This window comes from Amborella trichopoda, chromosome 13 (assembly GCF_054954075.1).
Source record: "Amborella trichopoda isolate Santa Cruz 75 chromosome 13, AtrichopodaSantaCruz75HAP2 v2.0, whole genome shotgun sequence".
In the NCBI taxonomy this organism is placed as follows: Eukaryota; Viridiplantae; Streptophyta; class Magnoliopsida; order Amborellales; family Amborellaceae; genus Amborella; species Amborella trichopoda.
In genome coordinates this window covers 42650921-42713288 of record NC_142348.1, presented here as the reverse complement: position 1 = coordinate 42713288, position 62368 = coordinate 42650921, and the positions used below count along the sequence as shown (strand labels likewise).

Here is a 62368-nt window from a genome sequence, read left to right as displayed (position 1 = left end):
ATTTTAGTGGCATATAGAAAACTTTCCCTTTACTCAAACCTGGTCCTTTAACTATAGAAATCGGCTGGAATCACTTAACCAATAAAAATTGAAGAGAAAACAGATTTTTCCAAATCAATTAATTTATATTCAGTGATGCACTTTAACAAAAAATGTAAAAGTTGACAAAATAACGTCTCATGCAACAATATATTTATTATTACTTTCTAATTGAATAAATTTATCTCTATATTTAAGAAACGTATGACTCAAATTGCAACCACATTTCAATAAAAACATAAAGGAAAAATGTCTTCTTATATTTTTGAATATATATGGATTATGTCAGCCCACAGGTTAGCAGCTACAGTGTCAGCCAACAACCTAGATTGAATATGAGCTGATCAGACGGTGATTACCTTATTTTGTATTTAAATTTTTATTTTTTTATTCTACAAATTTAAATTATTTGAAGTTTTAGACGTTCATTATTCTCTTCAAAACGCACCTAATAAAAATATAAAAAAATAATTCGTAAAATATAAATCGATAAAAATACCTCCAAAACTTTTCGATGGTATTTTGATCACTTTATATTAAATATTTTTTTATATTTTTATTAGATTCTTTTACTTTTGAAGTTTAGACTCTCAAATTTTTAAGTGATTTTGATTTGTATAAAAAAAAATGAAAATTGAAATACAAAATGAGGTCGTGTCTATTAGATTGGACCCATATTAATCTGGGTCGTTGGCTGACAGGATCTTTACCCCATATATATATATATATATATATATATATATATATATATAGGATAATCTAAACTTCACAACCCTTCAATTTACAAATGTTTAAAATAGAGAGAGTTGTGAAGAGTGGATTTATTAATTTTATAGTCTATTTTTTTTTAAAAAAGTTACTTTTATGGGGCAATTTTGTAAATATTACTACAAAACAAAAGTTATTTTTGTCATCTCCATAAGGAGTAAAGTTGAAATTTTAACTAAAAGACAAAGGCACTATACAAATAAAATTCCAGGAAAATAACTTCTAAATTACGATTGTACTTTTGTGAAAATTTCAAATTTGATGATAACTTCTAAAATGCCATTGTACTTTTGTAAAAATTTCAAATTTATCCTTTTGATAGTAAAGTTATCTATTTAAATAATTTTTTAATAATGATTGTTTTGATAAATACACTCATTACAACCCCATCTAACTTGAACCTTTGTATTTTGAGGGGTTGTTAACTCTAGATAAACTCATATATATATATATATATATATATATATATATATATATATATATAATCATGATATTATGAGACCCTCCCACACCCATGTGAGTAGGACCCCAAATGATCATTCTTAAATTTTAACACAGATGTCTATAAAAGTTATCAATAAACCCATTCACCCAAGTCCCACACCCATGTGATAACGTTTTTAGATGTCTATAAAAGTTATCAATAAACCCATTCACCCAAGTCCCACACCCATGTGATAACATTTTTAGAGATCTGTGTTAAAATTTAATGGTGATCCTTTGGGGTTCTACTCAAATGGATGTGGGAGGGTCTCATAGTATCATTACTTATATATATATATATATATATATATATATATAGGAAAAATCTTCTCAATGCCTATTAGTGAAATGAATAGTGATTTAGCCTACCCTAATCACCGTCCAAAGTTTATCGTTTGGAATGATCAGAAATTTAGAGCGTGTGTACATATTAATGAGGTGCACCTAATAAAAATATAAAAAAATTACTTCACCAAATCAAATGACCAAAATACCCCTAAAACTTATCGGGGGTATTTTGATCAATTATTTTCATGTAAAATATTTTTTTGATATTTTTTAGTAGATTTTCCTATTTTTGATGAACACACGTTTTAAATTTCAGATCATTCCGATTTGTAGAAAAAAAATGAAAAATAAAATACTACCAAACAATTGTGATCATATGATGAACTTTGGACGATGATGATGGTAGATTAAATCACTGTTCATTTTCGCCTATAGGCGTTTTGTAGCATATATATATATATATATATATATATATATATATATATATATATATATATATATATATATATATATATATATATATAGTAATGATCTTATAGGACCCTCTCCTACCCATATGTATGGAACCCCAAAGGATCACCATTAAATTTGGCATGTATCTCTCAAAAAGTCCAGTCCCACACTCATGTGATAACTTTTCTAGGGATCTGTGCCAAATTTAATGGTGATCCTTTGGGTTCCTGTGGGGGAGGATCCTATATGATTACTACTCATATATATATATATATATATATATATATATATATATATATATATATATATATATATATATCATTTGATTATATTCTCATGATCATAAATTTTTTGCATGTTTGTGGCAATCTTACTAATAGAAGTAAGCTTTAGGAATTCTACATTTGCTATTTTAGTTGGACAGTGTGGATTTGACATCTCTCTGAAAAATTTAACGAATATGTTAAAACAACACTATCAAATCTACATCTTGCCACAACCTTAGATAGATTTAGAAGTAAGATTGAAGCTTTATAAAAACTTTTCCTAAAATAAAATACCCTTTAATTCAAGTTAGGTATCCAAACATCATTGTCCATACTTCTCGATAGACAACAGATGACTAAACGAGTTGTTTTTTTTTTTTGCTTTTAAGCCTCGACAACCCCTATTTTAAGGATAGCAATTTTATTTTTCAATATTCAAGAATAGGACGATCGATATTTTTTTTTAGGTAGTTCAGTGGTAAGAATCGAGCTTGTCATGTAGTGTTGCTAACCATCCGTTAGCCGCTAACACTCAAGCCCAAGCCCGATTCTTTTTGTTTTTTTTTTTAAGGGTGGGGAGGTAGCTCAACGGGTAGAATCAAACTTAAGATTTAGTGTCGGTTATCACTGAAATTCAAGCAAATTCATTTTTGTCTTTTTTTTTGGGTAGTTTAGTGATAAGAATCAAGCTTGAGATATAACATTTTTAATCAGAGTTTGAGATATAGCATTGTTAATCTCAACTTAGACCCAATCCCAATTCCATTGTAGATGTTTATTGTATAGATATACTCTATAGGGTGTGCGCTGCTCTATGTCCGTCTTTCTATTTCGTGGCACTATTAAAAGAAGTGATTTACATTCCTTAGCATTTAGAAATACAAATAGACTAATTAATTTTAGTATAAAGAGGTCATAAAAACTCTTGCCTGTTATATTTTAAATTAAGAGATTGTATATAATGAGACTATTTACCTTGGAAGACACAATTATTTATAATCATATGATGTAAAATCTGATAGCTTGGATGTATCATAAAATTCGAAAAAATTAATTTTGTATTTTGAATTTGATCAATGACATAATGTAGCCACCCAATTTCACATTCAATGGTCAAGATTAATTGTGACCACCTTATACCAAAAATAAATGATTCCATTATATACTTTTCAAAATTAAGTGGTTGCAAAATTGTCATTGACCATACAAAGTATTTTATTTTATTCTCAACCTTCATGTCTCACCCCACACTATTTAATTCTACGCCCAAGGCATGAGTAATTGTGACTTCTTGTAACTATTCAGGTAGGATGAGGTTTGTATAAGGTGCCAACCTCATACTATAAAAGTAAGGTGCACCTCAAAACTATATTGGAAATGCAGTTTCAGTACCGCAAAGTCCTGTAATGATATGAAAATCTATATTGCTCTCAATTATGGAATTTAAAGTTATAAAAATAGTAACAATCAAGTAAATCTATAAATACTTGAAAATTTTAAAAATGAACTGTCAAAATAATATGTTAAAAGATGAATTATTTTAGGACCAAAAATCACCTTTCTTTATGCCTATAAATCTAGTGGTCGAGATGATTGATTAAAAGGTTTTCCGAAGTAAGAACAACTTTTTTTTCTATTGGGTTTTTAGGTGCACCTTACCGGTACAAAATAAGGCTGACACCTTATATAAAATTTTCCTTTGGTACACAATCCCTTAAAATACTTCAAGTCAACCCTATCTTACTTCTTTGAAATTTGAAAAATTGAACGAGGCAATTACTTATCCGTAACAATAGCAAAAAAATAACTGAAGCTCGCGAAATCAAGGAATGAAGCTAACCGAAGTAGAGATTCATGAACTGCTAAATTCAAGATTTAACAATTTAATGAGATTCATGAACTGATAAATTCAAGGTTTAACAATTTAAGGAGATTCATGAACTGATAAATTCAAGATTTCACAATTTAAGCTAAATTTTCCAATCCTTTGAGGATATGGTTAATCGAAAGTCTGAGTCAGAGATCTCAATAATCTCTCTGCTGTTTTTTTGGAGTAGATCTCCCTGTTTTTCTCAGTAATCATCGGATTCCATCTCTCTGTACCTCTGCTATTGCAGACAAACCTTCATTATCTGACTTCTCTCTCTTCTGAAGAAATCCAGTAAAAAATAGCAAAAACCACGATCTCCTTCTCAAGCCATGGCACCTCAGGTCCATCACATCGATGATCTCCAAACACCAACAAACCCCATTAAACCCCAAAACCCTAAACTGTTGGAACTAGACCCCCCCAACCCTAACCCTAGTCCCCCGCAACTACACCTCCAAAACCCTAATTCCCCTCAACTAAATTCCCGAAACCCTAAACCCCTGCAACGAAATGATGCCAATAGAGCTTGCTTCTCCTATGCTGCCTACGCCAAAACCGTAATCAACCATCTGAGCTCCTGCTCAATCCCCATAGCCCCAGGCCTCACAAACCAAGAATTCAAAACCCTAGAAACCTCCCTCTCCATCTCCTTCCCACCAGACCTTCGAATCATCCTCGAGGCGGGCGTGCCAGTCGGCCATGGCTTCCCAAACTGGCGCCAATTGGGGACCCAAGGGCTCGTCTCAGCTCGAGCCCACCTGAGCACGGGGCTAGCCCACTGGCTCACAAATCACTGGCCTTCAAGCTTTGGGTCCAAGCCTAGCGAACCCAGTTTGGTTAAAACCAAGGCCGATGCCTTGATCAGAGAGTCGGTTCCCATCTATGGAGATTTTTATATACCATCGAGCCCAGACGTGGGCTCGAACCCGGTGCTGTGGGTTCGAGCCAATGGGGTGAAGTGGGCTGGGTTCGACTTGGTTGATTTTTTTGAGAGGATTTGGGGGGTGGCGGCCCCGGCTTGGAGGGCCAAGAGAGCGAGAGAGATCGAATTCTGGAAGGAGATTGTGGAGATGGACGGTGGAGATGCGGAGGGAGTGGACGGTGTGGATTGCGGCGAGGGGATGGCGGAGATTGGGAACGGGATGGACGGCGGAGATTGGGGAGAAGGAGTGGGTGGAGAAGGTGTTGGGGGGAAGGAGTGGGTGGAGAAGGTGTTGGGGGAAGCGGGGTGGAGGCTGAGGGAGGGAGGGTGGAAGGAGGAGGAGGTCAGAGAGATGGTGTGGGGGAATGAGAGATAGTTGCAGAGGAAGAGAGAGAAAGCCATTTCTGGTTAGAGAGAGAAAGCCTGTGGGAGACAAGGAATTTAAAAGGAAAAAGAAGTGGGAGTGAATGCAATTGGTGGTTAGAGAGAGAGAGAGAAGGAGATGTGAAGGAAATTAGGTTGGAGGTGTAAGTAGAGAAAAGAGGTGGTGTAGATATTTCTTCTTTGATTTTTTTGTTTTTTGTTTTTTTTTTCTTTTGGGTAATAAGTGGTAAAGGCTCATACCTATTTTTTTCAAGTAATTTTTTTTTAAAGTATCAGTATGTTGGCATTAGTGGTGGGAATAGAAATCATGGTGACAAAGGGGGGCGCTACCACCAGCCCCTACCTGTTTTTATTGTTATTATTTTTTAATTTTCATTCTTTATTTGATTATGCCTTTATGTTCTTTTCTGACTAATTTTATTTTATTTCATCTCAAGAATAAAGCAATTCAATCATTTATCCATTTCTTCGTTTTTTAATTGGTGAGGCACCCCTCCTCATTTGGTAAGTGAAGAAATCAATGCACCACTCTAGTCACATAGGCTATTTCCTAAGTAACTGAAGAATTTAAAGTGTTTTATTTCTTGTCCTTGAAAGATAATAGGTGGTCACCGTGTTTTGATTATTCAATTGCATATTTGTGTTGTGTTGGATCGTTGAATCCGAAATTTTGATTGGGTTTGATTCAGTCTGAATTGGTGATCAAAAAAATATTAAGAAATAATTAGAACTTTATATAATGTATACTAAAATACGGGTTTATAGAGTGTGGATTTAGAAGAGACCCACGAAAATATTAGATAGACTTAAAAAGAAAAAATATATATATATATATATATATATATATATTTCAAAGGGGGAACTGGGTTATGATCCATACTGGTTTTGATTGATTCCCTCCCAATTGGAGATAGTCCGGTTTTAAAACACTGGGGCTTAGTTTTGGGATGAACCTACGATGCAAATCATCTCTTTTTTCCCAAGTATTTAAGTAATTTATTTCATTATTATGGTTGATATTGTAAAGAGAATTGTACTGTAGACACTTTGGTTTTTCATTGTTATTATTATTATTATTATTATTTAGATGATTAAAAATACACGTTACTATTTAAATTTTAATTTTTTTCTAAAAATTAGTTTGAGTTGAAATTTTAGACGCATATACTTAATATCGTCATATAACAATATTAAAAAAATATTTTCAAAATTATAAAATTATAAAATTACCCCATCATTTAAATGGTTCAATCCCAAGGAAATAAACAAATCAACGGTGATTTTGAGCTTAGAAATTGTAAACGATCTACACGACTACAACCAACGGTCATAAAAAGTCCAAGGCAACATTAAAACCTAAAATATTAAAATAGATGCATGCAACAAAATAAAATTTATAAACTATTCCATTCTTCAAAAACAGAAGTTTAAAAAATGCACATAACCCTTACAAATATGTGACTAAAGGTGAGTGAAATTGTGAAGTGGGTCTCAACCATAGTTACCAAATAGCCGCCCTTACATATGACAAAAATGTGACTAAAGGTAACTGAAATTGTGAAGTGGGTCTCAACCATGGTTACCAAATAGCCGTTTAATCGGCGATTTTTTTTAAAATTCGGCTTCTTTATAGAAACAGTTTTAAATGGCAGCTTTTTGAAAAGGTCAGCAAAAAATCGCATAATTTTCATAAGCCTGTTTAAAACCAGTTTTTTTCATAATACGATTTAAATCAGGGAAAACAATCGTATCTTTTTTTACCTATATTTTTTTTTTGAAAAATATTTTTTTTTTTCTTGTTTTGTTTATCGCAGCCATTGCTACTTTTATGCTTTAAAAAAGAAAAAAAATTACTTCAAATTTTTTTAAAAAAAATTACTTCAAAAACAAACTAAAATAGAAACTTTTATCCCCATTGTGTTATTCAAAGGCAGGTTGATGGTATGAATTTTTTTTTAAAACTTACTCAAATAGATGTAAATTTCAGTTGTCCTTTTGGAAAATCATTGCGTAAATGAAATACTATTTATAGCAAATCATTTTGTAAAGTAAATTATTGTGTAAAGAAATCATAGACATGCAGATTGTTGTGAGTATTTGTGATAATTGTTATTTGCGATGATTGTTTTTATGAAAATACTGTCAATGGCACAAATTAAAACTCAAAGCATAATTCTTTTACTGATGAATGAGAAGCATAGAGTGTGACTATAGGACCAAGTAATCAATATTTTGTTTTTGATTGTGTAAACTGTAAACTTACAGAAGCAAGCAATTGTACATATAGGATTAGTTCCCCAAACTTAACCATTCAGCTCTGTTTTCTCAAGAAAGTGAAAAGCCCTCTCCAAACTATTTCAAATCAGAGAGAAAAGCCCTCTTCAAACTATCCCAAATCAGCATCCCATCTACTTAATTAGTATCTCATATTTTTTTTCTCTCTCTAAAAATCAGTTAGGTCTCTTCCATTAGGGTTTTTCCTTCTCTCTCTAAAAATCAGTTAGGGCCCCTTACATTAGGGTTTGTGAAAACTAAAATCAGTTAGGGCCCCTTCCATTAGGGTTTGTGAAAACTTAAAATCAATTAGGGCCCCTTCCATTTGGGTTTGTGAAAATCATTTTCTTCTTCTTTCCTCTCTCTATGAACCCTAATATGGCTATGAGCCGAGCCCTATTTTCGTCTCTTCCTTCTTTCTTTTTCTCTCTTCTCTCTTCTTCTTTCGCAATTCTTCCTTATCTCTCTGCACAATAAACATAGATGTAAAACCCAAATTTCTACGAACATTATTTTCAACTAAAGAAATTTATAAAACTTTAACCACAGTTATGAAATGACCATCGTCACCATATCATAGTTAAATAATTGTAATGAGAAAATAAAAATCGTGTATTTATTTTTTGGCACCTGCTAAGTAGGAGTTATGTTTAAGTATTTAATGAATAAATTTATAGTATATTGTCACCATACCATATTTAAAGTATTTTAATGAATAAATTTATATAGTATATTTGTTTTTGTATGTAATAAGTAGGTGTGATGTTTCTTAAAGTATTTAATGGGTAGATTTATATGGTACTTTTTTTGGTATATACTAATTATTTATATATTTAATAGTAGATGATTGGATGAGAGTCACGAGACATCTAAATTAATTGACTTAATTATATTAGTCTAGTAAAGTTTTTATTGATGAATTAGTAATTGATGGCTTTGACATAATTTTTATTTTTTAGAATTCAAAAATTATAATATTATAAATTCATCTGATTTTTTTAGCCTAATCCGATATATTCGGGATATCTTTATATGAAGTATTTTTGCCGATTGGTATTTTTTATCCAATTTTTCCATCTGATTTTTTAAAATAAAAATGATTTGTTTCCGATTTTATGGTGAGCCGATTTATTGATAGTCCCTGACTTGCTAACTATTGTCTCAACTATTGTTGAAAATGCAAAATATTATCACCTCGAAGATTTATATTTGTCAGCATTACAATATGAAGAAATTAGAACTAAAAAATAGCACATCGTAATTTTCAAAGATAAAAAATAGAAATATAATCCAAATAATTAACATACCACAAAGGTGATAATCAACTAAATGGGATAAAATTTGATATTTGAAAACAATAAAGCCAATGCAAATTAGACATTTTATCAAAGTAAGATGAAGGCAATACATACCCAGTGTGCTAAAATGGACTGAATGATGGGCCTTTGTAAGTAATTATTTATTTTATTTTATTTTATTTTTTTGTGATTCAATGGGGAAGGCAAATTCTTATCTGTTTTTTGAAATAGATTAAGAGTTATCTTGTTGAAAATATCTGTGGGATTGAAAACCATGAAATGGTAACTAGATATGAGGTTAGTTTAATATGAAGATATATTGATAAAAGATTGCATCTCTCTTTGCTCCACTATCCAATCTAAGTTAAATGAATCAGAAATCACATCCCAAATCTCGCATGGTGCATTGATATATGCTTCTTTCTTTCGAGAAATAAGCCTTAAATCGCTACTCACACGAACTAAAGATCATTTTGTCATTTTGGTGTCGATTTATTTTATTTGAGTTGTATCATCATGCCTTACTAGCCCCTAATTGTGTTGAAAAAAAAAAAAAAAAAAAAGCTGAAATCCATTTCTATCCCTTTCTTCAACACCCTCAATCTTGGTCCCATTGACGCTATTTGCTATTTTTTGCGAATTTGCAACTGAACATTCCGAAAAGTCCAAGCCCGATGAAAGCTCCTTGATAGAGCTCCACCAAGTGGCCCGAAAACTCTACTCCTAAAATTCTAAGCCCAACAAAGCTCCATCACCCAATTGCTATCAAGAATTGGAGGACCTAGAGGGCATATTAGTCATGCCAAATTTTGTAAAGGATATAATGGCATTAAATATTGCATATGCTTTTAAATAAAGCTTTGACCAAAAGAAAAAGTTTGTATAAGTTTGCAGCCTTATACTAGAAGTAAGGTGCATCTAAAAAATCTAGTAAAAAAGTGTGTTTTTAAGTTGGAAAACTTTCCAATTGGTCATCTTGACCTCGAATGTATGGATATAAAAAAAGAAAAAAAAAATTCTAAGTATTAAAAATAGTGCATCTTATAACAAGTTATCTAGACCATATCTATTTTCAAGATTTTCAAATGTTGATAGATATTCTTGATCTGTACTATATTTAAAATTTCGAATTTCATTATTGGGTTAAAATGGCTTTTCAAGCTATTATAAGATTTCCAACACTAAAAGTCAAATAAAAAGGGAACTCTTTCGGCAAAATTTAGAGGTGCAACATACTTGTATAATATAAAATGAGCTCCTTATATATAGACCTCACCCTTTTTAAAATGGAAAAAGCTTTAAGCTAAAACCCTACTTCAATAATGGAAAAGTGCCAAGTGCATCTAAGGCTTGAACAAAAGTGTTTTGCATGTCAAGGCTTCCATGTGATGCTATGAAGGCCTTGACGTCTACACTATATGTTCAAGACATATTTGCACCATCTAAAGTGAATGGACACACACCATATTTGGTGGCTAGAACCAGCATAAAAACCAGGTGTACTGTAACTGGGGGCGACCTTTCTTTCTTATTTTCACTGGTTTCTCCCTTTTCATTTTTTTTAGGGTTTATTTTTGCCAGTGTTGCTTTCATGGCGTCCTTAGAGGCCGTGCTTGGACGTGGAAAGATCTCTATCATGGTTCAAGTATGAAGATCTCTATCATCGTTTCTTGTTTTTTTTTTTTTTTAATTCCAGATCAATGGCGTGGATCATTCATCGACAAACTTGTGTCGGATTGCTAGATTGGCAATCCAGACCGGGTTTGGACTATAGTTAGCAAGTCGGGGACTTTCAATAAATCGGCTTAACTTAAAATCGAGAATAAATCGTTTTTATTTTAAAAAGTCGGATGAAAAATTCGATTATAAAATATGGATTGGCAAAAATACTTCATGTATGGGTATCACCAATATATCGGACTAGGCTCTAAAAATCGGAGTAAAAAAATCGGATAAATTAAAATGTTAAAAATTGTGAAATTCTGAAAATAAAAATTACAATACAATTTATGCTCTCTTTTTTTAACAATATTCCCAAAATGAATCTTTTGACCTAACATGGTATCTTCTTTCCTGTATTTTAATAAAATAAAAAATATAGAATATATAAGTCTACACATATTAGGTAAAACCGTAAAAGGGAAGGCAAAGTGTAAATCGAGAGAACAGACGGTAGAACAGCGAACTCATCTCCCCTGTTTTTCGAAGGAAATCACAGTTTTTCAAAGAAGGTAAACAATATATGGTTGCATATCTCTCTCTCTATCTCCCCTGTTTTCAAATAAGGTAAACCCTAAATCGAATGACGAACTCTACGAAGTGGAAGAAGAAACCCAGAAGGTCAACCCTAAATCGAAAGGGCAAATGAAGCGTTTCAGCAGCTAAATCGAAAGGGCAAATGAAGCGTTTCAGCAGCTAAATCGAAAGGGCAAATGAAGCATTTAGTCTGATAAGGTATTTGTAAGACAAATGACTTTCTTTACTCATTATTTTCTTTGCAAAATCATACTGCACACTGTATTTTCTTGATGCACATAGTATTTTCTTGCTGCACACAATTTTTGTAGGGCATTGAAATCATGCTGCACACAGTATTTTTTTTGCAAAATAACCACCGAAATATGCATCATGTTGAAGTTAAAAAGAAAAATAAAATAAAATCGTACCTTTCATTTTCGGATTTGTTTTTGTGGAAATAATTTGTTCTTTTATAAATTATTAGATTAGGAAAATAGTTGTTTTTCTTTCTAAAAAATGGCAAGTGAAAAAAAAACCCCCCCTTTTTTTAGTTCCTCCTAAAAAACGCGTTTTTAACGGTTTTAAGAAAAACCGCTTTTTTGGCCAACTTTTAAAAAAGTCGGTGTTTAAAACGTTTTTTAAAAAATCTCCGATTTTTTTTAAAAATTTGGCGATTAATAGCCGAGTTGCTAACTATGTTTTGGACCAATCCAAATTGGTGATAAAAAAAATTAAATATAGAAATAAGAGTTTATGGGGAGGGGACTATGGGACTTAAAAAAACACTAGATTGAATCTGGACTGACCTTACATACACGATATCATTTCGTATTTAAATTTTAATTATTTTTCTATAAATCCATATTATATTTTAAACGTGCATTCTTTCCATCAACATGCTCTTCATAAAAATATCAAAAAAATATTTGTAAAAATATAAATTAACCAAAATGCCTTAAAAAAAGATATGCTAAAAATTTCAAAATGATTTAGATTTATATAAAAAACTTAAAATTAAAATAAGAAATACAATCGTGATTATTGGATCAGCCCAGATTGAATATAAACCGTTGGGTTTATATATAGCTGTAAGCTAGTGAACTTACATTTTCCATATATATATATATATATATATATATATATATATATCAATTATCCCTATTTTGCATTTGTTTGATGATTTTAATCATTCAATAACCATTTATAAAAAGAGAATAATGGACATTAAAGAAGATAATCTAATCCAAATTAACGATTTCTAAAACCATACTTTCAGGTTATATATCATCATATTTCATGTGATCACCGCATACTAATGATGTTGAAAGGGAAGTTATATAAGACAACTGTGAGACTAACTTTATTTTATAAATGTTGAGTGATTAAAAAACAACAAACCCATAAAATAAATATAGTCGAGATGAAAATGTTGAGATGGATGAATGACAAAACAAGAATAAATAGAATTCGAAATGAATACATGACTCTAATAGGTGATTAGATAAAAATAAATAAATTTTAAAAGATTGGCCACATTGTTGCATGAACCCAATACTACTCATGTTAAGTGGTACAAGTAACTTCAAATAGAAGACCAAAAAAAACAAAAATCAAATCCCAAATACTTGAAAAAAAGCTTTGATGATATGATATCATTCCCCATTTGATAACAGTTTTTTTTAGAAAAAATATACAAAAAACTAATTATTTTTAATACAAAGCAGACACAATCTCTCTTGAGCATCAGATTTCAAGTAGGTAGTTGCAAAAGTGTCATTTACAAAACCAAAAGTTAAAAAAAATAAAAATAAAATCTCAAACTTTGTATTATGCTCCCATTATCCTAAGCCATCTAATTTTACATCTAATGGCCAAAAATAATTATGAATTCCTTGTAAATAAATAGTCTCAAAGTAAAAATCCTGATTTTTTAAACTAACTTGAAAACTAGGAAACTAAATCTCTCTTTTAATAGAAGGAAACGGAGTGATCCTCCAACAAAGATGGGTCGTGAAGCCCAGCAAATATGCATTCATGGCAAATTCAGAATATGCGGTTCCTAGTCCAATGTAAAAACACAAATTCAGAATATGTATATATTAGTTGCGGTTCCTACTCCAATGTAAAAACACAAATTCAGAATATGCATTCATAGCAAATATGAGAAGCGCATACGAGAGAGAGAGAATGGTAATCAGTAAGGATCAAAGAAGTCTGGCCTTCCAAACTGGTCTCAAGCCATTCAACCTAACAATTCTTAGGTAAACATCCCATCAAAATTACTGTATTGTTATTAATATTAATATATACATAATGTTCTTATGAAAATAGTGTATTCAAATCCAAAGGGTCATGCTTTCATCTTCTTCAGCCACGCAATGGTGTACACCAAGCCTTATTTTCTCAGCGACACTGCCAAAAAAAAAAAAAGGAAAAAAAACACAAAAAAAACAGAAGCTTCATATCAGATGTTTAAACCTCCATGAGCCAGTTTAAACAATAAAAAAAGGGAAGATGAATTGCATGCACACACACCGCTGAAATAAAACACACAGATGCGTACAAGAACAAAACGATGCGTAAGCTAGAATAAATACATTAAGTAATATACCTTGACGAAGCCAATTTCCTTAGCATTGCTACGAAAGCATTGTCTGCAACACATAAGCCCGTACTTGCGGATCAACCCATGTGGGTTTCCGCATACTCGGCTGAAACAAACAGAAAGAGAGAAAAATCTCAAGAATCACATGCTTTTAGATTAAATACTGGCTGCAGACGACCCAAAAACTGTATATATTTATCCTAAGAGGAACAATAGGATTTGAAAGCTAACAAACCCGTTGTGATGGCACGAATGCGAACCAAAGGAATCAATAACTCAACCATCCTGATAGCGCACAAATTAAGAAGAAATGCTACACAATGAATGCATTGCATTTTGCGAAGGGAAAAAGCATTTGAAATATTAGGGGAGAGATGCATGGTCAAAGAACAAGAAAGATTTTGTTAAAAAACATCAGCAGCATGGTTGTCTCAAGAATAGAAATTGCAAATGGTTGTTATTCAGTTTTGAGATCATTGTGAGGCAGGAGAAGATGCAGGTAGGAAACATTACACTCTCAGATGGCATCATTTGGGACGGAAAATCATTTGCTAGACGAGGGGATTTGATGGAGCCTGAATATTAGGCTTCTTCAATAGCTAAGAGCTTTAGCGGTAAAAAAGTATACTTACAATCTAGTAACAGACAACCATAGTCCACTGGTCGTCATCATCCAATGACACAATGGATGTGGATGGAGGAGTAGGACCCACAGTTGGGGCCATATTCTAATCTCGTGAGTGGTCACAGTCTCCATGACCATTCACCATTTCATTAGATCGTGATGACCACAATGGCGCATACCTTTTTTCTTTTTTTTTTGACACATTTTGATCTTTATTATCACAAAATGGAACAAATGTTACCCCGATGGACCATACCTTTCAATTTCAAGAATCATCACACAGAGATTTAAAAAATCCAGTAAAGTTTATCAAGGGAAAATGGCAGTTTTAATTGGGACAACAATCATCAATTGAAGAAAAATAAGAAAATCTTTGAGGCCATTGTTTCCTTCATGGTTAACTGGGAAGAGAGTGTTACTTTTAACGGCTAGAGAAAGGAAAGACTTCAACGTTGACAATGGATAACTATGACATCGCAAGACAATAAGCAATAGTGTATTCGCCCGGGATCAAACTGTACATTTACCCCATTAGGCAAAAGCTCTTAGGAGGATTTAACACCCCGCCCCATCTCCTATCCTCTGTACGATCACCAAATGAGCATTTCAAAGAGAACAATTTGGATTTTTGAGTTTTCAGACACTTACATTTGACCATCCAAAATAATTGGTCACTAGGTTGAGGAGGTCAGATCCCAAAATCTGGGGTGCTAAAATACTCTTAAGAGAGGGTATTACCCAAGGGAGTGAATGCACAACTTGCTCCCAAAGGAGCATATAATATTTTGGCTTAAGTTTACTAACCCTAGAATCCAATAGCTCAAGGAAGGAACAAGAATAATGGCCTTTTTTTCTAACAAGGAATTCAAACCTTGTATGTAGACAAGAATACTAGCTTCTTCCACAAAATAAAACATTCAGCGAGCAGCAATACTATTTGCATCATCCATGTCCAAAACATGTGATTCGAGGATTAAGTGGAAGTCCTTGAGGCCACAGTTTTTCAAGGAGCTTTCTCTACAAGGCAGCAGCAGGTCTTGAGAGGACTTCAGAGAAGAGGTTGCAAACTAGTTTTTGCACTTCAAGAGACGGGAACTTCATGGTTTCTCCATTATTACTATGTTCTTTTTTCAGGACTACTGGGAATTTGTACAGGGAAATTTATATAGACATGCCTCGCTAGTTTTACCAAGATCTAATTGGATGGATATTACCTTCATTACTCTGATCCCCAAGGTTTGTGGGCGCTGTGGAAATTAAAGACATCAGGCCAGACAAACTAGTGTCCAATGCCTAAAATTTTTTTGACCAAAATCCTTGCAAGTTGCAATCAAATGTTTGAGGCAAGATATGGGTTGATCTTCCAAGGTGCCCATGTAAGAGGCAAGCAGATCCTTAACCGGGATTGGCGCCTCATTAATGCAATGGTTCAGGTCACAAGGACGCGAAACCAGGGCACATGGAGAAGGCTTACAACGGGGTCAACTGTGGATTTCTTGGTCACCTACCTGGCTAAAGTGGATCCAAGGTTCAATATAGAAGTTAAAATACGAGGGAAGGTCCCAGTCCAGAAAGTCATGGTATATAGACTTGAAACCATGAAGAGAAAGGATGCTAAGCGAAAGTGCTGCTATGCCATAGCGAATCAAGGGTACGGAGATCAATTATTATTGAACACAGATACTGAATTACTTGCTAGTTAGTCAGAAAGTGCATAGCTTCCTTAATGGGCAAAGCAAACCTTTCACCTATTTGGCTAACACAAAAACAGGCACCGATCGAGAGAACATGGATCACGCAACTCCAAGTAAGTCTATTCAAGAATGTAAGACAGTTGAGGCTAGAAGGAGAGCACATAAAAGAAAGAGGACCCAGGACACTCACTCCTTTCTAAGTGAGAAAGGAAAAAATGTTCTAAGAAATAAGGTTGGAACTAAAGGTAGGTGGCTAATGTAAGCTGCTTGACTCAACTAGATAGTTAATAATAATATGACCATAAATAGGCTCCTTTATTTGTACAGGTTAGTATAGTCTACAAATACAAGGTCATTTCTAAGAAAATATACGCTCTTTTGAGAAGTATAGTTTAGGCTGGCAAAGTGGATGACATTTTAATGAATTGACGAAATATAGGCCAGGTTAGATGAGATGGCTAATAGGTTAGTAGTAAAAGTTGGGAGCATTTGGTAACAGGTGGTGGGACTTCACTCCTTAATTATTGAAACATTTGTTATTGGGCCTCATTCATTCAACAAAGAGGATGACAAAGGGGAGCAAAATGTCCACTGACTGATTGATTAACAGGTCACCCAGGGATTTCTCCAATACTTCGAGGAGCACTAAGGAGAGAAACCTTCTCTGCCCTTTATTGTTCTCTATCAAGGAATATTAAGCATAGAGCAAAAGGCAAAGGAACAACCAATCAGGGACGTATTGGAAACTTATCTCCCCTTCAATATACAGAGAACATTTGTGTTTCTCTTTGGTGCCTAAATAGAGCAAGCAAAGAAGCCTAGAACCAGATTCTTCAAGATAGTCTCGACTATCAAACTTGAGACTCAATATCAATTATCAAATAATGCTTGAATGGGCATCAGTTGATGCGACATGCTTTGTGATATGAGGAAGTTAGTAGCAAATCTACTTATCATCGACACCGCTAACTCCCTCCCATTTGTACACTTCCTCATAAGATTGAGGACAAAGAAGTGCTTATGGATAAATTTTCAAAGAAGTGCCTATGGATAAATTTTGTAAATACTGTTTGCACTCTCTACAACATTAAAAACATAGTCCATCTTTCCTATATCCTCTAGCATCAAGTCTATACAATGGGCATAAGCCTAAAAGAAGTGGAATAATGAGCTTGCAACAACTGCTGTCCAAGGGAGTAATTAGCTGCATTGTTAGTAATAAAATGAACCACATTTTTTTCCCCCACTTCCTCAAAAACATCCCTACATAACTCAAATAATGCATAGTCTTGATTATGTTAGAGAGGCATCCACAGACCTCGAGAGAATTGTTCCTTGTGGCAGTACCCAAAAAAAAAAAAAAAATCAATCATTTGCCTGTCTCTTTATCTTTCTCCCGATTAGCCATGATGGGACTTCCATATGTCTCCCATATCGCATTGTACTTGCCTATGTACCATTTAACATCATCCACAACCTTATTTAGTAACATGGTCCTAGAGTCAGATGGGAAGGATTTTTGTATTCCAAGCCTATGGATGCTACTGCATTCAAAATATGTTGGAACTGAATGGAATTGAGGGCATTGAAAGGGACAGCACAATGATACATCCAAAGGGCTACAGACAAATGTTCTCAACATATTGCTTGCTCTCCAAGCCAATGCACTTTTGATGGTTGGCTGGGAGCCTAGTGTTGTCCTAGGTGGGAAATAGGCCACAATCCCACCTTGAACTTGCCTCCTTGGCTTTCTAATCACAGTGACACTAGAAACTGTGATGCTAGGTTCTTCCCCAAGCCTCCTCCTAGTTCGAAGGGCTCCTCAGCCTCCTCTTCTCCCTCCCCAAGTATCAAACAGCTCCTCCATGGACCCGGATGACGGTTTCTAATCTCATATTCAATTGTTAGCCTCTTTTGCTTCTAAATAATGTTATATTCAATACTTTTTTGTATCTCATACATCACATGAGAGGCAGTTGGCCACATTTCCAGCTTTGTGGGCCAAATGCTCCTCAATGCGATGTATTTCCCCTCCTTTTCTTGATTTTAAACAATAAATGCAAATATTTTCCCACTTGTTTCCTTTGTATTCTCTTCTTACATTCCCTATGCCAGGTCTGTTTTTCCTTTATCAGACCACTCAAGGACATTTTTTCCCAAATAAAACACCAAAATTCCAATTTGGCGTCCATGGAGGGTGTTTTGCTATTGAAGAGGGAAAAGAGACCCCTTACCCATTGAGCATGTCATTGTGCTACCCCTTTCAATCAGTGTTTTAAATGCAGGTGCATCACCCCGATGCAGTCAATAAATATAAAAAAATTTCAAAAAGTAGGTTAATCCATGAAAAAAACAAAAATGTAAGTGATAATATATAATTTATTCATTAACTCCAATATTATCAATTGTCAGACTCTGAATCTCCGGATAAAAGACATTAGCAATTTTCGAAAATCCGGCCGCCGAGGTGGCCAACTTGCTAAAATACCTAGGCAGCCGCATGGATGCAGGTTGCCAAGGGTGGGTCTCCCCCCAAAAAAGGGGGTAAAAGGGTTTTTTAAACCCCTCAACCTAATACGTGGCTCTTTCGAAAGATTAAAACTCCCCAAAAACCTTGAATCTGTGATTTATTGAAAGATCGATGAATTTTCGAGTTCTTCTCAAAAACAAAAGGCAATAGTTTGTGGTTGTTTTTGGAGCTTCTAATAGTTGAAGGCTTTTAACGACCCACTAGACGAGGTTTGCACCGACATTGATTTGCTTTTTATATTTTTAAAGCATTATCATATTTGAATAAGGGTTTTGATTTGTCTTTGCTTATGTTGTGATTTGTTCTATGAAAGAATTACATGTTCGTAGTTGAAATATTAAATTTCTTTTTGTGATTAATTGAAATTTTCTTCATTTGGACAATGAAATTGGGCCTATATCGAATTCTTTTATGAATAGTAAAACTAACAACTTATATCTTCATTTAAAATTTATATCGAGTTTCTTATATCTTCATTTAAAACTTAAATCGAGTTTCTTAATAGTTAATTCTTTATACTTGTGTATTTTATAGGTTTATTGATCAAGTGATTCTTATTCACATTGATAATCAATTATTAGTCATTGAAGATAATGACTTCTAGGAAATCAAGTAGGCCAAATGATCAAGGTTGGAAGTATGAATCTTGTCCAATTCCCCTTGACAAGAATAGAGTAGAGTGCAAGTTTTGTAAAAAATCATATAATGCCAGCATCAATAGATTGAATAAGCATTTAGCCGGCATTAGAGGGAATGTAGCCGCATGAACTCTAACGCCTGCCAATTCATGAGAGAGATGATAACGTACTTGGAGGGTGTGAAAAATAAGAAATAGGATGTGAGAAAAAAACATGATGAACTTCTAAGGAGTGTAGACAATTTTGGAGTTCGAGGAGAGGAAGAAGACATTTATAATGAGGTTGGTTCTTCTTGTGGGCCAAAAACAAGAGGGCCTATGGGTGCTTTCTTCCTCTGCCGTGATCCTGAAGTACTACCACGAGAAAAATGTCAAACAAGTTTAGAGACCCCATCTTAAGAAAGGAGACAGAAATAAGGTGGTCTAATATGTGGGGACGTAGTTGTTACAAGCAAGCATAGAAATTTCTTTTAATGCAGTAAACTTGAGTAGCTTCTAGATTATGTTGGAAGCAGTGGGCTAGGGTTGAAGGCTCCATCTGCTTAGGTTTAAAATGCCAAAATTTAAGAAAGAATTAGAGCTAACCAATAACTATATGAAAACCCGCAAGGATATGTGGGGTGTATATGGTTGCACAATCATGACAAATGGATTGAGTGATACGAAGAACAAAAGCATCATGAATTTGATGGTGAATTGTCCATTCAGGATAATGTTCTTGAGGTCTATTGATGCTTTTGACAAGTCTCATAATGCAAAATTCATTTTTAATTTGGTTGACTAGTGCATAAAGAAGATAGGGGAGGACAATGTGGTCCAAGTTGTGACTAATATGTATTCAGCTAAATACAACGACGGCTAGGTTATTAATAGATAAAAGGCAACGTATTTTCTGGTCCCCTTGTGCAGCACACTGCATAGACCTCATGCTTGAGGCCATTGGCAAGAAGAAGGCATTTGATAATTTCTCGCTTTTGGATGGTTGCCTCGAATGTATTTTTTTTTTACCAAGGCCTCAAATATGATGTCTATATAGTGTGCTGCACAAAGCAACCAGAAAATACGCAGCCTCTTATCCATCAATAACCTCGCAGCCGCTGTATTAACTTAATACATATAGATCACAACTTAAACCACATTATCCTCTCTTATCTCTTCTATGCATTGGTCAACCAAATTAAAAAAGAATTTTGATTCATGGGGCTTGTCAGAAGCATCAATAAACCTCAAGACATTGTCCTTAATGGACAATTCACCATCAAATTCTTGATGCTTTTGTTCCTCTTATCTCTCCAACCATCCGTCATAACTGCACAATAATATACACCCCACGTAACCATGTGAGTCTTCAAAGAGTTATTCGTTAGCTCCACTTCTTTCCTAAGTATTGGCCCTTTAAGCTCATAAGCAAATGGAGCCTTTAACCCTATCTCATTGCTTCCAACAGAGTTTGGAAGCTATTTAAGTTTGCGGCATTAAAAGAAATACATATGGCTGGTTGAAACAACCACCTCCCCACGTATTAGACCATCCTATCTCTATCTTCTTTCTTAAAATGGGTATCTAAACTTGTTTGATCCCTTTCTCGCATTAGTAGCTCAAGATCAGGGCAAGGAAAGAAAGCATCCATAGGCCCTCTTGTTTTTAGCCTATTAGAAGAAGCAACCTTAATATAAATGTCTTTTTCCTCTCCTCCAACTCCAAAAATGTCTACACTCACCTCCAGTTTCTTGTTTTTCCCACCCTCCAAGTGCTCTATCATCCCTCTTGAGATCAGCATGCACTAGAGTTTATGTGGCCACATCCTCTCTACCGCCGGCTATATGCTTCTTCAATCTATTGATGCAGGCATTATATGATTTTTTTACAAAACTTGCACTCACTCTATTCCTATAAAGGGGACTTGGACAAGATCCAGACTTCCAACATGTATCACTTGGCCTACTTGATCCACTAGAAGTCATTAACCTCAATAAATAATAATTGATTATCAATGTGAATCAAAATCACCTAATCAACAAACCTATAAAATACACAAGATTAAAGAATTAACTATTAAGAAAAACATAATAAATTCGATTTAAGTTTTAAATGAAGGTATAAAGAACATAAGAAACTCAATATAAGTTTTAACTGAAGATATAACATGTCAGTTTTATTAACACCCTAGTCCTGAGAAACAATGAGTATATGATGTCAATCTGAAAAAATAATCACATATAACTTCACATAAGAATTAAGATATAACATAATTATTAATTTATCAAATAAAGTAAAACAAAAATAATAGAATATTAAAACATGACACATTGTACAAAAAAGGAATCAACTATTTATAAAAGAGTTTGATATTAGGCCCAATTTCATCGTCCAAATGAAGAAAAATTAAATTGATCACAAAAAAACTTCAATCTTTCACCTACAAACATATCAATATATCATAAAAGAAAAAAAAATGATTCACAACATAATACGTTATCGCAAAAACAAATCAAAACCCTTATTCAAATACGATAACACTTTAAAAATATAAAAAACAAATTGGTGTCCATGCAAACCTCATCTATTGAGTTGCTAAAAGTCCTCAAAATCGACTACTAGAAGCTCCAAAAACACCCGCGAACTATTACTTTTATTTTGGGAGGAAATCGAAAAAACAAAAAATTTATCAATCTTTCAATAAATCACAAATTCAAGGTTTTTAGGGAGAGTTTCAATCTCTCTAAGAGCTACATATTAGGTTGTGAGAATAGCCCCTAAAACCCTTTTCCTCCCTTTTTAGGGGGGAAATTACTAATTTTGACCCTAGCCAAGGGCATTTTTTTTGGCCTCGCAACCTGCATCGAGACAATGCCGAGGCGGCCACCTTGACTGTAGCGCCTAGGCAGGCGCCTAAACGAAAACCACCTAGGCGCCCCGCCCAAGTTCCGCCTAGGCATTTTAGCAATTTGAGGAGGTTGGGGGCGATTGCATTTTCAAACATTGATTACATATATATCCATAGACAGTGTTAACCGTGTGTATGGACTGTTGCCAATCCATAAACTATTCAACAATTCATATGTACTGATAACAATGTGTATACATTATTGACATGCCATATGCACAAAGTCGTACACATTGACCATCGTAGCCAATACACGCATTGTTCTTCATTATATGGACTGTTAACAACATGTGCCAATTATTAACAGCCGATACACTGGTTAGGAACTGTTAACTCTTCATATATACATTGTTTACTGTATATATATATATATATATATATATATATATATATATATATATATATATATACACATATATATAAGGAAAAGATGGGATTAGCACACTAGCTAATATGAACATATGAGCCCAATAGCCCAAATTGAATCTGGGTCGATCTGACGATCACGGATGTCTGATAGTGTTTGAATTTTAGTTTTTTTTTCTACAAATCCAAATCACTTGAAATTTTAGGCGTGTGTTCATAAAAAACAAATAAATCTTTGAAAAATATCAAAAATATTTTACATAAAATAAATTGATCAAGATACCCCCGAAACGTTTTGGAGGGTATTTTGGTCATTTTGTTTTTCACGAATAGTTTTTTTTATATTTTTATTAGGTGCGCCTTAATGAGAAGAACACAAACGTAAAATTTCAAGTGGTTTGGATTTGTAGAAAAAATAATAAAATTCAAGCACTACCGGTTGTGATTGTCAGATCGGTCCAGATTCAATCCGGGCCATTGAGCTCATATGTTCAAATGAGCTAGTGGGCTAGTCCTATCTTTTCCCATATATATATATATATATATATATATATATATATATATATATATATATATATATATATATATATATATGTATAATGATATTATCAGATGTTCGCAGAAGTCCATCAATCTGTGGTTTTGGTGTTGATGGAATACTTATGATTGGAGGATTTCTAGTATAAGTAGTAATGGATTTTCTTGGGGGTTCTGGATCTCGAAAAGAATGATTACTCGAGGTATCTGAGATGGATGCATCTGAGATGGATGCATTATTCAGAATTCTATTATTTGTAGTAAACTGTATTTCAATATTTCCATCTGTGTATTCAATAATCTTATCTGGAATATTTTGAATAGGGTTTTGTGATGGTTGGTTTTCATTATGGATAGCCCATGTTTGAGGTAGAGCAATATCTGACCATGATATTGTTTTTGGTATAATTGTATTTGATTTTTCCATATTAGTTTGGAAAAATATTGTTTATCCTCTAGTATCTATTTGAAGTACATTTGGACATAATGTAGTCATTACTTTATAATATATTCTATAAACAATAGCTATATTTTGAGAACCTGTCATCATATCAAATCCTTGTGTTTTCAAATTTAGAGATAAAACATTTAAAATATTTGGGTCTGTTAGTGATACAGAATAATTTGGAAAACAATTGAAATATATTGGTCCACTACATAAACTAGATTCGACCATTCCTAATAACGAATCTGAAAATCTATTATGCCTAGTATCTCGTAGACAAACTAAGATAGAATTATTTAATCCTAATCGAGTCAAGGGTTTGACTGCTATTTGTATTAATCCTATATGTAAATATTTATAATTTCTATTTTTATGAACTTGTAATATTTTTTGAGATAATAACTGGAAATCTTCTTGGTTACTAGTGACAGAGAGAGTCTCTTCTACTGTTTTTATGGCATATCCGATTTTGAGGTCGAATGTACCTTTTTTGTAAATATCTGATATAGGAACCTTTGGTATGTTCCAATTTTGTATTTGGTTTTCAATATCATTAATAATGATTTCTTCTTTGTTTTTAATTCTTAGAGTTCTATTAGTTTTACTGGTTGTGGTATCTGTTAGATTCTTAATAAATTTCTCCATTATTAGGTTGCGGATAATGACAACTCAGGACGACCAAAAGTCCAGCGTTTTCCCTAAGCGGCTCTTCCTCGGCCTTGGCGGTACTTTGCATAAGACTTTTTCGTCTCGTGTCTTAACTCTCGGACCAACTTTCTCTAATGGATTAATTTATTAAGTTTCTTAAGATAGCAGAACTTGTAACACTATGAGATCTCTAAAACAGGGTTGGCTCTGATACCAATTTTGCCCAAAATCTACCCTAAGTAACAATCGTGCCAGTATTACAGTTTGTACATCATCAAAGTCGGTAACTTCTATGACTTCTTTTAGATAAAAATATAATATGTGTGATTGTAATCTATCTTCTTTACCCTCTTATTATCCTCCTGAGTGGAAGAAATTTGCAAGTCTCTGTATATGTAACCAGTAAGTTATGCAATTCAAATTTGTCTTTACATTTAAAATTTGCGATATTACTCATACGTCGTGGATCATATTTGATATTTCTGTACTTCCGATCTTAATCATTTTATTTATGTTTTTATATTACATCACTATTCTTCAACAGTTAGTAGCCTATAATTCAGCAATCTTTTCATATTTACTGTAATACTGGCATATTAATCAGGGAACAATCATTCCAATTGATCGATCAATACTTTTTGCTGATAAATTTCCTGATAAAATCTTAGATAAAACTGAATTACAACGATTTTTAGGATGTCTTAATTACATAAGTGATTTTTATCAAAATCTGGCTTTAGATGCTAAACCTTTATATGATCGGTTAAAAAAGAATCCTCCACCATGGACTAATATTCATACTTTAGCTGTACAGAAACTTAAGCTCAAAGCTAAAGAACTTCCATGTTTAAATTTATCTGATCCAACAGCGTTTAAAATTATTGAATGCGATGCTTCTGAAATAGGGTTAGGAGGAATATTAAAACAATCAATTGCTTCTAAAGAACAATTAATACGTTTTACCTCTAAAGCATGGAATCCTACCCAAAAGAATTATTCTACTGTCAAAAAAGAATTACTTGCTATTATTCATTGCGTATGTAAATTTCAAACTGATATTCTTAATCAACACTTTTTAATTCGCACTGACTGCAAGGCTGCCAAAGACATTCTGCAAAAGGATGTCCAAAACCTTGTATCAAAACAAATATTTGCCCGATGGCAAGCTATCTTATCTGCTTTTGACTTTTCTATTGAACATCTTCACGGTTCTTCTAATTCTCTGCCTGACTTCTTAACCCATGAATTTTTGTAGGGGGGACCATATACTCCAACCTAAGGACAATACCATCTCATCTTACGGTTTTTTCCTCCTACGGTTTGCCACTATTTTTCTCAAATAAGAATAGCAATACAAATATGAATCCTCATTCTTCAGATCTCAAAGGAAAACATCCAATGGAGTTAGTCCTAAGCAATAGGTATGGGCCTCTTATGCCCATCCATTCCTCTCTCAACCTAACACCTATGTCACCCCTTCGATCCACTAATGTACCAGAATATCTTATACAGACTCCTCCACAAAGTCCATTATCCACTCCAAGTCCGGCATTTTCCCCGGCATCATACCCACAAAAACAAACCTCAACCTCTGCCAAATCCATTTATATAGATACTGCTTTTTTACCAGAGGTAATCATTTCTGATGATCATGCTCAACTCGACCCATATAAAATAGCTCCCCTCTACCTTTCAAATCACATGAATTCATCTTATGGCATTAAAACCCGTGAATGGTATGAAGCCATTCTCATGGAAACTGGTTCCGTATCCATTGTTCACTTCTACCAAGGCACTACCAAATTATATGCATATTCGAAATTCCAAATCAAAAAATTGCTTTCTTACGAGGATTGGGGCTGTAATCCCCTCCAAGGAAAAAGGTTATTAAATCCAGAATTTCCATATAAAATCTTATAAATATTCTGAATATATTGAGGCATGGCATAAAGTATTTGCCTACCAAAATCCAAATAATACTCATTCTTGGTATATCCAATTCAAACTTCTTGTCTTAGAAAGATTCCCCAGTTGGTTTCGCCACTGGTTTCTGATATGGGGATCTCAAACCCAAATATTGCTTGATGCTTTCCAGAATCTACAAACAAAATTTGCTCAACATAATACTTGCACCAACCTAGATGATTACCATCTCTACTTTATGGCAATCTATCAAATCCCTTGGATTCTTAAATAGGAATACTCCATTTTTGAAAATAATACCAACAACTATGAATATATTCCCCAATTAGGCAAAACTGTGAAAGTCAAATGGTGGGACATTTTTAGTACTAATCCTACCACACTTCCTTTGAAAAGGATGCCTCCACAACCTGAAACCCTAAAACTAGTTTCAAATAATACAGTCAGTCTTCCTACCTTTTCAGCTTACCTCAAAAAACTGAAGCAACACATCCTAATGCTACATTTGAAGAAATAGAGCAAACACTACTCCATGTCTTTGCTCCTGATACAACCAGGCCAGCAACTTCAGAAGAAACAGTCCAATCCGGGAATCCCCTATTGGAAGATTTTCGCCAGAGGCCCACAGACTGAATAGCCCGACCCGATGGTTCGATTCCCTCCTTCAGCATTGATATAACTGCTACAGTATAAAGATTCCATTTTATCCTTCTGCATAAAACGACAACAGAAGGTGCCTTTCGTCCGACCACGACAAGACAGTAAATAGTGCACGATTCCCTCCCAATAGTAAAAGAGTGAAGCAACTCGTTTAATGTCACATCCAGAAGCATAGTAAAGATTCCCCTTCCACGAATATGACAAAATACAAGGCCACTGACTTGTCTCCTTCTCTCTCAAGATGACTCACAAGCACCACTCGCACAGTACTAAAGATTCGCCGGTCGCCATCACCGACGCCCAGAGCCTTCCTGCTTCCGCCACGTATCCACCTTCGCCATCAGCAACCTTATCTTCAGATTCCTTCCTCCTCAAGGAACTCATAAGAGCCACATGAATTTCCTTCACCCCGAAGCAATTGCTGCCAACCACATACTCCCCATCAGAAGTCTCCTATAAATAACCACTTCGGCCAGAAGACGAGCACGACATTCAAGGAAAGACCAAGCCTCTTCAAGCAAGAAGAAAAACAAGCATAGCTTCTCATACTATCTCTTCTCATACTATCTCTTCTCTTCCTCCTTCTTACCTTCTTCTCCATTCTGTAGACAGTAGGTTAGATTTTATTCAAGTCATCGACATTTGTACATCATCAAAGTCGGTAACTTCTATGACTTCTTTTAGATAAAAATATAATATGTGTGATTGTAATCTATCTTCTTTACCCTCTTATTATCCTCCTGAGTGGAAGAAATTTGCAAGTCTCTGTATATGTAACCAGTAAGTTATGCAATTCAAATTTGTCTTTACATTTAAAATTTGCGATTATACTCATACGTCGTGGATCATATTTGATATTTCTGTACTTCCGATCTTAATCATTTTATTTATGTTTTTATATTACATCACTATTCTTCAACAGTTAGTAGCCTATAATTCAGCAATCTTTTCATATTTACTGTAATACTGGCACGATTGTTACTTAGGGTAGATTTTGGGCAAAATTGGTCAGATATTTTTTCTATTAAATCTAAAATAAGATTATCTTCTTTTGTTAATGTATGAATATCAGAGGATGTAATAGGGCATCTACATATTTCATTTTCTGTATCTGAACTATTATCTGACCAGTAAAAATCATCATTATGTATTGTGCCTATAAAAGAAGTATCACTACTGGAAGAAATAGTATCTGAGTCTGAACTATCTGACGAATCATATAATTGAATAATATCATAGATTTTGTTTCTGATGGATTCATCCAAAGTAATAGTCTAATTTTTGTTTAACTTTGCATTGGCTTTTATAATGGCCTACTTTGCCACATTTATAACAAACGGGTAATTTTTTCTTATTTTGAGATGATTTAAAAGCAAAACGTTTTGTAAATTTCTTATATTTTTTCTGCTTGGTTGGAAAAGACTTATAGGTTTTATCTGGTTTATTTCGATGTTTTTTCTTTTTATATACTTTATGGATTTTATGCGGTTTGGTTTTATCTATATGACCTTGGTCCATATGATAGCCAAATTGTTGGCAAAAATCTCCTAATTCCTTTTTGCCACTTAGATTCTGTTTATCAAGTTGCTTCTTGAGTTTCAGATCTGTGCATAGGGCTAGGCCTTCAGCACAAATTTCTGAAGATAATTCTCCTAATGTATATTGGGAATAGTTTATGACTCCACTGTTTTTATTTTTGAGACGTTCTTTAACTTTTTCAGCAAATAGATAAGGTAGTCCTGCTACAAATTTTTCTTTCCAATGATCAAGATGACTATCTTCTCGTATAAGTAATCGGGAGAAAAAGACATCTTTATACCATTTATAGTGTGATAATGTAGGACATTGTAAATTAGATAAAATATCAGCAGTTCTTGCTGCAAGTATTGAAGTATTTCCTATAAAATGAAGAGCAATTGTATATATTAAAGAGTTGACGGCATCACTTTCAGAATATACCATATCCTGGTTATGTTCATTCTTTGCTGTCCATTGCCGAGTATTAGTTAATATTTGTTGTTTTGTTTGCTCATTAAGGTATGAATCCCACCATCCTCTAAGCCATCGGGTGAATCCTGAAACTATGGCTTTAGCTATTTCTTGGTCATGACTATCAGCCATTTTACATGCCGATGCATACATAGTTATGCGTTTCATTGTATCTAATATTCTGTGATCAGAAGTTCCATCTATATTCCAATCTATAATTGTTCGACCTGTGTATGTAGAAGTATGACTTGTCAGGTCTTCTTCTAATTGGATATCAACTGGGGTTGGTCTTTTATAATATGGTCGAGCATTTATGGGTTGCCAGTGTTTACTATAATTGATACGATTTATACTATCAGGAGTAAGTTGTATTTCAGAAAATGCTTCCTGCATATTTTGTATTGTATTGGCAATGGGTGGTTCTACGATTTCATTGGTTTGAAGGAGTATCTCTTCTTGTAGAGTCATGTTATCGTGTTCAGGGATTTTTGCTTTTCCTTTTTCATTATCAGGGAGAACTGGGAGAACTATTGTAGGTTTGGGATCTTTTATTTCCAATTTAGATAATTTAGAAATTAGTTGCCCCATAAGTGTTGTATTATCATCTCCAATATGAAACTTATCTTTATTTAAGTCCGGAGATGGTTTAAAGAATAATTGGTTTTTCTCTTTGTGAGTGGGAATGGCAGGTTGTAATAGATTTTCTAATCTATTTGTTTGTTGTCCTAACGTATGAAGACAAAGGTTTGTATAATTATTCTGTTCGATTATGTGTGGAAGTAATTCTATTCGAGCTATATTTGCATTATTGAGCGTATAAGGTGTGGCTACTGTTTCGTAAACAACTATTTGGGTTGATGAAGATTCTACAGTTTGTTCTGGAGTTTTTGTAGTTGGTATTGTAGTAGCAACTCCTTGGATTTTCAGGCTTTGTTCAGGAGGATGTATAGATTTGATAGTAGTCCCTTCTGTGGTATTAAATACTGTATATTGAGTTTCTAACGTATTTATTTCAAAGTCAGGAATAGGAATATTGTGCTGGCTTAAGGTGTCCCTTAACCAGTCAAAAAAGCATTTTCCTTTATTTCCCTTTTGTCTCCATTTGTTAAATTGAGAATGAAATAATTCGACTAGCCTGGGTTTAAATTCTTTCACATACCATTCTCTAATATTTTTATTTTCCGGAGATAAAAAATCTTTGATAATATCATCTCGGGTGAATGTTTCTTCAAGCTGTAATACTTGAATAAATTCTGCCTCAGCAGGTTCTTTTTCAGCTTGTCTATATTGGGGTATAATGATATTATCAGATGTTCGCAGAAGTCCATCAATCTGTGGTTTTGGTGTTGATGGAATACTTATGATTAGAGGATTTCTAGTATAAGTAGTAATGGATTTTCTTGGGGGTTCTGGATCTCGAAAAGAATGATTACTCGAGGTATCTGAGATGGATGCATCTGAGATGGATGCATTATTCAGAATTCTATTATTTGTAGTAAACTGTATTTCAATATTTCCATCGGTGTATTCAATAATCTTATCTGGAATATTTTGAATAGGGTTTTGTGATGGTTGGTTTTCATTATGGATAGCCCATGTTTGAGGTAGAGCAATATCTGACCATGATATTGTTTTTGGTATAATTGTATTTGATTTTTCCATATTAGTTTGGAAAAATATTGTTTGTCCTTTAGTATCTATTTGAAGTACATTTGGACATAATGTAGTCATTACTTTATAATATATTCTATAAACAATAGCTATATTTTGAGAACCTGTCATCATATCAAATCCTTGTGTTTTCAAATTTAGAGATAAAACATTTAAAATATTTGGGTCTGTTAGTGATACAGAATAATTTGGAAAACAATTGAAATATATTGGTCCACTACATAAACTAGATTCGACCATTCCTAATAACGAATCTGAAAATCTATTATGCCTAGTATCTCGTAGACAAACTAAGATAGAATTATTTAATCCTAATCGAGTCAAGGGTTTGACTGCTATTTGTATTAATCATATATGTAAATATTTATAATTTCTATTTTTATGAACTTGTAATATTTTTTGAGATAATAACTGGAAATCTTATTGGTTACTAATGACAGAGATAGTCTCTTCTACTGTTTTTATGGCATATCCGATTTTGAGGTCGAATGTACCTTTTTTGTAAATATCTGATATAGGAACCTTTGGTATGTTCCAATTTTGTATTTGGTTTTCAATATCATTAATAATGATTTCTTCTTTGTTTTTAATTCTTAGAGTTCTATTAGTTTTACTGGTTGTGGTATCTGTTAGATTCTTAATAAATTTCTCCATTATTAGGTTGCGGATAATGACAACTCAGGACGACCAAAAGTCCAGCGTTTTCCCTAAGCGGCTCTTCCTTGGCCTTGACGGTACTTTGCATAAACTTTCTCGTCTCGTGTCTTAACTCGGACCAACTTTCTCTAATGGATTAATTTATTAAGTTTCTTAAGATAGCAGAACTTGTAACACTATGATATCTCTAAAACAGGGTTGGCTCTGATACCAATTTTGCCCAAAATCTACCCTAAGTAACAATCGTGCCAGTATTACAGTAAATATGAAAAGATTGTTGAATTATAGGCTACTAACTGTTGAAGAATAGTGATGTAATATAAAAACATAAATAAAATGATTAAGATCGGAAGTACAGAAATATCAAATATGATCCACGACGTATGAGTATAATCGCAAATTTTAAATGTAAAGACAAATTTGAATTGCATAACTTACTGGTTACATATACAGAGACTTGCAAATTTCTTCTACTCAGGAAGATAATAAGAGGGTAAAGAAGATAGATTACAATCACACATATTATATTTTTATCTAAAAGAAGTCATAGAAGTTACCGACTTTGATGATGTACAAATGTCGATGACTTGAATAAAATCTAACCTACTGTCTACAGAATGGAGAAGAAGGTAAGAAGGAGGAAGAGAAGAGATAGTATGAGAAGCTATGCTTGTTTTTCTTCTTGCTTGAAGAGGCTTGGTCTTTCCTTGAATGTCGTGCTCGTCTTCTGGCCGAAGTGGTTATTTATAGGAGACTTCTGATGGGGAGTATGTGGTTGGCAGCAATTGCTTCGGGGTGAAGGAAATTTATGTGGCTCTTATGAGTTCCTTGAGGAGGAAGGAATCTGAAGATAAGGTTGCTGATGGCGAAGGTGGATACGTGGCAGAAGCAGGAAGGCTCTGGGCGTCGGTGATGGCGACCGGCGAATCTTTAGTACTGTGCGAGTGGTGCTTGTGAGTCATCTTGAGAGAGAAGGAGACAAGTCAGTGGCCTTGTATTTTGTCATATTCGTGGAAGGAGAATCTTTACTATGCTTCTGGATGTGACATTAAACGAGTTGCTTCACTCTTTTACTATTGGGAGGAAATCGTGCACTATTTACTGTCTTGTCGTGGTCGGACGAAAGGCACCTTCTGTTGTCTTTTTATGCAGAAGGATAAAATGGAATCTTTATACTGTAGCAGTCATATCAATGCTGAAGGAGGGAATCGAACCATCGGGTCGGGCTATTCAGTCTGTGGGCCTCTGGCTAAAATCTTCCAATAGGGGATTCCCGGATTGGACTGTTTCTTCTGAAGTTGCTGGCCTGGTTGTATCAGGAGCAAAGACATGGAGTAGTGTTTGCTCTATTTCTTCAAATGTAGCATTAGGATGTGTTTGCTTCAGTTTTTTGAGGTAAGCTGAAAAGGTAGGAAGACTGACTGTATTATTTGAAACTGGTTTGAGGGTTTCAGGTTGTGGAGGCATCCTTTTCAAAGGAAGTGTGGTAGGATTAGTACTAAAAATGTCCCACCATTTGACTTTCACAGTTTTGCCTAATTGGGGAATATATTCATAGTTGTTGGTATTATTTTCAGAAATGGAGTATTCCCATTTAAGAATCCAAGGGATTTGATATATTGCCATAAAGTAGAGATGGTAATCATCTAGGTTGGTGCAAGTATTATGTTGAGCAAATTTTGTTTGTAGATTCTGGAAAGCATCAAGCAATATTTGGGTTTGAGATCCCCATATCAGAAACCAGTGGCGAAACCAACTGGGGAATCTTTCTAAGACAAGAAGTTTGAATTGGATATACCAAGAATGAGTATTATTTGGATTTTGGTAGGCAAATACTTTATGCCATGCCTCAATATATTCAGAATATTTATAAGATTTATATGGAAATTCTGGATTTAATAACCTTTTTCCTTGGAGGGGATTACAGCCCCAATCCTCGTAAGAAAGCAATTTTTTGATTTGGAATTTCGAATATGCATATAATTTGGTAGTGCCTTGGTAGAAGTGAATAATGGATACGGAACCAGTTTCCATGAGAATGGCTTCATACCATTCACGGGTTTTAATGCCATAAGATGAATTCATGTGATTTGAAAGGTAGAGGGGAGCTATTTTATATGGGTCGAGTTGAGCATGATCATCAGAAATGATTACCTCTGGTAAAAAAGCAGTATCTATATAAATGGATTTGGCAGAGGTTGAGGTTTGTTTTTGTGGGTATGATGCCGGGGAAAATGCCGGACTTGGAGTGGATGATGGACTTTGTGGAGGAGTCTGTATAAGATATTCTGGTACATTAGTGGATCGAAGGGGTGACATAGGTGTTAGGTTGAGAGAGGAATGGATGGGCATAAGAGGCCCATACCTATTGCTTGGGACTAACTCCATTGGATGTTTTCCTTTGGGATCTGAAGAATGAGGATTCATATTTGTATTGCTATTCTTATTTGAGAAAAAGAGTTGCAAACCGTAGGAGGAAAAAACCGTAAGATGAGATGGTATTGTCCTTAGGTTGGAGTATATGGTCCCCCCTACAAAAATTCACGGGTTAAGAAGTCAGGCAGAGAATTAGAAGAACCGTGAAGATGTTCAATAGAAAAGTCAAAAGCAGATAAGATAGCTTGCCATCGGGCAAATATTTGTTTTGATACAAGGTTTTGGACATCCTTTTGCAGAATGTCTTTGGCAGCCTTGCAGTCAGTGCGAATTAAAAAGTGTTGATTAAGAATATCAGTTTGAAATTTACATACGCAATGAATAATAGCAAGTAATTCTTTTTTGACAGTAGAATAATTCTTTTGGGTAGGATTCCATGCTTTAGAGGTAAAACGTATTAATTGTTCTTTAGAAGCAATTGATTGTTTTAATATTCCTCCTAACCCTATTTCAGAAGCATCGCATTCAATAATTTTAAACGCTGTTGGATCAGATAAATTTAAACATGGAAGTTCTTTAGCTTTGAGCTTAAGTTTCTGTACAGCTAAAGTATGAATATTAGTCCATGGTGGAGGATTCTTTTTTAACCGATCATATAAAGGTTTAGCATCTAAAGCCAGATTTTGATAAAAATCACTTATGTAATTAAGACATCCTAAAAATCGTTGTAATTCAGTTTTATCTAAGATTTTATCAGGAAATTTATCAGCAAAAACTATTGATCGATCAATTGGAATGATTGTTCCCTGATTAATATTATGTCCTAGGAATCTTATTTTTGTTTGGAACAAATTTATCTTTTTAGCAGAAACAACTAATCCAGCTGTTTTAACTGTGTAAATAAAAGTATGAAGATGTTTAAAATGTTGTTCTATTGATTCAGAAAAGACTAAAACATCATCAATATAAACAATCATAAATTTATAAAAGGGATTAAAGATCTCATTCATTATCTTTTGAAATTCAGATGGAGCATTTTTAAGGCCGAAGGGCATAACGTTCCACTCATATTGTCCGAAAGGGACATTGAAGGCTGTTTTATATTTATCTTCTTCTTTTATCTGGATTTGCCAAAACCCGGATTTTAAATCGAATTTGGAGAAGATTACAGCATGTAATAATCTATCAAGTAAATCTTTTTTATTTGGAATTGGATATCTAATCCATTTTAAGACTTTATTAAGAGGTTTATAATTGATGACAAACCGTGGAACTCCTCGTTCCTGCTCAGCATTTTTATTGACATAAAAGGCAGAACAACTCCAAGGAGATGAACTAGGACGTATTAATTTCTTTTGGAGTAGGTCATTTATTTCTATTTGACATGTTTGCAATAATTCGGTATTCATCTGAATTGGTCTAGCTTTTGTTGGTATTTTTGTTTCACTAAAACTAGGTTCATATGGTAACCCTACAATATGTTGTTTTCTATGCCAAAAAGCATTTGGTAGTTCATTGCATATTTCTTTTTCAATAAAGCTTTTGAGATGTATTTTTTGTATTATCTCAGGAGATTGGAGCTTTTCGCTGGTGAGCTTATGTTTGATTTCAAGTTGTAAAGATCCTAAGAAATTTTCTTTGTATTTCATATTCTGTTTAACAGTATTGATTTCTTTAATCTTTGGTTTATCAAGAAATTCAAATCTAATAGGTGTACCATGTGTATTTGTTTCAAGACCAGTATGAGAAACTGTGACAGGATATAACAGAGTAAGAAAAGGGACGCCGAGGATTACAGCTTGACTGAGTCCTTTGACCATTATGAATGGAGTTGGAAAACAATATCCTTCCGTACAGATTTTAGCATTGGATAATTTGTATTTGATAAAGAGTCTACTTCCATCAGCCGTATTGAGGATTTGAGTGGTCTTATCAAAATATTTTGTAGGGACTAATCCCTCATTAAGGCAATTCAGATCAGCACCTGAATCGATCAATGCTAAGGATTGGAATTCATATTCATCATTTATTACTATGGTTATTAATACAAACCATTTTTGTGTTATTACTCTATTTAAAACATTTATCGAATGTTTATTTGATGATTCGTCATGATTCATTTGATCTAAATAATCATTGGGATGATATGATTTGAGTAAATGATTGAATTCTACTATGTCTTCTTCAGTATGTATTTCGGAAGTATTATTATGAAGTTCGAGGATTTGAATCCTTGTTTTTAATTGGGATAATTCTATTTTTACGGTATTGACTTCGGCTTTGAGGTCAGCAATAGTAGGTTCTTTTTGGGTAGCTTCATGCTGACTGATCCTTTTCATGATATCAGAAAAATTATAATTATCAGGAGGTTTAACCAATGGTGTATGTTTTGTTTTTGTTTTGGTTAAATTGATAAACTGAGTAATTACTTCATATATATATATATATATATATATATATATATATATATATTTTAAACTGCATAGGAAAATAAAGACCTTACATATGACACTTGTAAAAACAAGAGAATAACTTCAACTAGTCTGGGCAGTAGTCGGGTAGAGAGTCCCAGTTACAATCACACAAATCGCTCTTACAATCACTCTTATAGAAACAAGATCTGGTTGGCTAGATACACCACCAGATATATAGTAAATAGAAAGAAAGTTGCAGAGAGAGGGTAACTGAGAGTTACAGTAAAGAGAGGGTAACAGTAGAGAGAGGGTAATAGAGAGTAACAGTAAAATTGTAGAGATAGAGAGAGAGAAACAGTAAAGTTTCAAAGATAGAGAGAGAGAGTTGTAGTAGTAGTAGAGTTGCAAAGACAGAGACAGAGATAGGGTTGCAGAGAGGCAAGCTTGCAGAGAGGTAAGTGGAGACTGAGGGAGAAAACTCGCGGTCACTGATGAATGAGCTTCTGCCCCCTTTTATAGTTGGCAGACGCCAAAGCTTTATTTCAAGTCCGTTGACAGATAAGACCTAAGAAAGTCGGTAGTGCTGACAAGTGTCGGTGATAGGATAAAAAGGGTGTCGGTGATGAGACTAAAAGGTATGAACAGGAAAAGTACAAGATGCTGTCGGTGAACAGGGAAAAGTAGAAGATGCTATCGGTGAACAGGGAAAAGTAGAAGTTGTTGTCGGTGGCTTTTCATTATTTTGTCGGCAGGTGTATTTCGCAAGTCTCGTGTGCTTTGGAGTGCAGTCGTTCCGTCCTTAGCATTGAGATAATCTGATTTCCATGTCTTCATTTTCTTGTGCATAGTCTTCTTTATTTTGTGTAGACATAGACATGGCCTCTTCTTCTTCATCAAATATTTGTAATAGTTTCTTCTTAAGCTCTTCCTTAGTGGCAGTAGGGTTCTGTTGGCGGATCTTATTTATATAATCTCTCATATTGGCTTTTGTTTCAGGGGGTGAGGGTGGCACCTTTTTCATCTTTATTTTTTCTGGATTTAGGGCTTCAATTTCGTAGACATCCCACCACTTGATATATATTTGCTTACTCAATTCTGGGATATATTCCCAATTATTCATATAATTATCTGAAATATGGTAGGACCATTTCAAGATCCAAGGAATTTGATATAGGGCCATAAAATACATATGAAGGTCTATTTTGGAATTATTATTATTATAGTCTATAAACTTCTTTTGAGAAGCTTGAATATTGGGCAGCAGTATTTCAGATCCTGATCCCCACAGTTGAAACCAATTCTTGAACCAATTCGGGAAATCTCCTATTATTGGTATTTTTATTTGTATGAACCATGTATGAGAATTATTATTATTTTGAAAAGCAAAGGCTCTATACCATGCTTCAATGTATTCAAAATATTGAAAATATTTATTGTTGAAACCTGTTGATTGCATCTTTCTGGGTTTCAAAGGGTCCATACCCCATTCTCTATATGAAATTATCTTGCGTATTTGGAATTTTGAGTATGCTATTATATTAATATTTTTCTTATAAGAATGGACCATGGTGATTGACCCTGTTTCAAGAAGGATGGCTTCATACCATTCTCGGGTTTTATCACTATTATTTGGATGTAAATGATTATTCAGATAGATAGCTGCTATTTCACACGGGTCCTTATCTTTATAAATATCTTCTATTACAATAGTAGGTATGAAAGAGGTCTCTAAGAACCTGCTTTTCTCTCGAGTTGTATTTGTAGTTATTGGTATTGGTTCAGGCGAAAAGATTATTTCCTATGCTTGTTTTTTGACTATTTGGTTTGGGGTTATTGATGAAGTTGCTAGGGTCTTGCCCGGCACAAGGACTATTTCTAATTTTCCCTTTCCCTTGTTTGCTGCTAACAACCTCCTATCCCCCCTGCAAAAACTCAACGGTTAAAAAATCAGGAAGGTAATTAGTGGTGCCTTTAATGTGTTCAATCTCAAATTCAAAGGAAAAAAGGATACCTTGCCAGCGTGCAAAAATTTGTTTGGAGACAAGGTTTTTGACATCCTTATGGAGTATATCTTTGGTAGCTTTACAATCAGTTCGTATTAGGAACTTTTGGTTGAGCAAGTCACTTTGGAATTTTGTGATACAGTGGACAATGGCCAAAAGTTCTTTTTTAATCATAGAGTAATTTTGTTGTGTCTGATTCCAAGATTGGGAAGTAAAACGAACTAACTGTTCTGTATTTGAAATTTTTTGCTTTAAGATTCCTCCCAATCCTATTTCTGAAGCATCACACTCAATTATTTTGAAAGCAAGAGGATTTTGAGAGTGTAAGGCCAGGAAACTCTTTGGCTTTTATTTTTATTTTTTTTACTGTCGAAGCACGTACATCCGTCCATTCAGGAGGATTCTTTTTTAATCTTTAAAATAATGGTTTAGCATCAATAGCTAAGCCTTTATAAAAATCAGCAATATGATTAACACAACCCAGAAATCGTTGAAGTTCAGTTTTGTCAGTAATTATATCTGGAAATTTATTAGAAAATTCAATAGCTCTAGCAATAGGAATTATTCTCCCTTGAAAAATATTGTGCCCTAGAAATTCTTATTTTTGTTTGGCAAAAACTAATCTTTTAAGCAGAAACTACTAGCCCAACCATTTTGATAGCTTTGACAAAAATGGCTAAGTGCTTAAAGTGTTGTTCTAGGATATCAAAAAATATTAGGACATCATCAACATAAACAATCATAAATTTGGTATAAAGATTGAAGATATCATTCATAATGTTCTGGAATTCTGATGGAGCATTTTTAAGTCCAAAAGGCATAACATTTCATTCATATTGCCCAAAAGGAACATTAAAAGCAGTCTTATACCTGTCTTCTTCAGCAATTTGAATCTGCCAATAACCAGACTTTAGATTAAATTTGGAAAAGATGCAAGCATTCATAAATCTATCCAGCATATCTCTCTTATTGGGAATAGGATACCCTATCCACCGTAAAGCTTTATTGAGTGGTTTATAGTTTATTACCAATCGTGGAGCCCCCCTTTCTATTTTAGAAGCTTTCTAGACATAGAATGATGAACAACTCCAAGAAGATGAGCTTTTCCTAATAAGCTTTTTCTGCAGTATATAAGCAATTTCCCTTTTGCAAATTTCTAAAAGCCGAGGATTCAATTGAATTGGTCTAGCTTTGGCTTTAGTTGGAATTTTATTTTTGTGAAAATTAGTTTCATAAGGCAGGCTAACAATATCCTTTTTCCTATTCCAAAAAGCATTTGGGAGTTATGCACATATCACTTTTTCAATATTATTTTTAATATTTTTTGCTATTTTTATTCTCAGGGAGCAAGAGCTTGGCCTCTATTGTTTTATATCTTATTTCTTCTTTTAGGTAATATAAGAATTTTTCTTTATTAGAAATCGTCTCTTTAATATTGTTGATTTCTCGAACTTTGGGTTTATCAAGAAATTCCAATTTCACATTATGCTTTTCTATATTGGCTTCAATCCCTGTATTATCAACCTTTATTGGGTAGAGCATACTTAAAAAAGGAGTTCCTAGGATTACATATTGGCTTAATCCTTTTACCATTATAAAATGGAACTCAAAGCAATTTCCTTTATTGCATACTACAGCATTTGAAAGTTTATTCATTTTGGCTAGTTCCTTGACTAGTATGGAGCCAACAGAACTAAAGAAGGAGAAGGTTTATTACTCATTTTGGCTATATTTCTATATTGGACTAAAGCTTCTCGCTTAGTCTCAGGGTCAGTTATCTTATCTATTAAATCTATGATTAGATTCTCTTCTTTCGTAAGGGTGTTACATAAACAATTAGTATCAGTATTTTCATTTTCTGAGTCTGAATTGCTGAGAATTAAATCTTCGTCTTCTATTTCTCTAGACAGCATTTCTGAATCAAAACTAGAAGAATTATCAGAAGATCCTTCATTGATTTGTAATATATGAAATAGTTGATCTCTGATATTATCATCTAATTGTAAGGCATCTATTTTCTTTTTGATTTTACACTTATTCTTGTAATGCCCTACCTTACCACAACTATAACAAACAGGTATCCTTCTTTTTCCCCGGGTTTTCTTGAAATTACTTTTGGGGGAAAATTTCTTAGAAAACTTATCTCTAGTAGCCGCTCTATTGGATCCTGGTTTGTTGTTGTACCTTTGTTTAGATTTTCTTTTATTAGAATCTTTGGAGGAAGGCAGAGTTTTGAATCCAAACTGTTCACAAAAATCTCCTAGTTCTTTCTTTCCAGTCATTCTTTGTTTCTATAGCTGCCTTTTCAACTTTAGATCCGTACAGAGAGCAATGCCTTCTGCACAAATTTCGACTGATAGTTCTCCCAATGTGTATAAAGAATATGAGATTATTCCTCCATGCATATTCTTTAATCGTGTTTTAACCTTCTCGACCTTTTCTTTCCAGTAATCCGATTTACTATCTTCTCTGGAAATGAATCTAGGGAAGAACACATCTTTATACCACTTATAATGGGATGGTGTTGGGCATCTGAGATTAGAAAGAAGGTATTCTGATCTAGCATCGAGTAATGTAGTACTCCCTACAAAGTGGAGAGTAATAGTATATATTAGAGTATTTACTGCATCACTTTCATTGTTTACTATATCCTGGCCAAATTCATTTTTAACCGCCCACTGTTTTGTGGCAGTTAGTATTTAATTTTTTGTATTTTCTTCCATAAGGAAATCCCACCATCGCCTTAGCCATCCTGTAAATCCACAAATAATGGCTTTGGCTATCTCTTGGTATTGATTTCCGCTAACCTTGCATGCAATTGCGTACATAGTCATATGCTTCATTAGATCAAGTATTTGGTTTTCTGACATTCTGTCAATATTCCAATTTACAATGGATCTCCCTGAATACAATATGAAGCTGGTGATTAAATCTTCTTCAAATTGGAGATCTACAAGAGTAGGCCTTGGGTAATACATTCTGGTTTGTGAAGTTGGCCTAACTTTCCTGCCATAATCTATTCTGTTTATTTCGCTTTCTCTCTTGAAAGCTTGTTCTATTTTATTGAGCTCGCTATTGGAAACGGATTCTTCTTGAAGAACCATAGCTCCTTGACTAGTATGACTAGAACTAGTCATAAAAGTTACTCCTTTTTCTTTTATATTTAGTTTTGCTAGTTTTTGGACTAGCTCATCCACTAATTCTTTATTGTCATCTTTCTTTTTTATTCCTTGAAGGTTGAACTGTTCCCTATTGATTATTGGAGGAGGTTTAAACAAAAGAGCTTTTTTAAACAAAAGAGCTTTCTTTCCTTTATGATCAGTCACCTTATCTTGAGGCTTATTAATTATGTTTTCAATTTTTGTGGTTTGCTTTCCAATGGTTTGAAAGCAGAGATTAGTATAATTACTTTGCTTGATTATATGTGGTATTACATCTATTTTATGGGTATGATGATCAGTATCTTTAGGGATGATCTTATAAGGTGAAGCCTTAGCCTCGGGTTTATCTTCTTATTTGAATGGATTCCAATTCTTCCCCTTCTGGAGTGTAAAAGTTCGATACTGATTTTCTACAGTATTAAGATCAAAATCTGGAATTTCGATCTCTTTTACTTTTAGAATATATATCAACCAGTCAAAGAATTTCACGTTCCTCCTCTGGCTCAATATAAATTTATTGAATTTCTTATGTAGAGCATCTAATAATTCCTGGGGGAATTCCGCCAGATACCATTCCCTGATATTTTTATTCTCATCAGACAAAAAGTCATGTTTGATCCCTTCTTTATCTATCTTGAATTTTTCTTCTTTTTGAAGAGTAAGGATATTAAAATCTAGGTTAAGGATATTAAAATCTAGGTCAGACGGTGTTGGCTCTTTATCTGGGGAACTAGGTTCATATATCCTATATACTGATTGTTGCATTTGGCTATTTGTTCCAGTTAGTCCTTCGATTATGGGTCTCCTATGGGTTTACTCATGTTCTGATTGTGGAACAGAGGAAGTGGAACATCTTGAAGGCATTCTAGAGGGGCCTTCCGTAAGGTTTATTCAAGTTCGTCTATTTGAATTAAATTATTTTTCTATATCCCCATCTGAGTACTCTATTGTTTGCTCTGGGTCTCTATTAATGGGAGTTCTAGACTGTTGGTTTTCACAGTGTAGAGACCATTTATCCGGAAGCCTAATCTGAGACCATGTCATGGATCTAGGTATAACAGTATTGTATTTTTCCATATTAGTTTGGAAAAACACAGTTTGCCCTTTAGTATCCATATGTAGTGCATTTGGGAATAAAGTGTTCATCACTTTATAGCATATTCTATATACTAAAGCAATATTTTGGGATCCTGGATCCATATCAAATCCCTGGGTTTTTATATTTAAAGTAAGTACTTTCAAGAGGTTCGAATCAATAAAAGCTACGGAAAAATTTGGGAAGCAATTAAAGTATACGAGTCCATAACAAAGACTTGATTCTACTATTCTTAGCAGAGAGTCGGAAAATTTGTTATGACGCTCGTCCCTTAAACACAGAAGGACCGAGTTATTTAAACCGATTCAGGTTAACGGCTTTATTGCTATTTGGACAAATCCTATATGTATATATTTGTAATTTTTATTTTTATGGTCTTGTATCATTCTATTTGAAAGAAGTTGGAAACCATTTTGCTCATTGGTGATAGAAATGCTCTGTTCTACATTTTTAATGGCAAAACTTGATTTGAATTCAAAAGTTCCTTTTTTGTAAACATCTGAACTTTAGGAATATTCCAATTATGTATTTGCTTTTCTATATTATCTATAGTTATTTATTCTCTATTTCTTACTCGTACAGTTCTATTAGAAGAAGTTGTTCTACTGGACAGAGTCCTAAAGAAATTTGCCATTTTAGATAATTGTTGATTACTGAGTCAATCGGAAACAGTCCCTGTACCTTTCACGACTTTTCCTGGCCAATCAATAGTTCGGGTCACGACGACTTTTAGTATCAATCCTAATTATCTTTTTGGAAAATTTCTTTAAGTTCTTAACCCTTAGATTAGTTCTTTTACTACAATTCACCACTGTAAGCTCGTGGCTTTGATACCAAAAGGCTCACACAAGCAATTCAACAGGACATATGCATAATATTCAGCGGAAATATATAAGAGAACGGTTTTAGGGAAAGGATAACAGTTTTAGAAAGATAAACACTACGAAACAGAAGATGCACAAAGTAGTTGATATGCTGATAACAACCCAATTCACATACATAACATGCCAGAATTTTATATAAACAACTATTTTAAACTGCATAGAAAATAAACAACTTACATATGACACTTGCAGAAACTAGAGAATAACTTCCACTCGTCTGGACAGTATTTGGGTAGAGAGTCCCAGTTACAATCACACATAAATCGCTCTTACAATCACTCTTATAAAAACAAGATCTGGTTGGCTAGATACACCACCAGATATATAGTAAATAGAAAGAAAGTTGCAGAGAGAGGGTAACAGAGAGTTACAGTAAAGAGAGGGTAACAATAGAGAGAGCGTAACAGAGAGTAACAGTAAAGTTGCAGAGATAGAGAGAGAGTAACAGCAAAGTTTCAAAGATAGAGAGAGAAAGTAGTAGTAGTAGTAGAGTTGCAAAGACAGAGACAGAGATAGGGTTGCAGAGAGGCAAGGTTGCAGAGAGGTAAGGTGGAAGAGAGGTAAGTGGAGACTGAGGGAGAAAACTCGCGGTCACTGATGAATGAGCTTCTGCCCCCTTTTATAGTTGGCAGACGCCAAAGCTTTATTTCAAGTCCGTTAGCTGATAAGACCTAAAGAAAGTCGGTAGTGCAGCATAGGGTCCACAAGTGTGGGTGATAGGATAAAAAGGGTGTCGGTGATGAGACTAAATGGTATGAACATGAAAGGTAGAAGATGCTGTCGGTGAGCAGGGAAAAGTAAAAGATGTTGTCGGTGGCTTTTCACTATTTTGTTGGCAGGTGCATTTGGCTGGACTTGTGTGCTTTTGGAGTGCAGTCGTTCCGCCCTTAGCATTGAAATAATCCAATTTCCATGTCTTCATTTTCTTGTGCATAGTCTTCTTCATTTTGTGTAGACGTAGACATGGCCACTTCTTCTTCTTCAAATACTTGTAATAGTTTCTTCTTAAGCTCTTCCTTAGTGGCAGTAGGGTTCTGTTGGCGGATCTTATTTATATAATCTCTCATATTGGCTTCTGTTTCAGGGGTGAGGATGGCACCTTTTTCATCTTTATTTTTTCTGGATTTAGGGCTTTATTTTCGTAGACATCCCACCACTAGATATATATTTACTTACCCAATTCTAGGATATATTCCCAATTATTCGTACAATTATCTGAAATATGGTAGGACCATTTCTTGTTCCAAGGAATTTGATATAGGGCCATAAAATACATATGAAGGTCTATTTTGGAATTATTATTATTATAGTCTATAAACTTCTTTTGAGAAGCTTGAATATTGGGCTGCAGTATTTCAGATCTTGATCCCCACAGTTGGAACCAATTCTTGAACCAATTCGGGAATTCTCCTATTATTGGTATTTTTATTTGTGTGAGCCATGTATGAGAATTATTATTATTTTGAAAAGCAAAGGCTTTATGCCATGCTTCATTGTATTCAAAATAATGAAAATATTTATTGTTGAAACCTTAGGATTGCATCTTTCTGGGTTCAAAGGGTCCATACCCCATTCTCTATATGTAATTATCTTGCGTATTTGGAAGTTTGAGTATGCTATTGTATTAGTATTTTTCTTATAAAAATGGACCATGGTGATTGACCTAGTTTCAAGAAGGATGGCTTCATACCATTCTCAGGTTTTATCACCATTATTTGGATGTAAATGATTATTCAGATAGATAGCTGCTATTTCACATGGGCCCTTATCTTTATGAATATCTTCTATTATAATATTAGGTATGAAAGAGATCTCTAAGAACCTGCTTTTCTCCCCAGTTGTATTTGTAGTTATTGGTATTGGTTCAGGCGAAAAGATTATTTATTGTGCCTGTTTTTTGACTATTTGGTTTGGGGTTATTGGTGAAGTTGCCACGGTCTTGCCTGGCACAGGGACTATTTCTGATTTTCCCTTTCCCTTGTTTGCTGCTAACAACCTCCGTTATTGGTATTGGTTCAGGTGAAAAGATTATTTCCTATGCCTGTTTTTGGACTATTTGGTTTGGGATTATTGGTGAAGTTGCCAGGGTCTTGCCCAGCACAAGGACTATTTCTGATTTTCCCTTTCCCTTGTTTGCTGCTAACAACCTCCTGTCCCCTCTGCAAAAACTCACGGGTTAAAAAATCAGGAAGGTAATTAGTGGTGCCTTTAATGTGTTCAATCTCAAATTCAAAGGAAGAGATGATACCTTGCCAGCGTGCAAAAATTTGTTTGGAGACAAGGTTTTTGACATCCTAATGGAGTATATCTTTGGCAGCTTTACAATCAGTTCATATTAGGAATTTTTGTTTGAGCAAGTCACTTTGGAATTTTGTGACACAGTGAACAATGTCCAAAAGTTCTTTTTTAACCATAGAGTAATTTTGTTGTGTCTGATTCCAAGATTGGGAAGTAAAACGAACTAACTGTTATGTATTTGAAATTTTTTACTCTAAGATTCCTCCCAATCCTATTTCTGAAGCATCACACTCAATTATTTTGAAAGCAAGAGGATTTGATAGTGTAAAGCAGGGTAACTCTTTGGCTTTTATTTTTATTTTTCTTACTGCCGAAGTACGCACATCCGTCCATTCAAGAGGATTCTTTTTTAATATTTGAAATAATGGTTTAGCATCAATAGCTAAGTCTTTATAAAAATCAGCAATATAGTTAAGACAACCCAGAAATCGTTGAAGTTCAGTTTTGTCAGTAATTATATCTGGAAATTTATTAGAACACTCAATAGCTCTATCAATAGGAATTATTCTCCCTTGAAAAATATTGTGCCCTAGAAATCTTATTTTTGTTTAGCAAAGACTAATCTTTATAGCAGAAACAACTAGCCCAGCCATTTTGATAGCTTTGACAAAAACAACTAAGTGCTTAAAGTGTTGTTCTAGGTTATCAGAAAATATTAAAACATCATCAATATAAACAATTATAAATTTGGTATAAAGATTGAAGATATCATTCATAATGTTATGGAATTATGATGGGGCACTTTTAAGTCCAAAAAGCATAGCATTCCATTCATATTGCCCAAAAGAAACATTAAAAGCAAGCTTATACCTGTCTTCTTCAGCAATTTGAATATGCCAATAACCAGACTTTAGATTAAATTTAGAAAAGATGCAAGCATTCACAAGTCTATCCAGCAGATCTCTCTTATTGGGAATATAACACCTTATCCACCGTAATGCTTTATTGAGTGGTTTATAGTTTATTACCAATCGTGGAGGCCCCCTTTCTATTTCAGAAGCTTTCTTGACATAGAATGCTGAACAACTCCAAGGAGAGGAGCTTTCTGCAGTAGCTCAGCAATTTCTTTTTTGTAAATTTCTAAAAGCCGGGGATTCATTTGAATTAGTCTAGCTTTGGTTGGAATTTTATTTTCGCGAAAATCAGTTTCATAAGGCAGGTTAACAATATGCTTTTTCCTATTCCAAAAAGCATTTGGGAGTTCTGCACATATCTCTTTTTCAATCTTTTTTTTAATATTTTCTGTTATTTTCTTATTCTCAGGGAGCAAGAGCTTGGCCTCTATTATTTTATATCTTATTTCTTCTTTTAGGTAATATAAGAATTTTTCTTTATTAGAAATCGTCTCTTTAATATTGTTGATTTCTCAAACTTTGGGTTTATCAAGAAATTCAAATTTCACATTATGCCCTTCTATATTGGCTTCAATCCTTGTATTATCAATCTTTATTGGGTAGAGCATATTTAAAAAAGGAGTTCCTAGGATTACATATTGGCTTGATGCATACTGCAGCATTTGAAAGTTTATAATTTATAATCATTCTACTGCCATCTGCTGTATTTAAGACCTGTGCGGTCTTACTAAAATATTTAGTAGGAACAACCCTTTCATTTATGCAATTCAGGTATGCTCCTGAGTCTATCAAAGCAAGAGTTTAGAAACTATATTCTTTTTAGACGATTATTTTTATCATGGTGAACCATTTTTGAGTAATTACTTTGTCAAGGAAACTGACATAATTACAATCCTATGTCGTATTAGAAGACTCTGGTTCATCCTAACTATTTTAGGGAGAAATTCTTCTGCTCTAGGCGACAGAGGCTTTTTATAACTATTTATGATAGTATCAAATTCTATTTCATCGTCTGAATTTACAGGACTGTACTCCACAAGGTTGCAGGCTAGTTCATTTCGAACTTCATCAATTTCTTGTCTCAACTCAGCGACAGACGGTTCCTTATGATTATTATTTTTATCCTCGACCCTCCTAAGGATTTTAGCAAAACTATAATCCTCGTGGGTGCAAACTAAAGGAGGAGACGGTTTTTTATTCATTTTGGCTATATTTATATATTGGACTAAAGCTTCTCGCTTAGTCTCAGGGTCAATTATCTTATCTATTATATCTATGATTAGATTCTCTTATTTGGTAAGGGTGTTACATAAACAATTAGTATCAGTATTTTCATTTTCTGAGTCTGAATTGCTGAGAATTAAATCTTCATCTTCTATTTCTCCAACCAGCATTTCCGAATCAGAACTAGAAGAATCATTAGAAGATTCTTCATTGATCTCTGACATTGTCATCTAATTGTAAGGCATCTATTTTATTTTTGATTTTACACTTATTCTTGTAATGCCCTACCTTACCACAATTATAACAAACAGGTATCCTTCTTTTTCTCCTGGTTTTCTTGAAATTACTTTTGGGGGAAATTTCTTAGAAAACTTATATCTAGTAGCCGCTCTATTGGATCTTGGTTTGTTGCGGTACATTTGTTTATATTTTCTTTTATTAGAATCTTTGGAGGAAGGCAGAGTATTGAATCCAAACTGTTCACAAAAATCTCCTAGTTCTTTCTTTCCAGTCATTCTTTGTTTCTCCAGCTGCCTTTTCAGCTTTAGATCCGTACAAAGAGCAAGGCCTTCTGCACAAATTTCAACTGATAGTTCTCCTAATGTGTGTTAAGAATATGGGATTATTCCTGCCTTCTGCACAAATTTCAACTGATAGTTCTCCTAATGTGTGTTAAGAATATGGGATTATTCCTTCATGCTTATTCTTTAATCATGTTTTAACCTTCTCGACGAAAAGATGGGGTAAACCGGCAATGAACTTTTCTTTCAAGTGATCCGATTTACTGCCTTCTCTGGAAAGGAGTCTAAAAAAGAACACATCTTTATACCACTTATAATGGGATAGTGTTGGGCATCTGAGATTAGATAGAAGGTCTTCTGATCTAGCATCAAGTAACACAGTACTCCCTACAAAGTGGAGAGTAATAGTATATATTAGAGTATTTACTGCATAACTTTCATTATTTACTATATCCTGGCCAAATCCATTTTTAGCCGCCCACTGTTTTGTGGCAGTTAGTATTTCATTTTTTGTATTTTCTTCCATATGGAAATCCCACCATCCCCTTAGCCATCCTGTAAATCCACAAATAATGGCTTTGGCTATCTCTAGGTCTTGATTTTCGCTTATCTTGCACTCAGTTGCGTACATAGTTATATGCTTCATTAGATTAAGTATTTGGTTTTCTGACATTCTGTCAATATTCCAATTTACAATGGATCTCCCTGAATACGATATGGAGTTAGTGATTAAATCTCCTTCAAATTGGAGATCTACAAGAGTAGGCCTTGGGTAATACATTCTAGTTTGTGAAGTTGGCCTAACTTTCCTGCCATAATCTATTCTGTTTATTTCAGGGCTTTCTGTCTCGAAAACTTGTTCTATTTTATTGAGCTCACTATTGGAAACGGATTCATCTTGAAGAACCATAGCTCCTTGACTAGTGTGACTAGAACTAGTCATAAAAGTTACTCCTTTTTCTTTTATATTTAGTTTTGCTAGTTTTTGGACTAGCTCATCTACTAATTCTTTATTGCCATCTTTCTTTTTTATTCCTTGAAGGCTGAACTGTTCCCTATTGATTGTTGGAGGAGGTTTAAACAATAGAGCTTTCTTTCCTTTATGATCTGTTTATTAATTATGTTTTCAATTCTTGTTGTCTGCTTTCCAATGGTTTGTAAGCAGAGATTAGTATAATTATTTTGCTCGATTATATGTGGTATTACATCGATTTTATGGGTATGATGATCAGTATCTTTAGGGGTGATCTTATAAGGTGAAGCCTTAGCCTCGGGTTTATCTTCTTATTTCTCTTACAGGTGAAGATTCCTTTCAGGGGGATGAATGTATTCCATTTCTTCCCCTTTTGCAGTGTAAAAAGTTTGATACTAATTTTCTACAGTATTAAGATCAAAATCTGGAATTTCGATCTCTTTTACTTTTAGAATATATCTCAACCAGTCAAAGAATTTCACGTTGCTCTTCTACCTCAATATAAATTTATTGAATTTCTTATGTAGAGCATCTAATAATTCCTGGGGGAATTCCGCCAAAAACCATTCCCTGATATTTTTATTCTCATCAGACAAAAAGTCCTATTTGATCCCTTCCTTACATATCTTGAATTTTTCTTCTTTTTGAAGGGTAAGGATATTAAAATCTAGGTCAGATGGTGTTGGCTCTTTATCTGGAGAACTAGGTTCATATATCCTATATACTGGTTGTTGCATTTGGCTATTTGTTCTAGTTAGTCCTTCGATTATGGGTCTCCTATGGGTTTGCTCATGTTCTGATTGTGGAATAGAGGAAGTGGAACATCTTGAAGGCATTCTAGAGGGGCCTTCAGTAAAGTTTATTCGGGTTCGTCTATTTGAATTAAATTGTATTTATATATCCCCATCTGGTTACTCTATTATTTGCTCTAGGTCTCTATTAATGGGAGTTCTAGACTGTTGGTTTTCACAGTGTAGAGACCATTTATCCGAAAGCTTAATCTGAGACCATGTCATGGATCTAGGTATAACAGTATTGTATTTTTCCATATTAGTTTGGAAAAACACAGTTTGCCCTTTAGTATCCATATGTAGTGCATTTCGGCACAAAGTGTTCATCACTTTATAGCATATTCTATATACTAAAGAAATATTTTGGGATCCTGAATCCATAACAAACCCTTGGGTTTTTATATTTAAAGTACTTTCAAGAGATTCGGATCAATCAAAGCTACAGAAAAATTTGGGAAGCAATTAAAGTATATGGGTCCATTACAAAGACTTGATTCTACTATTCCTAGTAGAGAGTCAGAAAATTTGTTATGACGCTCGTCCCTTAAACACAGAAGGACCGAGTTATTTAAACTGATTCAGGTTAACGGCTTTATTGCTATTTGGACAAGTCCTACATGTATATATTTGTAATTTTTATTTTTATGGTCTTGTATCATTCTATTTGAAAGAAGTTGGAAACCAGTTTGCTCATTGGTGATAGAAATGCTCTGTTCTACATTTTTAATGGCAAAACTTGATTTGAATTCAAAAGTTCCTTTTTTGTAAACATCAGCTGCTGAAACTTTAGGTATATTCCAATTATGTATTTGCTTTTCTATATTATCTATAGTTATTTCTTTTCTATTTCTTACTCGTAGTGTACTACTAAAAAAAGAAGTTGTTCTATTGGACAGAGTCCTAAAGAAATTTGCCATTTTAGATAATTGTTGATTATTGAGTCAATCGGAAACAGTCCCTGTACCCCACGTCTCTTCCTGGCCTATCGGTAGTTCGGGTCACGACGACTTTTAGTATCAATCCTAATTATCTTTTTGGAAAATTTCTTTAAGTTCTTAACCCTTAGAACAGTTCTTTTACTACAGCTCACCACTGTGAGCTCGTGGCTATGATACCAAAAGGCTCACACAAGCAATTCAACAGGAAATATACATAATATTCAGCGGAAATATATAAGAGAACGATTTTAGGGAAAGGATAACAGTTTTAGAAAGATAAACACTACGTAGCAGAAGATACACAAAGGAGTTGATATGCTGATAACAACCCAATTCACATACATAACATGCCAAAATTTTATATAAACAACTATTTTAAACTGCATAAGAAAATAAACAACTTACATGGCATTTGCAAAAACTAGAGAATAACTTCCACTCGTCTGGGCAATAGTTGGGTAGAGAGTCCCAGTTATAATCACACATAAATCGCTCTTACAATCACTCTTATAGAAACAAGATATGGTTGGCTAGATACACCACCAGATATATAGTAAATAGAAAGAAAGTTGCAGAGAGAAGGTAACAGAAAGCAACAGTAAAGAGAGGGTAACAGTTAAGTTGCAGAGACAGAAAGAGAGAGTAACAGTAAAGTTTCAAAGATAGAGAGAGAGAGTAGTAGTAGTAGTAGAGTTGAAAAGACAGAGTCGGAGAGATAGGGTTGCAGAGAGGCAAGGTTGCAGAGAGGTAAGGTTGCAGAGAGGTAAGTGGAAACTGAGGGAGAAAAATCGCGGTCTCTGAAAGACAGAGACAGAGAGATAAGGTTATAGAGAGGCAAGGTTGCAGAGAGGTAAGTAGAGACTGAGGGAGAAAACTCGCGGTCTTTGATGAATGAGCTTCTGCCCCCTTTTATAGTTGGGGGACGCCAAAGCTTTATTTCAAGTCCGCTGGCTGATAAGACCTAAAGAAAGTTAGTGCTGGATAGGGTCCACAAGTGTCGGTGATAGGATAAACAGGGTGTCGGTGATGAGACTAAAAGGTATGAACAGAAAAAGTAGAAGATGCTGTCGGTGAACAGGGAAAAGTAGAAGATGCTATCGGTGGCTTTTCACTATTTTGTCGACAAGTGTATTTGGCAGGACTCGTGTGCTTTTGGAATGCAGTCGTTCCATCCTTAGTATTGAGATAATCCGATTTCCATATCTTCATTTTCTTGTGCATAGTCTTTTGGTATCAAAGCCACGAGCTTACACTGGTGAACTGCAGTAAAAGAACTGTTCTAAGGGTTAAGAACTTAAAGAAATTTTCCAAAAAGATAATTAGGATTGATAGTAAAAGTCGTCGCGATCCGAACTACCGAAAGGCCAGGAAGATCCGTGAAAGGTACATGGATTGTTTCCGATTAACTCAGTAATCAACAATTATCTAAAATGGCAAATTTCCTTAGGACTCTGTCCAATAGAACAGCTTCTTCTTCTTATAGTACACTACGAGTAAGAAATAGAGAAGAAATAACTATAGATAATATAGAAAAGCAAATACAGAATTGGAATATTCTTACAATTCCGACTTCAGATGTTTGTAGAAAAGGAACTTTTGAATTCAAATCAAGTTTTGCCATTAAAATTGTAGAACAGAGCATTTCTATCACCAATGAGCAAAATGGTTTCCAATTTCTTTCAAATAGAATGATACAAGACCATAAAAATAAAAATTAAAGCCGTTAACCTGAATCGGTTTAAATAACTCAGTCCTTCTGTGTTTAAGGGATGAGCGTCATAACAAATTTTCTGACTCTCGACTAGAAATAATAGAATCAAGTCCTTGTAATGGACCCATATACTTTAATTGCTTCCCAAATTTTTCTGTAGCTTTGACTGATCCGAACCTCTTGAAAGTACTTACTTTAAATATAAAAACCCAAGGGTTTGATATGGATCCAGGATCCCAAAATATTGCTTTAGTATATAGAATATGCTATAAAGTGATGAACACTTTATGCCCAAATGCACTACTAATAGAGAAGAAATAACTATAGATAATATAGAAAGCAAATACAGACTTGGAATATTCCTAAAGTTCCGGCTTCAGATGTTTACAAAAAAAGGAACTTTTGAATTCAAATCAAGTTTTGCATTAAAACTGTAGAACAGAGCATTTCTATCACCAATGAGCAAAATGGTTTCCAACTTCTTTCAAATAGACTGATACAAGACCATAAAAATCTCCTAGTTCTTTCTTTCCAGTCATTCTTTATTTCTCCAACTGCCATTTAGATCCGTACAGAAAGTAAGGCCTTCTGCACAAATTTCAGCTGATAGTACTCCTAATTTGTATAAAAAATATTGGATTATTCCTCCATGCTTATTCTTTAATCGTGTTTTAACCTTCTCGTCGAAAAGATGGGGTAAACCGACAATGAATTTTTTTTTCCAGTGCTCCGATTTACTGTCTTCTCTGGAAGAAGTCTAAAGAAGAACACATCTTTATACCACTTATAATGGGATAGTGTTGGGCATCTGAGATTAGAAAGGTCTTCTGATCTGGCATCGAGTAATGCAGTACTCCCTACAAAGTGGAGAGTAATAGTATATATTAGAGTATATATATATATGTGTGTGTGTGTGTGTGTGTGTGTGTGTGTGTGTGTGTGTGTGTGTGTGTGTGTGTGTGTGTCCACGAATACTAGGAACATTCCCGTATAGGCGTCTGTTGGGTATATGTGACCATTAAAGGCCCCATGAGTGCTTGTAAATAAACCTTTGGTATAATGGAACTTGAACTCAGTGGGGGTGTGGTCCTATGTGGACCATACTAAGCAAATGATGTTTGCCGATATCGAACTGAGCTTGACGTGCTCGGCCAGTCGGTTGGAAAAAACCCATGTTACCTGGGCATAGAAATTAAACCGATAGGGGTTATGATGGATCATCCCTTGATAAAGTCAGAATATGCCCGGATGAGTGAGCCGATGAACTGTGTGACCCTTGTATGTTATGGTGGCCCCTCAGAGACGGGAGCCAAACCTCATCTATGTACCATCACACGGCATATACAAATAATAGCAGTATTGGATAAGCGAACCAACTTTCAAGGTGAATCATGTACATGTGCGAGATATTATCCCTATGCACCATAGAGCTGTAGTTGCATCAGGTCTAGGTGATCGTGGTTTCTCTCTAAGGGAGAACCTGAAATCAACAGACTGAGATTAGATCCCCTTGCTCATTAGCTGACTTTGGTAGCCCAATCATCTGCCCCTACGATAGATTATGGGTCATGGGAACCGTTGAGTCAATTTGAAAAAGCAAGTGCGGATTGTGGTCCACAGTAGAAGGTAGAGTGTTCTAAAGTTATAAATATTCCTAGACCATATAGATCCAATTCCCATCAAAATTATTTAATTATAATTGTTTTAATGTTATTTGATTTTTAGAATTATTGTTTGAATTTTTCTAAATATCTAAGTATTTTATTTATACGATTTGAATTTATAAAACCAAAGATATTAATTTTTCATTGTTTTAAATATTCAAATGGAATTAATAATTATTTTTTATTTTTAAAAATCAAAATTATAATTTTTAAATATTTTATTATTACATGGGGCCCATTAGTACACATGGGCCACCATAGCAAGTTGGGTGGGGCCCACGGGAGCCCACCACGCCCCACCTTGCTTGCAGCTTTCCATATTTTGAGCTCAAGCAAGGTGGCTTGAGGCTTAAGACATGTATTTTGGAAAGGTTTGACTTTATCATTTTTGAAATCAAACATGGAAGGATTTAAGAGGCTTGTGCATGAAATTAGAATATACAATATTATGATTGAGTATTTGTATACTTAATTTATTGATGAGAAATAGGTTTAAGAAATTGGGGATAAAGGCTTCAGCACCTTCCATAAGATCTTGATGGCTAATCTATGGAATATGTGGCTCACATCTCTCACCCCACAAGTCTTCCAAGATCAATGGTACAAATTCAACCTGACTAAAGTGACCAACCCTATGGAAACCCTAACCTCATTGAAACACTATAAAAAGAGGTACTCTCTACCCATATGAGCTCATCATCTCTCTCTTCTCTCTCCCATATCTCTCTTAGAGGGGCCCGCCCCGCATAGTAGTGTTTCTTTCTCCCTCTCATCCCATAGAAGGAGTATGCCCCACATAAACTTCGTTTAGGTTATGATGTTCTCTCTCCCATCTCTCTCTCTCATGGCCTATGGGTTAAAGGTTTAATATTGAGAAGCACATCTCTCATCTAGATACTTAAGGGGTGAAATCTTAGTTTTGATTCTTTTGAAATCTCTCATCTAGATACTTAAGGGGTGAAATCTTAGTTTTGATTCTTTTGAAATCTAAGCTTTGTGATAAAAATTCATGTTCCTATTGGAGGTTTGGCCCATATGTGCTCTCATCTTGGAGATTGAAGTTGACCATTGATCCCACGCTATTGGAGGTGGAAACTCGGTGTGAGGTTGATTAAGCCAAGTTGAAATAATCTCCAGCATCCTATTTTCGTTTCTTGCCATGCTTATTGCTTTTATCTTTTGTTATTCCCAAGCTTAGTATTGTGGTTTTTCTTTGATCAATGAAAGAGTGATTTTAGTGGCATCGAGTTTTAGATCCAGTTTTTATTTATTTTTTGTTATTTTTCAAGTCAATTTATTGTCATGGACCATTTGTAAGTAATCTGACCAGAAAAGAAAAATAAAAGAGAAGAAAAAGAATAAAAAAAAAAGAATACATGCTTAGAGATTCAGAAAAATTCAAACAATAATTCTAAAAATCAAATAACATTAACACAATTATAATTAAATACTTTTTTTTTATAATATTATAATTATAATTAAATATTTTTGATGGAAATTGGATCCATATGGTCTGAGAATAATTAAAACTCTGGAGTACTCCACCTTCTACTGTGGACCACGATCCACAGTTACTTTTTCAAACTGACCCAACGGTTCCCATGACCTACAGTTTATCGTAGGGGCTCATAATTGGGCCACCAAAGTCAGCCAATGGGCAAGGGGACGAAATCCCAGTCTGTGGATTTCAAGTTCTCGATTCTCCCTTAGAGACGAATCAAAGTCACCTAGACCTAATGCAACCACAACTCTATGATGCATACGGGTAATCTTTCGCACATGTACATGCTTCACCATGAAAGGTGGTTCACTTTTCCAATACGGCTATCATATGTACATGTTGTGTGATGGTACAGGGATGAAGCTTTGGCCCCCGTCTCTGAGGGCCACCATCACACACAATGATCACACAGTTACTCGGCTCACTCATCTAGGTATACTCCGACCTCATCAAGGGATGACCCATCATAAACTTTATCGGGTTAAGGTCCATGCCTAGGTAACATAGGTTTTTCCCAACTGACTGGCCTAACACGTCAAGCTTAGTCTGGTATTGGCAAACATCATTTGCTTAGTATGTATTTTTTTTTTTTTTAGAATTTTAAATATATTTTTAATTAGACATTGTAAGTGATATTGCTGATGTAAGAAAAGAAAAATTTTAAATATATATACAACATGTACCAATTGTTAATAGCCCATACAACGCTTAGGAACTGTTAACTCTTCATATATACATTGTTTACTGTGTCTATATGTCCACAAATACTAAGAACAGTCCCTTATAGGTGATAAATTTCAACAAAACGCACATATTTTTTACGACGTGTTAACAACCTTTATAATGGAAAGCCCAAACGCAACAATCCATTCCCATTGCTAGACAATGTGTAATTGTGTATATACAATGTTAATTACTCTATGCACACCATTTACAGTGTATGAATAACTTTGCATAATAGTGCATATGGTCAATAAACACTATTAGTAATGTATTTGGACTATGGAAAACCATTGGCGCATAACAAAAAAAAAAACATCAATCAAAGAAATGCAATAAAATTATTGCACATATACGAAAAGGCAATGATGCAAAATAATTGTACATATACATAGGCCTTGCTACTTTCTGCTCTTGATTCAATTGGAAAAGTGCACGATGGAAAATGCAATTTTCAATCAAATCGAGTGTTGTGCTGGGCCTAGCGGGGCAATAACAATATATCAAGAACAATGACAAAAGCAAATTAGAAAAGGAACTCATTTGACAGCATTCCTAATATTAAGAAAATAATGCAAAAACCAAAATTGCATTATGCATGAGAAGAAAGAAAATTTAAGCCATGAATTTTGTAGAATACATAAACCTTGACCTTACATAATCAAGAGAAGCACAAATCATACAAAAATTCATTAAAGAAAAATACCATCAAGTGTACCCACAAAAAATCTCACTACAAACAAATAAAAGGATCCCTACCTATGAAATAGATCAGAAATTCAAAGCAAAACCAAGTGGCAAACTGGAAATTGTCAAATGAAACAAAAAAAGATCAAATAATTCCCAGTTAAAATATCTGCCAAAATAATGTGCTTTTATAAAGAAAACCAAATACAAGAGCCACCAAATAACAATTACAAAAAGGAAATTGCCCAATTACATATAGACTATCAACAAAGTCTAAATCAATCAAAAAATATCCAAATAATAACAATTCACGTACATAATTCCTAATTAAATACCCCAAAATTATAGATCATGCAAATTCATTATTATAACATATTAGACCATCAAAAAATACAAAAACAATCAAATGATTAGGAAAATTTTTTTAGTAAAATAAACAAATCACGCTTACACTACTATTTTTTTAAAAAAAAATTGTTTATTGGAATCATTGCACTCGATGACAGCAGTTAAGTGTACAACCTAATGCATCAAATACAACCAAAATTACTTATTTCCAAGAGATATTAAATAAATGCATCAAATAGAATAGAAATTACCCATTTCCAAGATATCCAAAATAAAAACTAAGGATAAATAGGGGAAAGAATTACAATAATGGAATAAAAAGAACCCTCCATAGATGAATCTTAATGATAATTGTAAGATCACATCCGAAGAAAAAGCCACGGCCATGAGAGCTTCGAAGTTGAGGTACCTTTTATTTATGAAAAGTATGGCACTTAAGAGATATAAAAACTGAGAAATATAGAAACCAATACATGCGAGCGAGAGATGGAGAGACAAAAGAGAGAAATGGCAAGAGTAAGAAAGAGCGAAGAGGCAGAAGAGAGAGACAGAGAGATGAAGAGAAATGCAGTACGATAGAAAAAGAAAGACAGGGGGAGATAGAGAGAGAGAGAGAGACAAATGAACAAAGAGCAGGAGACAAAGAGATTATATGGGAGAGAGATGTACTTGGTATAGGGTTTGCACCACAAGGCAGGGAGGATGCACCACAGGCTAGGGTTTTAAAGGTTTTCTTGGAATAGGGGCTTGAGGGTTCGATTTTGTGGGCTTATATCGAACAAAAAGATTGGGAACTTTATGTTCCTAGGCCGCCCATGGAACTTAAACTTTCCATATTTTAAAGAGAAAAGAGAACTTATCAATAAGGTTTAAGTTCCCAATACTGTAGCAGTCCCCCATGCATTAAACACGGAATTTAACCTTCAAGCATACAAATGCGCCCAGAGTGGGAGGGTGGTGGTGAGAGGAATGAATAGGGGGAGGGGATGGAAACCATCCCATCCCTCTTCGAGAGAGAGAGGGAGTACTGGCTAAGATGAGTAGAGAGAGCCCTTGGTAGAGAAAGAGAGAGAGGGGGGGTGCCCCCCATTTTACACAGACAGATGGAGATGAAATAAAGGGCGGGCCTCCCCTTTTATTCCAAAGAGTAGCTGTATCTGCCTCTACAGAAGGCTGAAGCAGAGTAACTCGGCCGAGTCCAAGTGGACTCAACCGAGTCCCGAAACATCGATATTAACTTGGAACTACAAGCATTAGATGTACAATCGTTCTAGTTTCCCATGAATAAAACAACAAGCTGTCAAAAAGAGCAGGGCACAGTAAAAAAAAACACGAGATTAACAACTTCCTATTTTGAGAATAAAGAGAAAAAATACACAATAAAACCAACAGAGAGAATGGGAAACTATTAAAATGATAAGTTACTGCAAAACTCAAATAATTAAATTTCTATGGAAAATAGAATAAAAAGGAAACCAACTCATAAAAAGATGAATTACTCACGGTCCTATTGATTCACATACATACGTTCAGGTAGCAGATAATCATGTTTCTAGTTAAGTAAAGTCACAGTAAACCCTAATCTTAAAGTAACAATAATCACAAATGAAATCGTCTAAAGGTGAATAAGAACACTAAAGAGAAGAGAGAGATTCAGATGTGGGAATAAAAGATGAGGTATTACCAGGTACGAGATCCAGGCCCATAATTCTTCGGGTGAGAGTCCCAGACATTCGAGTGACCCATTTCTCACGCTCTCTCTCTCTCCAATGACTTCGACGAACAATAAAACCTTAATTTTGAGTGACTCGATGCTTCAAAGGGAAAGCTTTCTCTTCCGCCTACAACATACAACTTCTATCATCCGCCTGCCGTACAGCCCTCTTCTGTTATCAAAAGAGTCCCATGGGTTAAAGCAATGGTTTAAAAAACGGATCGGTGACTCGGATCGGGTTTCTAAAAAACAGATTTGGATCGACGAATCGGCGATTCAGATCGGAAATCGGGTGAATATGTTAGAATAAAGCTTAAAAAAAATTCAAAAAAATTATTAAAATTCATTATAAATATTGTTTTTTAGGAATTCAATAAAAAATGAGGGTACTCCATTAAGAATTTTCATGTTTTTGAATGAATATAAGAATATTGATATGTTCTTTCCCTGCATGAACCGCCATTCAGTATTTAATTTACAGTATTTCGTACTCATCCCTACACTGTTGCTGTTGGGACTCGATATGTGAATAATATGGCTGGGATAGGGTGGCCTCAGAATCATCGTCTCTCTCGTTTTCTCTTTGAATAATATGGATTAAAAAAAACAAAAAACAAATTTTCAAAAAAAATCGATCATGGATTAAAAAAAAAATCACAAATTTTCAAAAAATTCTATCATGGATTACAAAAAAAAATTCGATCATGGATTAAACAAAAAAAATCACAAATTTTCAAAAAATTCAATCATGGATTACATAAAATTCGATCATGGATTACATAAAATTCGATCATGGATTACAAAAAAAAACAAACAAAAAAAACAAACAAAAAAAAACAAAAAATTCAATCGTGGATTAAAAAAAAAGAAAAAAATAGTTCGATCATGGATTACAAAAAATTCAATCATGAATTACAAAAAACTCTATCATGGGTTACAAAAAAAGCAAAAAACAAAAAATTCAATCATGGATTACAAAAACAAAAACAAACATTTCGATCATGGATTACAAAAAAAAAACAAACATTTCGATCATGTATTACAAAACATTCGATCATGGATTACAAAAAATTCTATCATGGGTTACAAAAAAAAAAAAAAAAACAAAAAAATCGATCATGGATTACAAGAAAAGAAAACAAACATTTCGATCATGGATTATAAAAAATTCTATTATGGGTTACAAAAAACCAAAAAATTCGATCATGGATTACAAAAAAACAAAAACAATTCGATCATGGATTACAAAAAAATCGATCAAGTATTACAAAAAAATCTATCATGGATTACAAAAAATAAAAAAAATAAAAAAAAATAAAAAAAAAAATAAAAAAAAATTCCGTACGGAATCGTCGATCCACTGTTCGAACTCACCGATTCCGTACAGTGAATCGGCGATTCACTGTACAGAATCGTCCGGTTCTCTCTAGAACCGGACGATTTCCTATTTTTTGGCCGATCCGGTCCCTTTTCACGATTTCCGAGTCGAACCGGGCGAGTCCGGTTCGACTCGGCATTTTTTAAAACGCTGGGTTAAAGCAATGGTTTAAAAAACGGATCGGTGACCCGGATCGAGCTTCCAAAAAATCGATCCGAATCGGTGAATCGGCGATCTGGATCGAGAATCGGGTGAATCGGTCAGAATAAAGTTTAAAAAAAATTCGAAAAAATTATTAAAATTCATTATAAATATTGTTTTTTAGAAATTCAATAAAAAATGAGGGTATTGCATTAAGAATTTTCATGTTTTTGAATGAATATGTGAATATTGATATGTCCTTTCCCTGCATGAACCGCCGTTCAGCATTTAATTTACAGTATTTCGTGCTCATCCCTACACTGTTGCTGTTGGGACTCGATATGTGAATAATATGGCTAGGATAGGGTGGCCTCAGAATCATCAACTCTCTCATTTTCTCTTTGAATAATATGCATTAAAAAAAAAAAAAAACAAATTTTCAAAAAAATCGATCATGGATTAAAAAAAAATCACAAATTTTCAAAAAATTCTATCATGGATTACAAAAAAAATTCGATCATGGATTAAAAAAAAAAATCACAAATTTTCAAAAAATTCAATCATGGATTACATAAAATTCGATCATGGATTACATAAAATTCGATCATGGATTACATAAAATACGATCATGGATTACAAAAAAAAACAAACAAAAAAAAACAAAAAATTCAATCGTGGATTACAAAAAAAGGAAAAAACAGTTCGATCATTGATTACAAAAAATTCAATCATGGATTACAAAAAACTCTATCATGGGTTACAAAAAAAGCAAAAAACAAAAAATTCAATCATGGATTACAAAAAAAAAAACAAACATTTCGATCATGGATTACAAAAAAAAAACAAACATTTCGATCATGTATTACAAAACATTCGATCATGGATTACAAAAAATACTATCATGGGTTACAAAAAAAAACAAAAAAACAAAAAAAGCGATCGTGGATTACAAGAAAAGAAAACGAACATTTCCATCATGGATTACAAAAAATTCAATTATGGGTTACAAAAAACCAAAAAATTCCATCATGGATTACAAAAAAATCGATCAAGTATTACAAAAAAATCTATCATGAATTACAAAAAAAAAAAAAAAACCGTACGGACTCGCCGATTTCGTACAGTGAATCGACGAGTCACTGTGCGGAATCGTCCGGTTCTCTCTAGAACCGGACGATTTCCGATTTTTCAACCGATCCGGTCCCTTTTCGCGAATTCCAAGTCGAACCGGGCGAGTCCGGTTCGACTCGGCGTTTTTTAAAACGCTGGGTTAAAGCAATGGTTTAAAAAACGGATCGGTGACCCGGATCGGGCTTCCAAAAAACCGATCCGGATCGGCGAATCGGCGATCCGGATCGGGAATCGGGTGAATCGGTCAAAATAAAGCTTAAAAAAAATTCGAAAAAATTATTAAAATTCATTATAAATATTGTTTTTTAGAAATTCAATAAAAAATGAGGGTACTCCATTAAGAATTTTCATGTTTTTGAATGAATATGCAAATATTGATATGTTCTTTCCCTACATGAACCGCCATTCAGCATTTAATTTACAGTATTTCGTGCTTATCCCTACACTGTTGCTGTTGGGACTCGATATGTGAATAATATGGCTGGGATAGGGTGGCCTCAGAATCATCATCTCCCTCATTTTCTCTTTGAATAATATGGATTAAAAAAAAAAAAAAAACAAATTTTCAAAAAAATCGATCATGGATTAAAAAAAAAATCACAAATTTTCAAAAAATTCTATCATGGATTACAAAAAAAAATTCAATCATGGATTAAAAAAAAAAAATCACAAATTTTCAAAAA

General features: G+C 34.1%; 2 protein-coding genes and 1 long non-coding RNA gene across 3 annotated transcripts; 2 read left to right on the top strand and 1 right to left on the bottom strand.

Moving 5' to 3' along the window:
- Window positions 1-2849: 2849 nt before the first annotated feature.
- On the top strand, window positions 2850-5916 carry LOC18442486 (uncharacterized). Its single transcript, XM_006852702.3, has one exon. The coding sequence runs from the start codon at window positions 4497-4499 to the stop codon at window positions 5463-5465; it is 969 nt and encodes a 322-aa protein (XP_006852764.2). The 5' UTR covers window positions 2850-4496; the 3' UTR covers window positions 5466-5916.
- Window positions 5917-11185: 5269 nt separating this feature from the next.
- Window positions 11186-13442, top strand: LOC148779241 (uncharacterized). Its single transcript, XR_016047055.1, has 2 exons — window positions 11186-11499; window positions 13259-13442. It is a non-coding gene; the product is annotated as an uncharacterized LOC148779241 (long non-coding RNA).
- A 43-nt stretch (window positions 13443-13485) lies between these two features.
- LOC148779240 (small ribosomal subunit protein uS14z/uS14y/uS14x-like) lies at window positions 13486-59226 on the bottom strand. Its single transcript, XM_088855128.1, has 3 exons — window positions 59006-59226; window positions 13895-13994; window positions 13486-13695 (listed from the first exon to the last, which is right to left on the bottom strand). The coding sequence occupies exons 1-3, from the start codon at window positions 59065-59067 to the stop codon at window positions 13687-13689; spliced, it is 171 nt and encodes a 56-aa protein (XP_088711254.1). The 5' UTR covers window positions 59068-59226; the 3' UTR covers window positions 13486-13686.
- Window positions 59227-62368: the final 3142 nt, after the last annotated feature.

What these genes read in the sequence shown, in the direction of transcription:
- LOC18442486 (XM_006852702.3), top strand. Translation starts at nt 4,497, where the DNA reads ATGGCACCTCAGGTCCATCACATCGATGATCTCCAAACACCAACAAAC.
- LOC148779240 (XM_088855128.1), bottom strand. Translation starts at nt 59,067, where the DNA reads ATGGGTCACTCGAATGTCTGGGACTCTCACCCGAAGAATTATGGGCCT. An exon ending in GGGCCTGGATCTCGTACCTG is followed by an intron (nt 13,995 to 59,005) that starts GTAATACCTCAT and finishes TGTTTGTTTCAG; the next exon opens with CCGAGTATGCGGAAACCCAC.